The sequence below is a fragment of the Lepidochelys olivacea genome (assembly GCF_965140295.1).
Source record: "Lepidochelys olivacea isolate rLepOli2 genome assembly, chromosome: 1".
In the NCBI taxonomy this organism is placed as follows: Eukaryota; Metazoa; Chordata; order Testudines; family Cheloniidae; genus Lepidochelys; species Lepidochelys olivacea.
In genome coordinates, this window is record NC_140411.1 from 205785341 (window position 1) to 205857429 (window position 72089).

At 46.2% G+C, this 72089-nt stretch overlaps 1 protein-coding gene across 1 annotated transcript; it reads right to left on the reverse strand.

The window, feature by feature from the left end:
* Positions 1 to 42556: 42556 nt before the first annotated feature.
* LOC311515251 (zona pellucida sperm-binding protein 4-like) lies at positions 42557 to 56046 on the reverse strand (the record flags this gene model as incomplete). Its single annotated transcript, XM_084618197.1, has 12 exons — positions 42557 to 42705; positions 43680 to 43793; positions 44447 to 44525; positions 45115 to 45262; positions 45345 to 45534; positions 46156 to 46283; positions 47095 to 47192; positions 47619 to 47806; positions 51183 to 51338; positions 51642 to 51741; positions 53041 to 53159; positions 55839 to 56046. 12 exons carry the CDS (start codon positions 56044 to 56046, stop codon positions 42557 to 42559), a joined length of 1677 nt encoding a protein of 558 aa, XP_084474323.1.
* Positions 56047 to 72089: the final 16043 nt, after the last annotated feature.

The following is a 72089-nucleotide window of genomic DNA, read 5'->3' on the forward strand; positions in this document are numbered from 1 at the left end:
ATGCCCTAAAAGTTCCCTAATCTTCTCTCTTTAGCTCCTCCTACCTCCACAAACTGCTCCCCCCCTCTCCCAAGGACAATCAAAGGCCCAATAACTTGATCACACATTCTCCCCCTTTGTTAATGATACTCACTCCATTTTTTGAAACAGAAACAACACCACTAACTAAGGTTGACAATTCCACCGTGGCAATAACAAATAGCAAATAAACAGAGCAAATACAAGTTGTGGACATCCACAGGCTGCAATTTGTTCATGAACAGGAAAAAAAAAAAACTAGATAAGAATCCACTGAATAAAGTTTAGCCACCTCTAATGCTTTAGAAAGCAAAAGAGTGGCTAGATAGCAAGATACAGATTCTGAAATTGTTCCCACAAACTCAAGGGTTCCATTTTCAGGCAGATGTCTTTGGCCAATCAATAATCCAATTTCTGGAAGCTGCAGTACCACTGGCAATTAGAATCAGGCCTCTGCAGCCACCCCATGCTCAACTGTGAGATCTCCCTTCATGGATTTCAATCAGAGTGAAATTGAGTGACTTCAGTAATTTCATGCCAGGTTATGGGAGGGAGGTGAGGAAGGGTGAGTTCCCAACCATCTAATAGGTCTCTAACAGCTTGATAATTGGCCCATCCTGTGGGTGATTAAGGATGAAAATAACTAATTTCCACTCATCTCGCAGACTAATCAGATCACCTCACCCCCATGGTTTGCTCTTTTGCTTAAAGGGACAGTCTGTCTTTCTCTCTCTCTATATATATCATCAAAGGGAAGCAGGGTGTGTAATCAGTTAGTTTAGACTCATAAAATACAGTTTCTAGTTGTGCTGGAATGACTGGACCTGGGGTGCTAACTCCCCTCCTGTTCTTTCTTTCCCTAATAACCCCTTTGCTGCTGAATTCTGCAGTGTTGTTCCAGGTACTATATAAGCAGCACATCAGCTTTGCCTCATGTACCTGGAACTGTATGCTGTATCCAAACTCCCCCTAAGCTTTGAATCTGGAACCGGGCTTCCACCCCAGTCCTTGGCAATTCATGAGATTCCCAGCAACATGTACCTTTAAATGCTTCTTTGGCAAGAGCTATCTGGTCAGGCTGCTCACTCTTTTTTGCCCTTCATCCAACAGGGGCCTCCTATGGGGTTGTAATGAGACCAGACATCCTACATAGACTCATAGACATGTAGGACTGGAAGGGACCTCAAGAGGTCATCTAGTCCAGTCTCCTGCATTCAAGGCAGGACGTGCCTAGTACAGTGGCAAATATTTTGTCTCCACACAGTTGAGCTGATCCTTCCCTTGGCTGGGCTGGTGGTTACACTGCCCTTCCACACCCATAACTGGAGCACTGACATGACTCTCTTGAGATGGTAGCCATGATTTTCAAAGATAGCCCCTGAAGTTAGGTTTCTAGGTCCATATTTAGGTGCCTAAATAAGTAGCCTGATTTTCAAAAGCGCTCAGCCCTTTTGCTGAATCGGAGCTCTCAGTGACTGACATAATATTCAGGGTATGTCCAGTAGGGTGAAGGCTTTTCTAGAATGACTGATCCACACTATCAAAATACAAGTGAGATCTTTCTGTAAGTGAGCTAGTTACTGCAGGCTGTTGGTGCTGCGTCACCTCGACAGCTCCCTGGGCAGACCTTGTGGCAGAACAAAAGCCCTCAGGAAAGTACAGTGACCTTCAGCAAGTGTGCAGAGCTTTGTTTGAAATCAAACGGATCCTGTTTGCTAAGCCTGTGCTGCACTGCCCTGGCTTCCCCAGGAAATTCACCCTATGGAGACCTCGGAAATGGGGCTCAAGGCAGTCCTACCTCAAGAAGCTAGTGCCATAGTTTACTTCACGTTGTATCTAAGTGGGAACTAAGCCCTTTCCTCAGGAGAAAAAGTACTCTGTGATACAAACAGGACTATCAATCCGTGAAGTGGGTGGTGGAGTTGCTGTACTATTATTACCTTGCCAGCATAACTTCTACTGATCATGCCTTTCCGAAATGTCTTCAGACACCGTAATGTGCTCCATACAGAAAACCTGCTAGTGATTGGTTTTTTTTAACATGGTCTTGATTATCCGGGTTGGAGACAACTGGGGTTTTTTGTTAAGTGGCAGGGGACCAGAGACATAGAGAGTGTGAGTGAGGCCTGGTCTACGCTACAAACTTAGGTTGACATAAGCTGCATTAAATTGATCTAATAATGTATGTATCTACACTACCAAGTCCCTTCTGCCAACCTAAGTAGCCTTTAAAGTCAACGTCTATACTCCACCTCCACGAGAGGTGTAGTGCTTGATTCAACATCCAAGAGTTGACATGGGGATAGTGTAGACACTGCATTGTGTAATTTGAATGAATTGGCCTCCAGGAGGTGTCCCACAGTGCTCTGTTGTGACCGCTCTGGAAAGCACTTTCAACTTCACTGCACATCAGCCAGGTACACAGGAAATAGCTGTTCCCCTGTTGAAGCCCCAGGAACTTTTGAATTTTCATTTCCTGTTTGATCAGCGTGGAGAGCTCGCCAGCCCAGCTGATCATGGAGACTCAAGGCCAAAAATGCACTCCAGCATGGAGTACACAGGAGGTGGTGGATCTTATTGTTGTGTGGGGAGAAGAGTCTGTGCAGGCAGAGCTCTGATTCAGCAAAAGAAACACTGACATCTATGCCAAGATCGCGTGGGGCACGGGGGAGAAGGCTACACCAGGGACACACAGCAGTGCCACGTGAAAATAAAGGAGCTTCGGCACGTATACTAGAAGACAAGGGAGGCGAACAGTCGTTCTGGTTCTGCCCCACAGACATGCCACTTTTATGAGAAGCTGCATGCAGTTCTCGACAATGACCCCACCACTACCTCAAAACACTACGTGGATACTTCCCAGGAGCCCCGGGCGACCTTGAGCAATGAGGAGGACACTGTTGATGAGGAAGAGGAGGAGCAGAATGTGAGAGAGGCAAGCGGAGGATCCATTCTCCCCGACAGCCAAGAACTGTTTTTAACTCTTGGGAACCCAGTCCTTCACAGGACCATTGGTAGTGGAGTGTGATGCTGGGGAAGGCACCTCTGGTGAATACACATTTCCAATCAAACTGTAGGGGTTACATACTATTATTGTTTAATCTGAACAATAAAGTAGGTGTAGTGGATATTGGTGGCCAGTCCATCTGCGCAGAGGGTGTTCTCTGAAAAAGACTGTTTATGTGCATGGGGATGGCCTGGGAATCCTCCATGGAGATCTCTAGGAAGCTTTCATGGAGGTACTCTGCAATCCTTTGCAGAAGGTTTCTTGGAAGGGCTGTCTTATTTTGTCCATCACAGTAGGACACTTTCCTGCGCCACTCCAGTATTAAATCAGCTTGCACCATTGCAGTATACAGAATTGCAGCATAAGGACCAGATCTGTACCCAGATGCTTGAGCATCTGCTCCCTTGCTGCCTCTGTTACCCTCAGGAGAGTGATATCACATATGGCCACCTAAGGGAAACGGGGGAAGTTTTCAATGGTAGCCCTTAAACGGCAAACAATTCTACAAGTAATCCACCCCCGTTTGGTGAAATCTGGGTCACACAACCACACTTTCCCAAACATGCCATGGTTGTGGTTGAAAGGGATCACTGTGTATTGCCAAAAAAACAGGGGGGGGGGGGTGGCGGCTTCCTGTTTGTCTCCCTTCCCACCCAACCTGGTGCTGCTTTTGTAAAAAACAAACTATTTGGGGGGCTTTACACTGGTGCCTGTCCTCAAGCACAATCCAGGTTCCTAGGGGAAAGGGGGCTTTTCTCAAGTTCCAACCTGTGATCCCAAGGATGTCTTCACAAAAACAGCAGCACAAGACCTCTCGCTCATGCCTCATGGCCTTACTCACCATGGCTGGAACAGCAAACCGACTCTTGCAATAGCCAGCGGTTGTGATTACATTGTGGCTTGCAGTGAAGTGTATTTTTTACAAAAAAAATTAACCTTGCACCAGAAACAATGTATGCACTGTCAATGCTACCCTTGTGTTTTGTATTCCTTGCAGCTGAAACCCTTGTCCGTCGGCGCATCCTCCACACCGGGACAGAGACTTTCCCAGGTTAGAAGGCAGAAAAAGAAGACTCTTACCTCTGAGAGTGACAAGATGGAGCTCAGAGCATGGAGGATGACACCGTCCGAGAACCTGGACATGGACAGGGAAGACAGGAGAGCATGCAGGGAACAAGAGCATGCCATGCAGGAAGAGATGCTGTGGGCTATGAAGGAGCAATCAGACTTGTTGAGGTATCTGGTTGAGGTTCAAGAAAGGCAGCTGGACACTAGAATCCCTCTGCAGCCTATGCTGAACTGCTGCCATCATCATCCAGTTCTACATCCTCCTCCCCCAAACATCCTATGGGGTGGGGGAAGGGGGGAAAGTTTGGTATCTCTCAAAAAGAAAAGGAGTACTTGTGGCACCTTAGAGACTAACCAATTTATTTGAGCATGAGCTTTCGTGAGCTACAGCTCACTTCACCGGATGCATCCGAAGCTGTAGCTCACAAAAGCTCATGCTCAAATAAATTGGTTAGTCTCTAAGGTGCCACAAGTACTCCTTTTCTTTTTGCGAACACGGCTGTTACTCTGAAACCTTTAGTATCTCTTGCACTCAACACCAGGGGATGGTACAAGGACCACAAGGCGCCCATTCCCACACCTTTGATTGTTATTGCAGTGCATCTGTAAGCAAGCTTTCCTTGTTTCTCCCTCCACAGTGTTATCAGCCCTTTTGCCCCAGGTTATCTTACTTTTCTTTGCTGTCTCTGTTTGTTTGCGTGCATAATAAAACTTCATGGATTGAGGAGAAAAGGCTCTTTATTCATTCAACACATAGTGATTGGGAGGGTGGAATTTACAGGGAAGAAAATGAATAGAGGAGACAGTTTGGTAAGGAACAATACTGATAAGCGTCACATTACTCTGGCTCATTGCTGAAACTGGTTTTCAAAGCCCTTTGATGTGCTCTTCTTATTGCCCTGGTGTCTGGATGCTGAAAATTGGCTGTCAGACGATCTGCCTCAACCCCCTTTTACCTCCCCGGCGGAAACTTTTCTCCCTTTGTTTCACAGATATTATGGAGCACACAGCAGGCACCAATAACAATGGGGTATTGCTTTTATTGAGGCCTATCCTAGTAAGCAAACAATGCCAGCAAGCTTTTAAACGTCCTATGATGCATGGCCAGAAAGGGTTAAGCATCCTGCAAAATCAATAACCCTCAAAAGACATGTGGAGGGATAATGTTTGTGTATTTACATATGTATGAGTAGGGCCGACAATGTGATCAACAGTCCCAGCCTATGCTGTATTCTGATAATTCAGAGATCAAAAGAACATCCTAGCATTTAAATGAATTGTAAACACAGGATATGTCTGTATTTATCTCTCTTTGAAATGTATAGCAAATAATCTGTGAATGGTGGAGGAACAAGGAAATTGCCTTATGTTAATTCTATAGCTAAGTACAGGTGATGGACCTCCTACAAAGTCATCCTAATTACCTTTTGTTCCCTGACGAACTCCAACTTGTCAAAGAGAACATAAAATTGTATAAAAGATCCTTGGGTCCTGATTCTGTCATTTTGGGTCTGCTTGAGGCTTCATACAGGGGAAGCTTAGGCAAAATGACTGAGATCCCAGTCCTAAGATGGAACACCCTGCAGTGACTTTGGACTATACCCTATGAACTATTTCTGAAAGAACTCTTTGCAACTACAAAGCTCACCGTCTCTAGTATGAATCTGAACCTCAATGAACTGAACTCATATTTTGATCTTTTAACCATACTCTCTCTCTCTCTCTTTTGTTTTTTAATACATTTTAGTTTAGTTAATAAGAATTGGCTGTAGCGTGTATTTGGGTAAGATCTGGAATATTCAATAACCTGGGAAGTAATGTGTCCGATCCTTTGGGACTGGTAGAACCTTTCATTAATATGATTAAATAAGATTTTCAGCAATCTTCATCATATTCGACTTAGGTACCTGGATGGAAGCCTGAGGCTGGATCACTTTAAGGGAACTGTGTTGTTTGGACTTCTGAGTAACCAGTGAGGTAATAAAGAAGCTGTTTTATGCTGGCTCGGTAGATCTAGGTATTGGAATATCCACCAGCTTTTGTGGGTTTGGCTGCCCCATTCTTTGCAGTTCACCCTAATTGAGTGACCACAGCTGGCCCCCACTGGGACCCCAGTCACATGTCCAAAGGCACATTCCACCACCATTCTGCACTTGCTCAGCCTTTGGTTGAACTGGTCCTTACTGTTATCCAGGCTGCCTCTGTACGGCTTCATGAGCCATGGGAGCAAGGGGTCGGCTGGATCTCCTAGGATCACGATTGGCATTTCAACATCACCAGTGGTTATTTGCAGTTTGGAAAGAAAGTCCCTGCTTGCAGCTCTCTGAACAGACTTGTGTTCCTAAAAATGCATGTGTCATGCACCTTTTCTGACCATCCCATGCTGAAGTCAGTGAAACGGCCCCTGTGATCCACCAGGGCTTACAACACCATTGAGAAGTACCGCTTCGGTTTATATACTCTTTGGCAAGGTGGTCTGGTGCCAAGATAGGGATATGCATTCTGTCTATCGCCCCACCACAGTTAGGGAACCCAATCATGGCAAAACCATCCACTATGTCCTGCCCATTGCCCAGAGTCACTACTCTTCTTAGCAGAAGTCTGTTAATGGCCTTGAAAACTTGGATCACAACAGATCCCACAGTAGATTTACTCACTCCAAATTAATGCCCCACTGACCGGTAGCAGTCTGGTGTTGCAAGCTTCCACAGAGCTATCACCACACGCTTCTCCACTGTCAGATCTCATTTTAGTATCGCTCCACTTCAGAGCTGGGGAAATCTCTTCATACAGTTCCTGGAAAGTGGCCTTATGCGTTCGAAAGTTCTGCAGCCACTGCTCATCATTTCACAGCTGCATAACTATGCGGTACTGTAACAGAGCGCAGTTGGCCCTCCTGGCTTCTGCCTCTGCTAGGCTCAGATAAAGTCATTCAGAGACCTTCGGGTTCAGGAACCACTGGTGCTTTTATTTACAAATTTGTGCTCCCACCACCTTCTGACCATACAGCGTACACAACTCTGGGTTCCTTGTGTCTGAACCCAGGAGAGAAGGGCTTTCTCCCTGCCTGCACTCTCTCGCTCTCCTCCATTCCACCACTCTGGCTGCCTTCTTCTCAGCTTCTTATATCGTCCTAATTGACTAACTGGGCTGGCAGCTGGCTCTCACTCCCCAATTAGGGCAGGTTCTTTCCAGACAGCTCCACTTTATTCACTTAAATAGGGCTGGCGTGGCAGGGGACTGATTCCGCAGTCCTTCTGCTCAGCACCCTGTCACAGGTCCCATCAGTCAGTGCTTGTTTCCTGGGCCCAGAAACAGCACTCAGCCATGTCAAGGTGATGCGTGACTGTCACCAGCAACGGCGAATTGCTCCACTCTATGTCTTCCAGCAGGGCTGCTTGCAGGACCCCACATTGTTCCGCGCAGCGGCTCCTGTATCAGCTGTGTAAATACTGCAGGATAAGGTGCAAGGTCTTTGTAATGCTCACAACAACAGTGTACAGCTGAGCAGGCTTACGAAAAAAAGGTGTGAAAAAGGCTTGGTTTGTTTGCTGTTGATTTCAGGGAGGGAGGGAGGTAAGTGCCTCATGGGAGGCTAACACCATGTTTCCATAGCCACCCGTGCCAATGTTTTGGTCCCATAAGGCATTGCAAGCCCAACCCAAAATTCCACTTGGCTACATGAACTGTGGGATAGCTACCCACAGTGCAGTGCTCCATGTATTGAAGCAAGCCCTGGTAGTGAGGATGCACTCTGCCAACACAATGAGCATAGTGTGGACATGCAAGATCGACTTATTTAAATCTAGGGTGACCAGATAGCAAGTTTGAAAAATCAGGACAAGGGGTGGGGGGTAATAGGTGCCTATATAAGACAAAGCCCCAAATATCGGGACTGTCCCTATAAAATCGGGACATGTGGTCCCCCTACTTAAATCAGAGGCTCGATGTCGATTTACATGAAGTCAACTTAACTTTGTAGTGTGGGCATGGCCTGAGACAGAAAGTACTTAGAAGCCTTATTATGGTTGCTCCTTGTGGCTGGAGCTGTTAGCCAATATCTGGGGCCTTGCAGGATTACTTCCATTAGGAGAAGAATTTGTGTGGTTATTTCTATTGCTTCCAGCTATCACTACATTTAATTACACTTTCCATTTGGCACACCCATCTGCTTTCAGGAGGTCTGTAATTGTCTATAGATCAAAGACCCACTTGATGGCAGCCATTAACACTTTCCGGGATAACTGTACAAGGAGTTTGCACCTGGCAGATAGACAGCACAGATAACAATCTGGCACTACCAGTCAGAATGCCAGAACTGGGTCAGAGCTAGGTATTAACTGTTATTATTATCTCTCTTGTTCTCTTGCTCTCTTTGTTTTGTTGTTGCATTTAATTTCTCATACAATATCTACAAATGGTGGATAGGAATTTCCTTATTTTCCAAATTATTTGTTGTCCTGAGTTTTTATTTTTACATACTTTGCAGCATGCTTAGACTGTAGAGCAGTGGCAAGCCATCGTCATATGCAAGGCATGCTGGTCATGCCCCATGACTGGCTCGGCCTGCGGGATTCTGTCCCCATATGCACAAACAAAATGGCGTCCTCCACATAGTGTGACCTCAGATGCACCATACATGTGAGGTCCCGTTGTGCAGAGGATGCCATTTTGCATGCAAGTGTATAATTGCATTCGTGACTAAATATGTCACAGCATGCCACTGCTGTAGTGGGAAACCACTGTGTATGCTCCTGAGTATCTGTAATCTAAATCCTAATTTAACAAGACAGGCCATGCTGGAACTGTAATCAAGGAAGAACAAGTCAGTAAGAGTTACTTGTCTCCTGCAGTGGGAGAACAGGGACCCAGCTCTGGCGGAAGCATGGAACTGTATTACCCTGCACATGTGACAAGACGGATTCTGCTGCTATTACACAGTTCTAACATTTAATTTCAGGGCCTTTGGTTAGATTCGTACCTTGTTACTTCTGCTTCTGTCACAAAACAAATTTGACTGCAGGCCTGAAATTCCCTTTTTCACAAACACAAATACAAATACTTGTGCACCTACGTTCACACAAGATAAACACAAAAGGGTGCAGATATCATCATTATCATGGCAAATTGCAAAGGGATGTAGCCTGCTTCCATATCAAGCACCACCCTGATCAAACCTCAAGAGAGTCTATTATTTGTTCCACTAGTTGCCCAGCACTAGTCAAAACCTGGACACATTCGATATACTGCGGCCCTATAAGATTATTTCATCTAGCTGCAACTTCCTGATCACTAGTCACATGCTCTAAATTTTCAGCCACTCTTTCCAGTCAGTGTTGTCTTTCAGCTCACTCTGCATGTTAGTGTTGCTCTGCAACTATGGATTTTTCAATAAGGAGAATGACTGGTAGTTACTGGCAAACATGCAAGGACATCTTCCACGGTCTTGAGCTTCAGACTGGGCTCATATGTATTTACTAACACTTTCAGACAGCCCATCAACAAAAATGATGGAACACTAGTCATTTTCATGTGAGCGACTAAGGCTGGGTTCAGCTTTGCCAAGGATCCGGCATGCATTACAGTACACAAATGCATTTGTGGTGACCCTCTGGGCAATTGTTTCTGAGATTTAAAGGACCATAAGTACAGGGCTGTGGAGCTGTGACAATCTGAATGAAAGAAAAAAAAATTAAACTTCTCATCTGACGTGCACAGGAAAATTCCTCTGAAATAACAGCTCTGAGAGATGAGAACTGTCCCTTATCTTTTCAAGGGCTCCAGTCTCATGATGACAATATAAAGGCCAACATTGTTAACTATTTCACTGCTGATCAATACATAGAAGAAAGGAGAGGTACAACCACATTATGGAGTCTACTATGATTGGAATTTCTTGTTGGCATCTCATGTCAGAGGAGCATCATTTTTAGATGGTGCTTTGCTTGTGGGTAGGCTTTGAGAGATTATCACTATGTTTTGCTTCCAATTCAACCCCTGACTACAGTGTTTAATAAATCTGATATAAGACTATAAATGGGCCTCAGAATCACTTGACAGGTTCATTCATGTTTAGACAAACCAGGCCTGAGTTCCAAGCAGTACTGAGTAAGTTAACAACAGACAATTTACTCAGTGAATATTGCCTCTTTTTTATTTCTGCTTGTGGACCATCCCTGAGGAAACGGCAATTTCCTCTCATTTACTTGACTATTGAAATTTCAAGCTGTGTGGCTTACTTGTGATTGGTAGGAATTGTTGCTTGTATTCTTCTTGATCTTTGGTTGGATGGGGCATACAAGCAGTTGTACAGTGAGAACTTGCTTGAGTGGATTTCAACTGAAGGCCTACACTTGAAACGCTCCATCTGCACAGCTTTGCTGATGCAGCTGCACTGTTCTAGCACGTAAGTGAAGATGCTCCTCTGCCGTTAGGAGGGCTTCTCCCATCCGTGTAGTTAATCCACCTCCATGAGAGGCAGTAGCTATGTCAGTGAGCGAAGCTCTCCCTCTGACATAGCGCTGTCTACACCGGGGTTAGGTTGATATAACTATGTCGCTCAGGGGCATAGATTTTTCACAACCCTGAGCGGTGTAGTTATACCGATATAAGCCTGAAGTGTAGACCTGGCCTAAGGTTCCAGGAGAAATTCACTCTAGGTGGGCACTTCTTAGCAGTAAAATCCAACACTGCAAATATTCACAGAAAGCAAATATAACAGGGGTGTGAATTAATTCATTTTATAAATTGGAAAGAATATTTTAGATCTCGCTCACTAAGATTGCATTGTCCATCCAGCACTAGGTTTGAGTTAGTACTGAGACAGGAAATTAGAGGCATTTTGTACGGCTCAGGTTCCCTGCAAACGTATGGCACAGCCCTAGGCCCCAATTCAGCAAGCCATTGAAGCATGTGCATTATGGTGGTGGTAAGGTTAAGAGCCACTATTTGGGGGGGAGTTGGTGGGGGGACATTAGGGGATGTATAGCAAGGAGGTAAGAGTGTGTGTCATAAATATAAAGGGAAGGGTAAACACCTTTAAAATCCCTCCTGGCCAGAGGAAAAACCCTTTCACCTGTAAAAGGTTAAGAAGCTAGGATAACTTCGATGGCACCTGACCAAAATGACCAATGAGGAGACAAGATACTTTCAAAGCTGGGGGGTGGGGAGAAACAAAGGCTCTTTCTGTCTGTGTGATGCTTTTGTCGGGAACAGAAAGGAATGGAAACTTAGAACGTAGTAAGTAATTTAGCTAGATATGCGTTAGATTCTGTTTGTTTAAATGGCTGAGAAAATAAGCTGTGCTGAATGGAATGGATATTCCTGTTTTTGTGTCTTTTTGTAACTTAAGGTTTTGCCTAGAGGGATTCTCTATGTTTTGAATCTGATTACCCTGTAAGGTATTTACCATCCTGATTTTACAGAGGTGATTCTTTTACTTTTTCTTCTATTCAAATTCTTCTTTTAAGAACCTGATTGGTTTTTCATTGTTCTTAAGATCCTAGGGTTTGGGTCTGTGTTCACCTATGCAAATTGGTGAGGATTTTTATCAAGCCTTCCCGAGGAAAGGGGCTGCAGGGTTTGGGGAGGATTTTGGGGGGAAAGACGTTTCCAAGCAGGCTCTTTCCCGGTTATATATCTGTTAGACGCTTGGTGGCAACGATAAAGTACAAGGGCAAAAGGTAAAATAATTTGTACCTTGGGGAAGTTTTAACCTAAGCTGGTAAAAATAAGCTTAGGGGGTTTTCATGCAGGTCCCCACATCTGTACCCTAGAGTTCAGAGTGGGGAAGGAACCTTGACATGGTGGCAGAGTGGTGGGATTAACTTGAAATCATTTTGAGATCAATTTGAGATTTTTTTGAACCAGAAACTCAGATTTTAAAAGGAAATTTTTTTTCCTTTGGGCTACTGGAAAGCAGGTTTTAAGCTGAAAGCAATTAGAGGTTTTTTTTTCCTCTGCTTGGGAGCCAGAGCAGAGACAAAAGGGGATTGTCTTTTGTGAGCTGGATTTTTATCTACATAAAGGCAGGGTAGTTAACCTCCTGCAGGGAAATTCACAAGTCCTCACAGACCTGAAGTTGTTTTTTACCTAAGAGCAACTAGAGGGGTTTTCTGCCTATTTACCAGGAGACAAAGGTGTTAGATTTTTTTTTAAAGAATTTTTCTGTAGGCTGACAATCACTATCAGAGAACATAGGTATCCGGACAACACAGCAAAATTTTACAAGCCAAGTTTTTTCTTTTCTTTCTTTCTAGCTCTCAACTGTAAAGTTAGTTAAAAACAGAGAGGTTAGGATGACAGACTGCACTGTTCAACAGAAGCTGGAATTAGCCAGATTTGAGGCTTATGAAAGACAAAAGGAACATGAAAGACGGGTAGAACTCAGACAGATGGAGATGGATGCACAAGCAACCAAAAAAATGGAGGCTGCCCACAGGAGAGAAATGGAGGCCAAGGAAAAAGAAATGGAGGCAAGGGACAAAGAACTGGAGGAGAAGGAAAAAGAGAGGCAGCATGCAGAGGAGGAAAAGGAAAAAGAGAGGAAGCATGCACTGGAAATGGAGAAGGCAAAGGCTCAGCAGAATATACCAACAAACCCTAGCAATCCTTCTCCAGGTACCACTTCCCATCCCAGAAAGTTCCCCACTTATAAGGCAGGCGATGATACCGAAGCCTTCTTAGAAAACTTCGAAAGGGCCTGCCTTGGGTACAGCATCTCTACAGATCAATACGTAGTAGAACTTAGGCCGCAGCTCAGAGGAGACTTAGCTGAGGTGGTGGCTGAAATGCCTAAGGAACCCATGAACGAGTATGAACTGTTTAAAACCAAGATGAGAGTCAGAATGGGGCTAAAACCTGAGCATTCCCATCAGCGATTCAGAGCCCTAAGGTGGAAACCAGACTTGTCATTTACCCGACATGTCTACCACATTGTGAAACATTGGGATGCCTGGATATCGGGAGCAAGTGTTAAGTCTCCAGAAGATTTGCCCTTCCTAATGCAAATGGAGCAGTTCTTAGAGGGTGTTCCTGAGGAAATAGAAAGATACATCCTAGATGGAAAGCCCAAAACTGTAATTGAGGCAGCGGAGATTGGAGACAAATGGGTGGAGGTGGCAGAAAAAAAAAAACTGGTCACAGTTGGAGCGGATACCAGAAAGGACAACCTCAGACCACACCCAACCACTGGGGGCAGCCCAAGGCCCCAACTACCCCTCAAGGAACCCTTCAGCCACCTTATTGTCCCGCCACACAGTTCTCCAGCAACCCACCTTGCCCCAGTGACCCGTCAGCTGGACGATGTTTTAAATGCAACGAGACAGGGCATGTAAAGACCAACTGCCCCAAGAACCCCAACAGATTATAGTTCATTGCACCAGAATCACACCAGAGGTCCTCAGGCCCCGATACCTCCCAGATACCCTCGGAGTGGAGGGAAACTGTGAGTGTGGGCGGGAAGAAGGTCACCACGTGGAGGGACACCGGAGCACAAGTGTCAGCTATCCATGCTTCCTTAGTGGACCCCAATTTAATCAACCCAGAGATCCAAGTGATGATTCAACCCTTCAACTCCAACTCTTTCAATTTGCCTACAGCCAAGTTGCCTGTCCAGTACAAGGGCTGGTCAGGAATGTGGACTTTTGCAGTCTATGATGATTATCCCATCCCCATGCTGTTGGGGGAAGACTTGGCCAATCGTGTGAAGCTAGCCAAGAGGGTGGGAATGGTCACCCGCAGCCAGGCTAAACAAGCCGTCATGCCTAGCTCTGTTCCAGAAACTTCTACCAGGACCCCATCAGAGGTGATGGACCTGGACCCCAGGACAGTGTCTACAACAGCAGTAGTGGATCCAGTCACAGAGACCCAGACAGAGCCAGTCCCAGAACCGGAACCAGCGGAACAACTAGCACCAGACCTATTGCCAGCACTGAAGCCAGTACTTGCAACTGCAACACCAGAGGGCCCCACCAAACCTGAACCGGCAGCAGCCGATAACCCTACACAAGAGGCTCAGCTGAATCCTGAACCGCAACATAGTGCACCAGCGGAGAGTGGTTCATAGTCAACGGAAACAGCCACATCCCCTACATCACTTCCAGAGGGACCAAGCCTATGTCCACAATCCAATGAGGAACTGATGTCTGCAGCATCAAGGGAACAGTTCCAGACCAAACAGGAAGCAGATGAAAGCCTCCAGAGAGCTTGGACGGTGGCACGGAGCAACCCACCTCCTCTCAGCCCTTCTAATCGATCCAGGTTTGTTGTAGAAAGAGGACTTTTATACAAGGAAACTCTTTCTGGTGGACACCAGGAAGACTGGCATCCTCAGAGACAGTTGGTCGTTCCAACTAAGTACCGGGTCAATCTCTTGAGCTTAGCCCACAATCATCCTAGTGGCCATGCTGGGGTGAACAGGACCAAAGACCGTTTGGAGAGGTCATTCCACTGGGAGGGAATGGGCAAGGATGTATCTACCTATGTCCGGTCTTGTGAGGTGTGCCAAAGAGTGGGAAAACCCCAAGACCAGGTCAAAGCCCCTCTCCAGCCACTCCCCATCATTGAAGTTCCATTTCAGCGAGTAGCTCTGATATTCTGGGTCCTTTTCCAAAAAAGACACCCAGAGGAAAGCAGTACATACTGACTTTCATGGATTTTGCCACCCGATGGCCGGAAGCAGTAGCTCTAAGCTAAAAGTGTGTGCCAGGCACTAGCAGACATTTTTGCCAGGGTAGGTTGGCCCTCCAACATCCTCACAGATGCAGGAACTAATTTCCTGGCAGGAACTATGGAAAGCCTTTGGGAAGCTCATGGGGTTAATCACTTGGTTGCCACTCCTTACCACCATCAAACAAATGGCCTGGTGGAGAAGTTTAATGGAACTTTGGGGGCCATGATACGTATATTCGTCAATGAGCACTCCAATGATTGGGACCTAGTGTTGCAGCAGTTGCTTTTTGCCTACAGAGCTGTACCCCATCCCAGTTTAGGGTTTTCACCATTTGAACTTGTACATGGCCGCGAGGTTAAGGGGCCATTACAGTTGGTGAAGCAGCAATGGGAGGGATTTACACCTTCCCCAGGAACTAACATTCTGGACTTTATAACCAACCTACAAAACACCCTCCGAACCTCTTTAGCCCTTGCTGAGGAAAACCCACAGGATGCTCAAAAAGAGCAAAAAGCTTGGTATGATAAACATGCCAGAGAGCGTTCCTTCAAAGTAGGGGACCAGGTCATGGTCTTAAAGGTGCTCCAGGCCTATAAAATGGAAGCATCGTGGGAAGGGCCATTCCCGGTCCAAGAGCGCCTGGGAGCTCTTCATTATCTCATAGCATTCCCCACCTCTACCTGAAAGCCTAAAGTGTACCATATTAATTCTCTAAAGCCCTTTTATTCCGGAGAATTAAAGGTTTGTCAGTTTACAGCCCAGGGAGGAGATGACACTGGGTGGCCTGAAGGTGTCTACTATGAAGGGAAAAGTGCTGGTGGCATGGAAGAGGTGAACCTCTCCATGACCCTTGGGCATATGCAGCGACAGAGATCACGGAGCTGTGCACTAGCTATGCGCCGACATTCTCAGCCACCCCAGGACTGACTGAACGGGCATACCACTCCATTGACACAGGTAATGCTCACCCAATTAAAGTCCAACCTTACCGGGTGTCTCCTCAAGCTAAAACTGCTATAGAATGGGAGATCCAAGATATGTTACAGATGGGTGTAATCCGCCCCTCTGGCAGTGCATGGGCATCTCCAGTGGTTCTAGTTCCCAAACCAGATGGGGAGATACGTTTTTTGCATGGACTACCGTAAGCTAAATGCTGTAACTTGCCCAGACAACTATCCAGTGCCACGCACAGATGAGATATTAGGGAAACTGGGATGGGCCCAGTTCATCTCTACCTCGGACTTAACCAAGGGGTACTGCCAGGTACCGCTAGATGAATCCGCCAAGGAAAGGTCAGCCTTCACCGCCCATGTCGTGCTGTATGAATTTAATGTACACCCTTTCGGGCTGCGGAATGCACCCGCCACCTTCCAAAGACTTGTAGATGGTCTCCTAGTGGGATTAGGAGAATATGCAGTTGCTTACCTTGATGATGTGGCCATATTTTCGGATTCCTGGGCAGAACACCTGGAACATCTACAAAAAGTCTTTGAGCACATCTACAAAAAGTCTTTGAGGCAGGACTAACTGTTAAAGCTAAGAAGTGTCAAATAGGCCTAAACAGAGTGACTTTTTTTGGACACCCCCTACAGGCCAAAGTGGATGCTATCCAAAAGTGGCCTGTCCCAAAGTCAAAGAAACAGGTTCAATCCTTCTTAGGCTTAGCCGGTTATTACAGGCGATTTGTACCGCAATACAGCCAAATTGCCGCCCCACTGACAGACCTAACCAAAAAGAAACAGCCAAATGCCGTTCAGTAGACCATAGAGTGTCAAAAGGCCTTTGACCAGCTTAAAGCGACACTCATGTCTGACCCTGTGCTAAGGATCCCAGACTTTGACAAACTGTTCCTAGTAACCACAGATGTGTCCGCACGTGATGTGGGAGCAGTTTTAATGCAGAAAGGACCGGATCAAGAATTCCACCCTGTAGTGTTTCTCAGCAAGAAGCTGTCTGAGAGGGAAAGCAACTGGTCAGTCAGTGAAAAAGAACGTTACGCTATTGTCTATGCTCTGGAAAAGCTATGCCCATATGTTTGGGGACGGCGTTTCCACCTGCAAACCAACCATGCTGCGCAACAGTGGCTTCATACTGCCATGGGAAATAACAAAAAACTTATTCGGTGGAGTTTAGCTCTCCAAGATTTTGATTTCAACATCCACATCTCAGGAGCTTCTAACAAAGTGGCTGATGCACTCTCCCGTGAAAGTTTCCCAGAATCAAGTGGTTAAAATCATCCTTGAGATGTGGAAAATATTGTTAGTCTTTATATACTTGGTAGTATATTTAGAGGTGCATGTGTCTTATGAACTCTGTTTTCTCCTAGAGCTCCAGGAAGAAATCACAGCCAGCGTTTCACCCTATCTGTGATTTGGGGGGCATGTCATAAATATAAAGGGAAGGGTAAACACCTTTAAAATCCCTCCTGGCCAGAGGAAAAACCCTTTCACCTGTAAAGGGTTAAGAAGCTAGGATAACTTCGATGGCACCTGACCAAAATGACCAATGAGGAGACAAGATACTTTCAAAGCTGGGGGAGGGGAGAAACAAAGGCTCTTTCTGTCTGTGTGATGCTTTTGTCGGGAACAGAAAGGAATGGAATCTTAGAATGTAGTAAGTAATCTAGCTAGATATGCGTTAGATTCTGTTTGTTTAAATGGCTGAGAAAATAAGCTGTGCTGAATGGAATGGATATTCCTGTCTTTGTGTCTTTTTGTAACTTAAGGTGTTGCCTAGAGGGATTCTCTATGTTTTGAATCTAATTACCCTGTAAGGTATTTACCATCCTGATTTTACAGAGGTGATTCTTTTACTTTTTCTTCTATTCAAATTCTTCTTTTAAGAATCTGATTGGTTTTTCATTGTTCTTAAGATCCTAGGGTTTGGGTCTGTGTTCACCGATGCAAACTGGTGAGGATTTTTATCAAGCCTTCCCCAGGAAAGGGGGTGTAGGGTTTGGGGAGGATTTTGGGGGGAAAGACGTTTCCAAGCGGGCTCTTTCCCGGTTATATATCTGTTAGATGCTTGGTGGTGGCAGCAATAAAGTCCAAGGGCAAAAGGTAAAATAGTTTGTACCTTGGGAAAAGTTTTAACCTAAGCTGGTAAAAATAAGCTTAGGGGGTTTTCATGCAGGTCCCCACATCTGTACCCTAGAGATCAGAGTGGGGAAGGAACCTTGACAGTGTGTAAACAGGAAAAAAGACACCCTTACATTCACCACCACCCCCCGACCACCACAGTGTCCTCGGTCTCTGTAATCTCTATGACCCTATTGAGAAAACTGGATAAGCATATGCTAAATCCCATTGTAGTCAAAGATACTGAAGCATGTGCCTAAGCTTAGTGCATGTTTATGTGCTTTGCCTAATAGGGGTGGATTTCTGAAACAGGACCTCAATGACTAATGGATTGTACAGTGCATGCACATGCTACACACACAGTGCATGCTGCCGGACCCCGTAGCAGTCATCCCTCAAGTCAGGTTATGCCCCTCGTCATGCAAAGCCCACCGTGCTCACCTGCAGAATTGATTGTCCCCGTGATCCACTTTTGTCACATTTCTAAAACACCCAGCACAAAACTGATATTCTCTTGACATTAGGCTATTCAATATCTGTCACATTTTCCCCCTAAAATTGACTTTCCAGTGACATTATATGATAAGCAGTTATATACTGCAACTTCTAACCAGATGGAGCCCTTCCATCACTCAGAAAGCATGGCATGTGCTGGATAAATGCTCTCTGTCATGCAAGTCCCTCTATTCACTGTTTGGCAGCAGGATCTGCTCCCCTCCATCAGGGAGTCAGAGGCCTATAGCATGGGACCTGCCCCACTCCTGTGAGCAACGAGGTCTCCACCTTGGGATTTGTGACAGCCCCTGGTTTTGGGAGGGGGTAGACACCTGGATTCTCTCTCTCTCTCTCTCTCTCTCTAACAGTCCCAGGAGCAATGTGCAGCTGGAGTCTCATCCTCTGTCTTTGAGACAGTGCCCAAGGAATCTCTCGCTCTGGCTCCTTGACACTCCTATAGGAGATAAAACAGCTGGATTAACTTCCCCTTTGTTACAATTGCTGGAGGATCACTTTTTCTCTCCCTTTCAGGTAGTCCCCAGGTGAGGGTGCACAGCTGGCCGGACTACTTCTCTCTTGGACTGTCCCCAGGTGGGGGTACACAGCTGGATTGACTCTCTCTTTCTGTATGACAGTTCCCAACTGGGAGTACGTACATAGCTGGATTCACTCCTCTCTCTAATAGTCCCAAGTGCTACACAGCTGGATTCTCTCTTTCTCTTTCTGATGATTCCAGGAGTGTGTGGATAGACACAGAAGTATATTTACGTCCACTGATAAAAAACCTTTGAGGCGGGGGGGGGGGGGCGTGTATTGCACAGGCATGCGAGTGGATGACTGTGTGGAGGAATGCAAAGCTAGTTGAAAGGAGTTTACTTTCATAACAACAAAATAAAGGATCCCTATGTAAATACGCATTTCAGCAACCATGGCGGGTTACCAGTTTTCATTCCTTTCTTATCTTGGGTGACCATATTTCCCAAACGGAAAACGGGACAGCTGCTCATCTGACGCACCCAACCCCCCAAACCCCCCCCCCAATTGTCACTGGTCACTTAAACCCTGTTGGACTCCCGCTTGAGGCTGTCACCAGTCACTTGAACCCTGCCTATCCCCCCAAGCTTCCCCCCCCCCCGCCCAGGCACTGGAACCCTTCCTTCTGCACCCCTCCAGCCCAGCCTCCCCCCTGCATGGGGCTGGCATCTCCCCTCGCCCCCTGCACATTCCTCCACACCCCACTTTTTTGACAAAAGTGGGCATTTGTCCCATTTGCTCTTGCCAACTTGATCGGTTGCTTGATCAGCAAATGACCAGGACAGGGCTCAAAAAACAGACTGTCCCGTCCAAAACGGGGTGTGTGGTTACCCTGTTTTTATCTCCCTTAGCCCTGCCCATCTCTTGCTCATCTCTTGGCCATTATTGCTGAATGCTGTGACTCCTCCAGCCATGAATGTTAGGCCAGCGGTCTCAGGGGGTGTGGCGTGAGTAGTGAACCCAGTCCATTGTAAGGCACTGCAGAATGTTCTGAACCCCCAACACTGCACCAAAGATTTCCATAGTGTGTTCTATCCTGCAGAATCCCACTTCTCTGTATGAACTACTCGTATTGGGACCACTCACCCAATTCAAAAATGCACATGGCTCGGGAGGATGTGTGTGTGTCGGGGGGTGCTCTGGCAGCTATATAATAGCACTCAGCAACACTGCCCAAAGGTTTAGGACAGGAAGTGAAAAAGAATACAATATCCAATTGAAACTTCACAGGGAATTTAGGGAGATGGGCTGGAATATGGCTGGGATACCAGGGCTAACACTGCTATCTTTATGAAAAGTGCAGGAGGACTTTTTTGATGACACCAGCAGGCCAAGACTTCACTTTCTCTTCCCAACCAAAAGATAGCACTTTAGCAGCCCAGCACCCCCTCGAGCCATGCTGGGGCAGTGGATTGAGTACTGACTCAGAAGGAGAGCTGATTCCTATCACCACCCAACAATTCCTGCAGCCCCTCTCTAGGACTCCGTTCTCAGCCACTCTGTAGTTAACAATAATAATACTCATTGGGAGCGGGGGAAATCCCTAACAACCAGCCCTTCCAGCATGTAAAAGTGGAGTTTGCTGGGCTGTAAAAGTAGCCCAACCAGCTAGTCATTTGTCATGCAGCTTAATTTCACCATAAAATGCTAATCAACCTGCAGCCACATCCCCCTTATGCCCTATCTTTTTACAAGCACATTAACTCGGTCGTTAGGGAGAGGGGACTTGCATGGACACAAACACATTCAGCGCTCATTTATTCCCCTCCCCCCCCTCCCGGCCATCCCCAGTGACTCCAATTCATGCTCGGGAAGCAGCTCCTCCGCTCCTTGGTTAGGGTGGTTGCTTATTTGTATTGGCCCAGCTGCTCCATAATAATCCCATGGGAAAACTGGCACCCATGCATCAGGGTGTCATGGCATTGTTTTCTTCTGCCTCTTGCTGCACCGCACAGTCACCTCACGATGCAGCGTTATCAATGCAACATCATGATACAAATAATTCTGGGATGGCTTCATGGGCCTGCTACCTGGACTGGCAAGTTGCCAAGTGGGCCCCTAAGAGCAGCCACCACGACCATGTCTTTCACGGCAAAGGGGTCTGATGGGGTTTTAACAAGGCCATGTACTGTAGATGTCAGGCCTGATCACTATATACAAGCTACAGGGAGGCAGCTGGGACCAAGACCTCTGTGCTTCAGCATCACAGGCCTCTGCCACCTGACCTAGCAGCTGAAGTGAGCAGCAGTGGCAGGTGTTTTATCCTCTTTAGAGAGCAACATCTCGCACACATAGGCAGGGTCTGTCTGAGGTGTGCCCCACCACCTCAATAGTAGTGGGGGAAACTCCCCCAGTAAGAGCGCGCATCGCAACAAAAGCAAGTAGCATGTAATCCTACCTCCAGGAGCTGCCGCATCAATTGTGCTTGGCATTCCTCCTGCCCAAGGTAGCAGCAGCTGCTTGGGTGAAACAGGAAAAATGCAGCAGTAGATATAGTACAAATGATTTTTTCTAATTCTTTGTTCCCCCCGCCCTCCCCTCATCAGTGAACTGTCCCCTCCTTCCATCTCCTATTCATGCTCTATCTCGCTGTATGCAAACCACAATCCCCCTGTTCTTTCTTCTGCTTTATTTTCCTGAACACTCATTAACTACTCACAAAGGACTATGCCTGGCGGATGGGAGCTGCAATTATCTTCTGGTTCTGACCCGTGTTCTGCGGTTAGAGATTAGCATCCGTGATAATAATGGAGCGCTGGATGTAGGCTGCTGAGCGTTGGGGATTTGACACATATCCAGACTGACAGCACCAGTGGGAGAGGAAGGGAATCCAGGCAGGGGAGAAGGGGCAGTGCTTTCATGAAGATAGATGCTTCTTGCTGACCACCAGTCAGACTATACCCACTTGGAAATGAATCACAGAATCACAGACATTCGAGAGAAAAAACCTACGAGGCAGTTGAGTATATCGCCTGCTCATACAGTGCATAGTCTCGGTCTTTCCTGTTCCCCAATAAAAAAAAATGTGTCAAGGATTAAACTGATATTACTAACAGACATACTTTGAACTTCTAGAGTGTCTTCCATCTTCAAAATATTTTTATTCTATCCATAGGTCTGAGGCAGAAGAACAGCCATACTGGGCCAGACCAAGGTCCATCTAGCCCAGTATCCTGTCTTCCAACAGTGGCCAATGCCGGGTGCTTCAGAGGTAATGATCAGAACAGGATCATTATTGAGTGCTCCATCCCCTGTCATCCAGTCCCACCTTCTGGCAGTCAGAGGTTTAGGGATGCCCAGAACATGGGGTTGTGTCCCTGACCATCTTGACTAATAGCCATTGATAGACCTTTCCTCCATGAACTTATTGTGATGGGTTTGAGCCCTTTGGGGTGTCACCTAATGTGCCGGGGTTTAACTGAGTCTCCCCTGCTCAATTAGCCTGGGTTCCCTCTTAGTGCTTTGCTGGGTTAGGCTCTCCAGCCTCTTGCAGCACACACATATACACAGGTCAATCTGTGTCACACCCCACCGCAGACACAGATTGAAGTCAGTGCTGTGTGAGAGGGCTCCCCCAGCTCTCACGGGCCCACCCCTTTTGGGAGTACAAACCCAAACGTTTGATGAAATTCGCCCCCTCCCTCAATGCAGAGGCAGTATGCCTAAAATCCCTTTTTGGCTTTGGTTATACAACCTCCAAGTGTTACCAAACACTGTAATATCATTCAAGGTGCTTTTGAAAAGTTCTGGGTTTCTGTTCCCAGGTTGCCAGAAAACATTTTGGTGTGTAGCATTATGAACATAATGCAGATATCAATATCTTTTAAAGTGTAGATGTATTTGCATTTAGCCACCAATGCCATGAGGCAATGGACCTCAGTTTCCCCTTTCACACAGCAGTCTAGATTGGATATGCTTTCCTTGCTGTGCCAAGCTCTAAGCCCGTTTACAGGTACTAGCTGAGAAGCAGTAATGTTATAGGACTTCCTTGTTACCACTCCCAGTTTGTACCAAAGACTCTTCCAAAAATCATGCATGTTACACATGTTTAAAGTATTTACCACCAGTATCAAATAACACACAGTGTGTGTAGTAAGAGACATAAAATTACCAGCAAATTCATGACAGAGAGGTGCTTCCAGGTATGCTTATCACACCACGCTCTCTGTCTAAACAGCTCCATGTGTTTAGCATTCGTATTTCTCATCCCCTCAGTAAAGGTTCTTAGTTTAGGTATGTCTTTTGGTAAGGAAAGGGTGTATGGGGACCTTGTATGTTACTGGCCCACCTCCTGTGTAGTTGCATTTCCTCTCCAGGGTTAAACCCATGCAAATAAAACACACACACACACACACACACACACACACACACACGATTCCTTTGCGTTTCCTGCCACCATCACTCACTGTCTGATGCTTAGCTGTGGGGATCGGTTTACCTGCCTGTGAAGTGGCTGTCTCCGCCCCTTCATCAGCTGGTTCATTTGCATATCCACTGACACCGGAATGCTTGGAAGAAACCCCCACTCCCTGCCTTAAAGAGCCAGAGTTAGTTTTCCCAAGTACAACAGGAAAAACATTTTGCAATAGTGAGATCTGGATTGGGGTACCCTTGGTCACCCCTCTCTGTTCCCCAGAGGTCAGCTGTATGAACAGAACCTTCATTGTGAATGATCCAGGATGGCAGAATTTTCTAGGCATTGCTGCAGTTTGGTTGTCACCTGTCTCTGCACAATGATTTTGCCTAGAATTGAGGAGGGTTGAGATCCAGAGTCAAGCTTTCCCTCAAGTTTAGGAGTGTTTGAATTCAAGGTTTTAGTGCAGCCTGTTAAAGAGATAGGAAAGAGCAAAAAATGTGGACCTAGCACCTCAACATTTATAAGAGTTTGGCTCTGCAGTTTGGTTCAAGATGCCTAATCCATTCCTGACCTTATTCAAAGTATCCATACCTCTGGGCTCTACAAAACTTGGCTGGAAATCCCATTAGAACAAACTTTCTCATGGGGAGATTTCAAATACTTCCTGCTTCTGGCTAAGCTAGCTGTACCGCAAGAACAGACTCTCCTGGGCTAGCTCAGAGCTTCCTGCTTCTGGGACTCACTGGCCTGAGGCACATTGGCAGAGCAGAGTGAAAGCCTGCACTACCACTGTGTTAGCTATACCCATTTTGGTGCATACCCAGAGGATGCTGCTCCGCAGGGCTGTCAATCCGTCCTGAAACTGACTTGAAAGCAAAGTGGAGAGAAAAATCTGTCTGGAGGGAAAAAAAAACCAACAACCTCCCAGTGCTTTAGTTCATTATTTAAAGCAACTGTTATTTTCTCTCACACTTTAGTATTGCATGTCCAAACTAGAAGATTTCTTTTACAGATACCACTGAGGGAAGCAAAACCTGTGATCAGAGTTTTCAGAGGATGTTTCATTCAGCCATCTCAAGTGGGATGAAGGTCCAGAAGCAATGGAATGAGTTGCAATGGGAAAGCTGAAAAGCCTTGAAACGTGACTCTGACCTCTGCTGGTTCAAATCTCACAAGAGCCATCACTGTGGGTGCCTGTGTATCTATTCTAACAATATGATCAAGTATGGAAACAAGGAAGAAAAATTCAAAGTAGGATCCATTGGTGTGAGGTGTTGTAATGGACAGTCCTGTTTCACTCCAGTGACTATGTAATAATGAAAACAATGAGGAGTCCTTGTGGCACCTTAGAGACGAACAAATTTATTTGGGCATAAGCTAAAACCCACTTCATCAGATGCATGGAGTGGAAATGTACTGTCTATATATATTCTGCCTACTATATTTCCCGCTCCATGCAGCTGATGAAGTGGGTTTTAGCCCACAAAAACTTATGCCCAAATAAATTTGTTAGTCTCTAAGGTGCCACAAGGACTCCTCGTTGTTTTTGCTGATACAAACTAACACGGCTACCACTCTGAAACCTGTCACTATGTAATAATGGACATCTTAGTGAACTTCTCTACATGCAAGTTCTGCTCCTCCCATTATGTAGTGCACTCAGCACTCCCCCCTGTAATTGCTTAGTCAAGGTCAGAATTTAGGCCCTGTGAAGTGAAACTTGACAACCCAGGCTGAGTCTAGAAGCCAGAGAGAATGATTGGGTTTGTCTGTATCCACCAGCCTCCCTAAATAATCCCATTTATATTTCACAGGTCTGCTCCCCAAGTGTCTTCAGGTCACATCTGTTGTATTTACTGAAAAAGAATCATGTTTTTGCTAGAGAGGGATTGTCACAGAGCCAGTACACCTGATGGCAGCAGGCCCCTTGTCTGGGTCTCGGGCTTTTTGGCTCCCATTGGTAAGGGCTGTAACAGCTCCTGGGCTGGAGCGTCTACTAAGTGTCCTTCCTCCTTAGCAGTCAGCCCAGACTGAGCTAGGCTGTTCCCATTTATACTGCAGCAGCAGTTGGAGCATGTTCAGCAGAGGCGAGAGAGAGAGTGGCTTCTGCTGCTAAGAGCGCTGCCTTAATCCTTTCTGCTCCAGTGTGGGGCCACTCCACCCTGTCACAGGGACCCACACCTGAACTTTTGTTGTATCAACCAGGCAAGGTACTAACAAGCTTCAACAGGGCTTTATTTTCAAAGTGGAAACCTCTTTACCAAGCTGCTGCTGCACCCTCTGTAGCTTTCTCCCAGCCTCTCAACTCCTCCCCCATCCTTCCTGTTTCCTGTCCTTTCCTGTCCTTTCAGACTCCCAACAGCCAGTGCTCCCAGTTCTAAAAATTACAAGCAACATCTAACCACCACAACTTTGGATCTGAAACCCCACAATATAAACTTTGAGGAAGTTTTGGCCTGCTCTATATCTGAATTTCAAGCCAGTCCCATCTCAAACCCCGGATCCAAACATCCCTAAACTTTGAGGAAGTACAGGTCAAACCAAACTTTTTTGTTTGCATCTGTTTCTTGCATTTACTCTTGTTGGACCTGCAATGAACTAGGGGATACCTGAGGCATCAAGGCTGGCAGATAAATCTGGATTGTATCATCAGGTGTGTCTAGGAGAGGCAGAAAAAACCCTCACTGGATCTCATGCAGTTTATTGCATTTACAAGTTAGGGGGAAAATCTTTTGACTAATTAATGAAGCACATTTATTCAGATACTTGATATGGTATTGGATTACTTTAGCTAGTGTATTATAGTGGATAGAGCACCAGCCTAGGACTCATAACATATGGGCTCTATTCCTGGCTTTGCTATTGACATCTCCTTTGGTAAATCATTTCTCTTCAGTGAGCCCATCTGTATAATAGGATTACTGTAACTTCCCTGACTCTGTAAAATGCTTTGAGATCTGCAAATGAAAGGCACTAAGTGTTGTTATTACTTCCCCAAAATTAAAACAATCTAAAACACTGTAAAGAGTCCAAATCTTAGTTTTTATAACAAGGATTGGGATCTGAGGATATCAGACTAAACAGACTGGGATCGGAGGATATCAGACTAAACAGATCTTATGGACTCTTCTGCTGTCTGTCTGGTCTAGTTTTCTTTGACCCCCTTCCTCCTCCAGGTTTGTTTGTTTTCTTAAGTTAATTTAGTGCTGGTGTGAAGTACCAGATTGCCAGGCCTGAAGAGTGATTCCTTTGTTGCACACAATGTGTAGATCAGCAGCAGTATCAATGCCAGTTTCTCTGCATGCTGACACCCCCACTTCTCCCCCAGCTGTGAACTATAACTCAGAACTGACTCTAGGAAGGAAAAGGTGGTCTCCGTGGTCTAGTCGGTTCTTGCCTTTCTCCTGAGACTTCCGATAAGGGGGCCACTTGGACCAGTGAATTTTTTCATGTGGTCCACTAGGAGCTGCACTGAGTCACCAACTCATTTCATATAGGTTTCAGAGTGGTAGCCGTGTTAGTCTCTATCAGCAAAAACAACAAGGAGTCCTTGTGGCACCTTAGAGACTAACAAATTTATTTGGGCATAAGTTTTCATGGGCTAGAACCCACTTCATCAGATGCATGGAGTGGAAAATACAGGAGCAGGTATAAATACGTGAAAAGATGGGATTTGCCTAACCAAGTGTGAGGTCAGTCTAACGAGACAATTCAATTAACAGCAGGATACCAAGGGAGGAAAAATAACTTTTGTAGTGGTAATGAGAGTGGCCCATTTCAAACAGTTGACAAGAAGATGTGCATAACAGTACGGGGAAATTAGGTTTAGATTTTGTAATGACACAACCGCTCCCAGTCTTTATTCAGGCCTAATTTGATGGTATCCAGTCTGCAAATTAATTCCAGTTCTACAGTTTCACATTGGAGTCTGTTTTTGAAGTTTTTTGTTGAAGAATTGCCACTTTTAGGTCCGTTATTGAGTGACCAGGGAGATTGAAGTGTTCTCCTACTGGTTTTTGAATGTTATAATTCCTGATGTCAGATTTGTGTCCATTTATTCTTTTGCATGGAGACTGTCCAGTTTCATATAGGCCACTAACAGGCATAAATAGGAATGACCTTCAGTCATCAATATGGGGTGGATTGGAACCTGTGACCTAAAGGAGAAAGATTCTTTGTGTCTTTATCAATATTCACTCATTTAGCCACCCATGTTCTTCTCCCCTGGAGGAGACAAGGATCATGACCACCAGCTCTGGGAGGAGTATTAACAATGACGCATTTAAAGACAGAGTGCTTTTTATTTTGAAGTGACAAAGGATTGAGGGCCAGCTCATTCTCTCACATGGTGTTCCACAGGAGGTGGGCACAGCTGGGCAGAGGAATGTGGATTTCTCGATGATGTGCTAGGAAGAAGAAAATGCCACAATAATTCCTAGCAGAGAAGAAGTGTGAATTTGCCTCCTTCAGAGTACAGTGCCAACCAGGCCTCGGTACAGACAAAGCTTCAGAGCAAGCTGAACCTAAATTGTTCAGCAAGTCTCTAGATTCTGTGGCAGTGGAAATTCGGTGTCAGTGTCATTTAAATCAGTAGAGGGGCCCCTGCTGATATTTATCAAGGGGAAGCTGGAGATTGTGGCATCTGAAGAGAGTGTAGGTGGGACTTTTGTAACTCAAGAAGGGGAGGAAGGCAGTTTGAGATTGCAGGATAAGCACTTTAACTGGATGTTTCCATTAAAATGATCAGCTATGAATCAGTTAATGTTGATATTTAAATTGAAATCATTAGGTTTCAGAGAAAACACAATTAAGATGAATGGGTCAGTTCACACCTCTCAGAACTATTGTTTCAGACTGCCTGCAAACTCAGGCAATTTATGTTTTTTAGGCTTTCCTCATGTGACGTTATTGACATAATCTGGGACCGTATAGATCATGGTTGCAACCAAGGACCTGTAGTGGCACCAAATCTTGTATAAAGGGTTCAAATAAGGTGTCTAAGACAAGATTATGGTTTGCTGGTTATGATTATGCTGTCTATATGTGTGTATCATTTTTGTAGTTAAAGTTATGAATACTGGCTCTATACTGTCTGTATTTCAAACTTATGCTATGCTTCTGGGTGACACCCCAGACAAGTTGGTGTCAGCTCTGTCTAGCCTGCTTGATGGCCCATTAAGGACCATCAGCTATACAATTGACCCATTGAGAGAAGGCAGATACACGTGGTGACTCAGTAAAGTATGCAGGGACTTGCCCATGTGACTCCAAACTCCATTTTGCTGTAATTTTCCACAGTAAGAACAAAGAGGTGTTCTTGCACCTGGAAAGACTATAAAAGTCTGATGCCTCATCTCCATCTTGTCTTCAATCCTGTTTCTTACCTCTGAAGGGACTTTGCTACAAACAGAAGCACTGCACAAAGGACTGACGACCCATCCCAGCTGTGGATGTACTCCAGAGACTTGATTTGAACCCTCAGTCTATTCCATCACTGCTGCAAACCTGAACCAAGAACTTCGCCATTAGTGTATGTAATTGATTCAATTTAACCAATTCTTGCTCTCATCTCTATCTTTTCCCTTTTATGAATAAACCTTTAGATTTTAGATTCTAAAGGACTGGCAACAGCATGATTTGTGGGTAAGATCTGATTTGTATATTGACCTGGGTCTGGGGCTTGGTCCTTTGGGATTGAGACAACTGTTTTTCTTTTACTGGGGTATTAGTTTTCATAACCATTTGTCCCCATAATGAGTGACACTGGTGGTGATACTGGGAAACTGGAGTGTCTAAGGGAATTGCTTGTGTGACTTGTGGTTAGCCAGTGGGGTAAAACCAAAGTCCTCTCTGTCTGGCTGGTTTGGTTTGCCTTAGAGGTGGAAAACCCCCAGCCTTGGGCTGCAACTGCCCTGCTTTCAGCAATTTGTCCTGAATTGGCACGCTCAGTTGTGTCACACCAAAGCCAGCATCGTTACACCTCACAACTATGAGGGCTAAAAATATAAGCTTGTTTACATGAAAGTAGAGGTTCTGGAGCACAATTCTCCAAAAAAACCAAACCAACCAAACAAAAAACAGTGGATTCTGTGGCCAATCCCACCTCCCTCCATTCTCCCCTTTTCCCCTCTACCACAAGTGCCTCTGTGTCTTCTCCTGTGCTGTCCACTATGCCTGGAATGCCCTCCCCAATCATGTATGCCACATAACCTGCCTTTCCTCCAAATCCTGTCCCAAACCCCACCTTTTCCCACAATCTCTCTATCAAAAAAAAGACCTTACAATCAATTCCCTTTAAATAACAAAATACAATAAAAATACTGTTATGAAAACAACTTAAAAACCCAGGAATTAATTTAACGGGCATTGCACCACCCAAGCAGCCTCATAAACTTACTCTCTGTATTCTTTCCTCCAACCTGCTTGCATGTCACAGCTTCCCCAGCATCCTGTCTTGTCATTATCATTTTAGACTCTAAGCTCTTCAGGCATCCAGGCTATCAGTGAAATTAGGCTGGTTGAAAATGGGTCCATGAAAACTGTTTTTCATGAAAATATATACACTGTCTGTGGCAATTTAGATTTAAAAAAAAAAAAAAAAAAAAAAAAATAGAAAGACCAAAACCGAAAGTTTTCAGTTTGCAGCTAAAAACCAAAGTATTTCAATTTGGATATGCCACCATGGTTCCTCATGGGAGATATAGTTTGGTTTCCTCAGACACCCTCATGCTCTCTGAGCCAGGCTCCCCAGCCAGACTACATCTCCCAAGATTCATCATGGTAGCTCACCAAGCGAGGTGAACATGGGGCATTATGGAACATGGGAGCACAACCTTATAGAGGAGAATGAGAGTATTAGCACGCAAACTTCAACTCCCAGGAGGAACTGTAATGGTATTTCCAAATGAAACTATTTGGGGTTTTGGCTGAAATGTAGGTATTCAGTCAAAATATTTCAGGTTTTGATTTTTTTACTAAAAAGTCTTAATTTTCTGTGGAAAAACTCCTATTTTCATTGGTTTCAGTTGGGTCAGAATTTCACCCTGTGTCTTCATTCACTATGTAAAGAGCTATGCATGCCTATGGCACTATACACACAATAATTATATAATTAATAGTAGATAAAGGAATGAGATTGACTTGGGGGAATGTTGCAGTCTTTCAGCTCTTACAAACCTTCTTTTTAATTCTTTGTGGAGCCTCATTCTGGAGAATAAGGAATCAATGACCTGTGACTCATACACACTCATCTCTTCTCTTGCTATGATTTATAGCTGGATAATACAGTGGAATTCCGTTTTACTGAGCTCCCCTTCTAGGGATCATTTGGCTCTAGAGATCAAAACTCACTTCCCCCAAAAATACTCTCTATGTGTGCAGATGTCTATGCCTCAGTGATCAGTGAGGCATCCGATGGAAAGTGATTTTCTTTTATGTTCTCCAAAGATAAGAAAGAATTTCACACCTAATATTTAAGAGCCACTTGGCTGAAGGTAAAGAATGTCACCGTTTGTGGGAGTGCTAATTAGAGTCAATTATAACCTGAGAGACTCACCTTGGTATTAAAATGCCTAGCAAAACCGTCTGTGCCCTTGCAAGTACAGCTTTTCCTCTTGTGCACACATCTATTTGGAAAGTTCACTGTTTCATGGGACTATAACCCTTTGCCTATAATAATCCCAAAAGAGGGACATGGTCCTAACTGATCTTTATAATAGAATTCCATTGTGTATTGAGTTCCATTTTGTACGAAGCTATGCCTATTCCAACTGTTACAGACACAGCGGACCACATTAGCTTGTGGCGCCTCTGTTTCATGAGCCACATCACAGGAGTCACTCTGAAGACATAATAAAAAAAAGATCAAACAACTAATCAGATTTGCCTCCCGCTAACCTATCTATTTTAACAACAAGGAGTCTGGTGGCACCTTAAAGACTCACAGATTTATTTGAGCATAAGCTTTCGTGGGTAAAAACCTCACTTCTTTAGATGCAGGTTTTTACCCAAGAAAGCTTATGCTCAAATAAATCTGTGAGTCTTTAAGGTGCCACCAGACTCCTTGTTGTTTTTGTGGCTACAGACTAACACGGCTACCCCCTGAAACTATCTATTTTAGTTATTTATGTGGCCACCGTTACTGTAGTAACTGAGCATCTCACAAGCTTTAAAGAATTTATCATCACAATACCCCTGTGAGGAAGACAAGTGCGAGTATTCCCTTTTTACAAAGGGAAACTGAGGCACAGAGCAGCTAAGTGACTTGCCTAAGGCGACACAGGAGATCTGAGGCAGAGCAAGGACTTGAATCTAGAGTTCTCAGGTGCTAAACTAGTCCCCAAGCCACCATACTATACTTTTTCTCTACATCCTACTCAAGCCCCAAGTTGCTACATCTTTTGTACAGTTGGGAAAAGAGTGAAAAACAGTATTTGCAAACATTCATCCAAATAAGACCAACCTATCCTCTTTCATGGGATTCATGGGCCCTATTATTTGCTTCCCATGAACATTCACACCAGGGAAGATTTCCTTGCTGGAATGTTTGTGGGAAGAGAAAGGGTCATGAGAAGATGTATTTGTATTCGTGTCAGTAGCATTTGTACAGCCCCTTTAAATGCTCTTTGTGGTATCAGAACCCTTGCACCTCCACATGCCTTCATTCTCATGTACATTTTTTGACAAACTGTCATTTTTTCTGTAAATTTAAAATAGTTTAATTTAAACTTCCCAGTGTTCACTGCAATTGTACAGTGCCAATGCTGCGTTCTACATTGGAGTATAAGTATACCCTAGCACATGTTCTCCAGAGTATCCTCACTTCACAGCATATTCCAGAATTATGCAAAACTCGCCTGGTTTTGTTCCAAGATGGAAATTCAGAGAGAATCACCAACTTTCTGAGAGATCCTGAGCCTGGTTTACGGCTTTGTGTCCAACCTGTGCTAGTTTTGTTTGAAGATTCAGGCTTCCTTCAAATAAAAGATGAGTCTAAGTCCATTCCACACTGCCACTTATGTCGTCAAACTGTATGTCGCTGAGGGGTGTGAAAAACCCCACCCTTAAGCGCCATAAGTTTCGCCAGCGTAACTGGCAGTATGACCAGCGCTGTGGCGGCAGGAGAGCTTCTCCCGCCAACATAGGTATTGCTGCTTGTGGAGGTGGTTTTATTATGTCGACGGAAGAGCTCTCTCCCGCTGACACAGAGTGGCTACATGAGCAGTCCTACAGTGGTGCAGCTGCATCAGTACATCTGTGCCACTGTAAGCTTGTTAGGGTAGACGGACGTGACCTTTAAACCTCCCTGAATATGTCGGGGAGGATGGGGGTCCAAATATAAACCTTAATTTTTCAAATGGCTTCTCTGATAGCCCTCAAATGGGTCAACAGCAAGGATCGAACCCCAGAGAACCTATAGCTCCAAAACACGGGTCTCTGCCACTTGGACTGAAGACTACAGTCATTTATCCTCTTTAGGTTAACCTCAGCAAGAGACACACATACCGCGCTTTGCCAATATGTTATGCCTTTTCTCCAGTGGCAGCTGGGCCAGAGCAGGCAGGGCGGATGGGACCTGCCCCAGAGCCAGCTGGGGCAAGGTGGATGTGGCCTGGGGTCTCTCCCCAAACCTCTCAATAAGAGTCCAAGGAAAGTAGCTGAGGTTTAGGGCCCCTAAGTGGAGCAAGCAGTAACTGTGTCTGGTTTGCCAAATGCTGTCATCTAACTGCATGATAGGCTGAACCTAGATCTAAGCACCCGAAAAGATTCATACAAATCCTTGCACACCATAAATGCTGAATTTTGTGCAGCTCCACTATATTTCCATTGCTCTTATCTACAGTACATGGTATAATGGGATAACATGATTTTGGTAATTAATTGATCTTTAACTATTCATGGTAAATAGGCCCAATGGCCTGTGATGGGATGTTAGATGGGGTGGGATCTGAGTTACTACAGAGAATTCTTTCCTGGGTATCTGGCTGGAGAATCTCATCCATATGCTCAGGGTTCAGCTGATCACCATATTTGGGGTCGGGAAGGAATTTTCCTCCAGGGCAGATTGGAAGAGGCCCTGGAGGTTTTTCGCTTTCCTCTGTAGCATGGGGCACAGGTCACTTGCTGGAGGATTCTCTGCTCCTTGAAGTCTTTAAACCATGATTTGAGGACTTCAATAGCTCAGTCATAGGTGAGAGGTTTTTCGCAGGAGTGGGTGGGTGAGATTCTGTGGCCTGCGTTGTGCAGGAGGTCGGACTAGATGGTCATAATGACAGGTTTCAGAGTAACAGCCATGTTAGTCTGTATTCGCAAAAAGAAAAGGAGTACTTGTGGCACCTTAGAGACTAACCAATTTATTTGAGCATGAGCTTTCGTGAGCTACAGCTCACTTCATCGGATGCCTTCTGACTTTAGTATCTATGACTATGACAAGTACATACCTGCTTTCGTGGCACTATTTGACTGCATTTCAAAAAGAGCTCAGTGTCAAGAGCCCCCTGAGTTTGTCCATTTGATCCCTCATTATGTTGCGCGCTCTCTCACATCCTGCTGCCTGCAGCATCTTGACTTTGTACCATTCCTTAAAGCAAAATCTCTTGCAAGGTATTCAAGGTGTCGCAGCAGGTAGCCCACTTTATACTGACCATTACAGCAAAGCAGAGACCCAGCATTGCCTTAGCGGAGCTGTTAGCTCGTTTCTGGCAATCCCTTGTAATACGTGCTCTGGAGTCCCAGACATTTTGGCCTCCAGAAATTGTTCTAGAAACGTTGAATCATAGGGCTAGAGCCACAACACATCCACCAGTGTAATACAGACTCCCCTCCCCATCCCTGCCAGGATCAGCTGATGTGTGGTACTTCAGAGCAGTACTTTAAAACCTTGTAAGTCAAACCCTAGTATATCCCTTAATATTTGCTCCTAGCGTGTAAGTGGTGCCTCATGCTGGTCTTCTCTGTGACCTCAATATCCAATTCCTGTTCCCCTTTGTTGCTTCACTTGTAGGAATAATACCTTCTGTGGTGAAGATAATACTCTGCAGCAGTACATGAAATAGTCTTGCTCTCTTCCACCGGCCGCACCTAGTTCTGCAGCTAGAGATGCCTTGTATAACCCACAGGTTCAGCTAACACAAAAGCCCAAGCAGCAGAGGTTTTAAAAAAAAAATCTCTGATTAATCCTATTGATTCCTCACAGCTTGTGCTAAAGGGTTAATGCCCTTAGTCATATTCCTCTCAAAGGTACAAAACCTCCCCATACAGCTCTCACAGTCTCAAATGTATATGCACACAGCTAGCACCTTTTCCCACACATACATGCAAATAATTTACTCACCCGTGGTCTCTCTGACACACCACACACACAACACACACACATTCACATAATGTTCTCTCATACATAGGCCAGCACACAACTCACATTCCCTCACACACAGCTCAGTTCAACAATACTTTATTGGAATGTTAAGCTATACATGTAATGACATAGTGTAAAAGTAACTCTCAGAGAGAGGGACAGTCTTTGCCGAACAGGTCTTCAAACTGTGGCTGGGGTTTTATCGCTTGTGTCCATTTGCCACTCATTCAGTGGCATGATGCCATCTTGTTGTCACTCTTATGCTGTTCATTGCATTTTGTTGAAAAGTCTTTCTCAATCCTTATAATTTGAGGAAATCTCTTTCTTGCATTTCCTTGTCTTTTGGACACAGAAGTATAAAGTGTCCCTCTGTTTCATTCACTCATCTCACATTAGACTGTAAAGCTGGGCAAAAACCTGTATTTTTTGGTTTGTTGGCAGGTCTGGATCTTTTTTTTTAAAAAAATCAGTTTGAGTCAAAAAGGAAACAAATTATTATTTTTTAAATTTCTGGTGAATCAAAAAAAGTTAAAATAAATAATTTCTGGTCAAACAGATCATTTTGTTTTGGTATTTTTCATCTCTTATAGGCTAAACTCCCTGGCTAGACTACATGTCCTATGTAGTCACATGACTCCCATGATGCACCATACAGTTCAATCAGAGGAAATTAGTGCCCTGCCCTAGGGGGCATGAAGTTGTCCAGGGAGCCTGGCCCGGAGGAGAGAACGGATGCCAGAACTACAACTCCCATAAGGCAGTGAGCCATAGGGAAATGCAGGGGTATTTTGTTTTTAACAAATTCAGAATGACACTCCATTTTCCATCACAAAATCATTCCAATGGAAAATTCCTGACTGGCTCGAATATGTTGTGTTGGAGGTGTTTTTGCAGATGTGTAGTTGTAGGGTTTCTACTGTGCTTTGTGACACTTGTGGTGTTAAAGTTGAACCACACACTTCACTCTCATTTGCCATAAGAGACATACACACAGCTCAAATACACCTACCCACATACATGAGCCTGTACTCAGCTCAGTCACATACACAGATCCATAGTAGGGTGACCAGGTGTCCCAATTTTATAGGGACAGTCCTGATATTCAGGGCTTTTTCTTATATAGGCACCTATTACCCCCCACCGTCTGTCCCAATTTTTCACACTTGCTATCTGGTAAACCTAATCCATAGAGAACTCTCTCACACCTTCCATTCACATGTAGACCTGCATGACTCACAAAACCACACCCACAAAGACCTCACTTAGCTCATACATACCTCTCCCTCCTACATGTCCACAGAGAACTGCACACAACTCAGATACAGACAGAAATGGGCTGAGCTCAACCATACTTGGCTCTGGCAGGCTAATTCTTTCTCTCTCTCCCCAGCAGGGCAGAGCTTTGATTTTGAGCCACCTAGGATAGACTCCAAACCAGGAGTGGGCTGGACCCATTCACACTTTCCTGTGTGCCTGGGTAAAAAATTCCAGCTGTAAATTTATTGACTCTCCCTCAAGAAGCTCTGGAGCAGTAAATTACATTTTCATGGTACCTGCTAATTAGGCATTTATTTAACTGTTGCTGTTTTTAATGACTCTCTGCTGTTGTTTGAAGTTCTCTATTATTTGTAATAACCCCCCCGTCACATTTTTGCCTCATTATTCCCAACAAATAGTGCATTTCCTGGGCCCCCTCCCTCCCCTTCCCATTCCCATTCCCCAGCACCATCTCTCAGACGAGGGCTCCCAGAGTTTCAAAGACCCCCTGTTATCATTTTGTTGATGGAGCGCTTTTGAAAAACTTCTGTTGTGGACTCTGACACAGCAGGGGCTGCTGAATAAAATATCAGCCTTCAAAAGGGAATTAAGGCAGAAAACAAAAGCATCAGGGAGGAGGAGGAGGAGATGAGAGGCCAATACTGCAGTCCCCCTCGCAACCAGGAGTTTGAAAGAGGGCCCCCATTCAGTGTCACTGTGAGCCAGCGACCTGCAAACACAAGAGACAGCTGCTGTGACCAGTTACTCAAATGCTATTTGCCTTTAGCAGGCAGGGAGCACAGGGGAAGGACTGTTTCTATTATTTCAATCCTAACAGTCCTCTGAATACAAATATTAACTGCTTCCAAGTAGACCTATTTCCTTACCTTCTTTTGCTTCTCCAGGCTTCTGCATAGAGCCGGGCAGAAAACAACATCCCACACTAGGAAAACATTCCAGATTTTGAAAAATGTTCTTGGCCCAAATCAGGATAGTCAAAATCTCAAAAATGTTTGTGTAGACACACCAGGAAAAAAATTGTGGTTTGGGTCAATCAAAAGTTCATTTTAAAACTTCTTTTTTAAAAAATATTTTTACTAAAAATTAGCTCACATTTCAAAATAAAGTAATTGTGAACCAGGAAACTGGATTTTTTTTCTTTCAAACATGTCAAAATGGGGCATTTCAACAATTTCAAGTCTTTTTTTCCAAAATTGCTTTGAGTTGAGAAATTCATCAAAACCCCACCCTTTCTCACAAACACTTTTGGTTTTTACAAATTGCCCTTTTTCAGTGGAAAAACGGTTTCACTGAACAATTCCCAACCAGTTCTACTGCTGTCTTGCTCTTCCCTGAGGTACATAGAGGAGCACTAAGGAGCTTCAGACAATCCTTGTCGTTTCAAAAGGAAAAGGAACTATTAGCTCACCCAGTCTAGCTGTCCTTGGCCACTACAGGATTGTTTCCCAATGGCTACATTTGCTTGTGCTTTGTCCGATCCAGTTTGTAAAAGACCCAAATAAAGGGGCTCCAACTGCCACCCCAGGGACCTGATTCCACAGGATAAGAGATCTCACTGTCAGACTCCACATTTCTTCTTCATGTTAAGTGTGTGTGATCTAGACTCGTCTTCAGTTGTGTAAGCTTGTTTTTGCCAAGCTAAACCTCATCTTGCGATTTTCTACCCATGTTTCTAATCTCTCTATGTCCCTTTGGGTTATTTATCTGTTCTCTCTTGTAGCTCCTCCCTGTTTAATGTCATGTGCACATACACTGTTCCCCACTCTTTCAGATTCTCTCTCTCTCTCCTTTCGCAGAGCCAACAAGGAAGCCTAGACTGAGAAAATACCAGCCCAAAGAGCTGTAGTTCCCTCCCCTTCAGCTGGTGGGAAAGGGTGTAGTACTGCCTGGAGAGCTCATCTCCCAGGCAGGAAGGAATGAGGCAGTCTTTAACAGTGTCTCTTATTACAAGTGTGGATCCTATATTTACTGGACCCCAAAATGGGGGCCATTTAATGCTGCCGCCCATCCTAAGAGGTGTAGCTTATGCTTCCTCCTTCTTCTCTCACTAGTGCTTGCTATCATCAATATTTGAAGCAGATTCTCCCTTTTCTCACACAGGGTGGGTCCTATGTCCTTTTTCTTCATGCCTGGTGCTGCTACTCAAAGTTACTCCTCACTGTGCCACATACAGAGGGGGAGCTGTCCCTTGAGAAATCAATAGCACTGCTACAAGCTGGCAAGAAGTATGAACTCCAATTGACAGGGGATAATTAAGGTAAATAAAACAAAATCCCAGTAAAGGAATGACAAAACAAAACTAACACTATAATAGAGAGGGGTCTTTACTGTAAAAAGGAAAAATAGGATCTGAGGAAGGAAGGAGTTAAGGTTTAGTAATAAACATTGATTGATAAACCAATTCCCCACCTCTCCATACTCACAAACTCCTCCAAACCCCAGCTCCCTCCCTGGCACCTTCCTAACATGAATGGCCTGGCTGACACTCTGTGGCCCCTGATATAGCATTGCATCACTGTAGCAGTGGCCAGCTTAAATAAAATGCCTTTCTTGTTCTTCCCCCCTGGGTGCAGGGTCCTCTCCTGACTTCAAACTGGGCGCACTGGTCCTCTGGTCTGTAATCTTCCTAGGGTCTTGCCTGGCTCTCAGAGGCTAGTGCCAGGTCACATCTGTCTCTGTGGGTGGTGGAGATGCCTGATTCATGCAGCAGAGCTCAGAGCAGTGCAAAAACTCCCTGAGTTGTGCTCTCACCCTCTTCCAAAATCTAAATTCTCTGTGCAAAGTCAGGCTATCCCCACTCCAGCTCACTTGCTGGTGGGATGATGTGCAGCCTGGCATGTCACTGGTCCCATGGACTGCTTGTCCAGACTGCCCTGCAAAAGCCTCTTTACTGGCCCCAGCAGGAATGTCTAAGGGTTCTCAAACTGGGGGTCCTAAGACAGTTTCATGGGGGTTGAAAGCTGTCAGCTCTGTGAGGCTGACAGCCCTGAATCCCCATTACGTTAAATTACTCCCACCCCCATATTTAATTTATAAGAGGGGGTCACACTCAGAGGCTTGCTATGTGAAAGGGGTCACCAATACAAAGTTTGAAAACCACTCTAGTACCTGATCTAAACAGAAGACTCCAAGGCTGTCAAGATAGTTAAAACATTCATTAGCACTAGAGATTCTCAATTATATATATATACAGTTCTTATAAACCTCTAAGAGTCAAATTCATTACTGGTATAATACCAATGACTTGGCTGGAGTTACACCATGGATGTAGCTTTTAAACTTAGTTTGGTTTCAGGACAGCACTGAACAGCTCATTACTGATAGGTGTGTTGGTGTAAGTAATTGTGATTACAGAATTAATTCATGCAATTATTTATGCCTTTAAAATCCTACTGATTAACACTCAAAATGGCCCCAAATGCTACCTTTTTGAGCAAACTGGGGAGGATTGGCTAGGCTCTTTATTTTCTGGTTGGGGCCTTTCCCTGTGGCAAGTCATGCCTGACTAATCTAATTGCCTTCTATGATGAGATAACGGGTTCTGTGGACAAAGGGAAAGCAGTTGACATGTTGTTCCTTGACTTTAACAAAGCTTTTGACACTGTCTCCCACAGTATTCTTGCCAGCAAGTTAAAGAAGTATGGGCTGGATGAATGGACAATAAGGTGGATAGAAAGTTGGCTAGATTGTTGGGCTCAACGGGTAGTGATCAATGGCTCCATGTCTAGTTGGTAGCCGGTATCAAGTGGAGTGCCCCAAGAGTCAGTCCTCGGGCCAGTTTTGTTCAATATCTTCATAAGTGATCTGGAGGATGGTATGAATTGCACACTCAGCAAGTTTGCAGATGACACTATACTGGGAGGAGAGGTAGATACACTGGAGGGTAGGGATAGGATACAGAGGGACCTAGACAAATTGGAGGATTGGGCCAAAAGAAATCTGATGAGGTTCAACAAGGACAAGTGCAGAGTCCTGCACTTAGGACGGAAGAATCCCATCCACCGCTACAGACTAGGGACCAAATGGCTAGGCAGCAGTTCTGCAGAAAAGAACCTAGGGGTTACAGTGGATGAGAAGCTGGATAGGAGTCAACAGTGTGCCCTTGTTGCTAAGGAGGCCAATGGCATTTTGGGATTGTATATGTAGGGGCATTGCCAGCAGATCGAGGGACGTGATCATTCCCCTCTATTCGACATTGGTGAGGTCTCATCTGGAGTACTGTGTCCAGTTTTGGGCCCCACACTACAAGAAGGATGTGGAAAAAGTGGGAAGTGTCCAGCGGAGGGCAACAAAAATTATTAGGGGACTGGAACACATGACTTATGAGGAGAGGCTGAGGGAACTGGGATTGTTTAGTCTGCAGAAGAGAAGAATGAGGGGGGATTTGATAGCTACTTTCAACTATGTGAAAGGGAGTTCCAAAGAGGATGGTCTAGACTGTTCTCAGTGGTAGAAGAGGACAGAACAAGGAGTAATGGTCTCAAGTTGCAGTGGGGGAGGTTTAGGTTGGATATTAGGAAAAGCTTTTTCACTAGGAGGGTGGTGAAACACTGGAATGCATTACCTAGGGAGGTGGTGGTGGAATCTCCTTCCTTAGAAGTTTTTAAGGTCAGGCTTGACAAAGCCCTGGCTGGGATGATTTAATTGGGGATTGGTCCTGCTTTGAGCAGGGGGTTGGACTAGATGACCTCCTGAGGTCCCTTCCAACCCTGATATTCTATGAAAGCCTTAACTCTGAACTATAAGCATCAGCCTGTCGCCTAAATGCAGAGTTATGTTAAGACAAACAGCTGAAGATGCATAAAAGTCTAAAACCTCTAATAGCACCAGTGCCTGGGTAGTTTGGCATATACAGAGGCAACCTTGAGGAGAGAGGTTCTATATAAGTTCCTAGCCCAATGGGGGCTAGAAGAGGCAAGCATTCTGCAGTCTGCAATTCAAGTTTCTAGGACCTCCCCTTTCACTCTGAAAATGGGCCACAAGAGCCAATTTTAAATATGATCTTCATGCTTTGAGTCAGACTAGAAGTCAATAATTGCTGTAGCATTTTAGTCTAAAACTAATACTATTGGAGTAAAGTTAACTCCCCAGTAGCATTAGTATTATTAGACTGAAGGCTAATCTCAGGGGTCAGTGTCATTAGCTACATCAGTGCTCAAGCCAGCCAAGGATAAAATGAAGATCTGCCTGATCAGCTGCAGACAGCATCTCATTTTGGTGAGCTAATGGGTTGATCTTTGGTCATTACTATCCCTTTTCCCTTTCCTATTCTGAACTTATAGCCCTAGGGAGAAAAGTGCTTTACTTCTATTCAGCTAGTCAGGTAACAGGTCATAGCAGGAGGACTATGATAGCCCTGGTGACAGATATGAACACAGGCACCCCATTATCTTGAGGTAGTCCAGATGAAAGCTTGCATAATATGCACAGCCCTTTGTATCAATATAGCCTGTGTATTTTTTGGTGGTCCTGAAATCACCAGAGGATGAAAATGCAAAAGTCTGGCTATACTGATCCCCTACAGCAGTCAGTCTTCAAAGACTGGGTACAAGGGAAGAAGTGGTTTTTACTCATGTTCAGGAGGCTGAAAAAGAAATTTGGACTTATGAAGTCTGAGAGCTTATGTAGACTGAGCATCTTCCCTTTGATTCAACAGATGGGCAGGGCATTTGGGCCTAGGGCCCTCCCTCTTGGCTTGTGCCAACTGAGTCCTATAAGGCTGATTGACCTACACCCTATGAAACAAACATACTTTGCTGCAAACTTTTTTATATTGAACAAAAATCTGTACTGTACTTCTAAGTTACCATGCTGCACTAAGACACTGTTCAGAACCCTCCTAGAGGGAGAGGGCAGACAGCAGCCTTTAGACAGACTGGCATGCTGAGGCTCAGTGATCTACAGCCTAAAACCCCTGCCCTGAGAGGTGAAAGCTACAAACCCAAAACCTGCCTCAGCAGAGGAGGCTGGTGGGCAAAGGGGCAGTTAGCCCATAGCTGGGACAGCTGGCACTAATTAAGAGCTCAAGCTTTCCTCTCCCCACCCCCCTTACCACTCTAGAGTGCAGGCTTCACTTCCTCCATGCACAGACTCAGGCTGTTTCTTCCAAGCTTGCACAGCTTGGTTCTAACCTGTCCTTGGATAGCACAGCTGGCTTTTCCTGAAGGGGTACCTGGATGAAGAGGGAGCTGTTGGTCCTCTCAGTTGGAGTGTATAAAGCTCACTATTTACTGAGCAACCAAGGAGTCTGACAGCAACTTAGACTAAGTCAAACATGTCTAATTGGTGGGCAGGAGGGGGTGGGAAGACAGAAAATCTTCAGTGTAAGGACAAGGGACAAGATGAAAACTGAGTATGAGACTTCTTGTTCCAGCTTGTGACAGACACTATGTCAAGCTCTTTGTACAGTTCCATTCCAGCTGCCACAGAGGCAGACATGTTTATTTTGCTCTATATCCCTGCAGATGTTTGAAAGGGCCCTGAGCATGCAGGTATGCTAGGGAGTGCTGACAGTGTAGCATGCTGCACCCTAAATATGCCCATGTTGTGTGCACTAATACAGAGGCCACAATTCAGTGGAAAAACCAGCACTTCTGCTGTAAGGGACACTGGTAACTTCACACAGGGCCAAACATGAAGGACCCTCTTTCTCCCCCCAGTAAGAACTAGATCCAAGTCACAGGTCCTTCATATACTTTTATTCAGAGGTTATATTCTTTTGTTTTAGAGTTTGTCTTTGCCAATACTTTACTCCAACAAAAACCAGAGCAATAGCACCAGCTCCTACTGCAACCATCATCATTTGCTCCCATTCCTGGGACAGGAGATCTCTAGTCCATTGGGAGCCTGTGAGAAGGAATGTATGGTCAAGCAACAGTTCAGGCAAAGGTGATCTATGAATAATCCACCACTTAATGGTGACTAGGTTCCTACTCTATTTCCATTGCTGGAAGTGCATGGGTACAGTGTTGCAGTTAGTTTAATCTGTACTTCTAACTTCCAGATTCTAGTGGCTATAAGATGTTAATGCTAGGTAAGTTATAAGACAGAAGGGGGCTAACTTAACATTGTAGAGATCAGTTTGCAAGCTCCTTAGCTATTGCACTGCTCTCAACTCCCCCAAAGCTGTTTTAATAGACATTGTCCCAGTTTGCTAGTCCCACCCAAGGAGGGGCTGATGTGGACCCTCAGATTTAAGGTCACCAGTTCCTTCCCTAGGGCACAAAGGGAGGGGATCCCTAGCAACTGCAGGCTTCTGAAGCTCCTCCCTACTGTGCATCCAGAGTCCCATTTCTCCTGGGCTGGAAGTGATTTAGTTGGGGTTGGTCCTGCTTTGAGCAGGGGGTTGGTCTAGATGACCTGAGGTCTCTTCCAGCCCTAATCTAGGATTCTATGAAATTGCAGGCAGTCTGAGAGTTAGCAGAAAGGGATGGAAAGCTATGTTACTCAGGAGGCCAACACTCCACTGGTGAACCCCAAACCCTATCCTGGTTGTTCTATGAAGACATCATAGTTTGTCATATTGACACTCAGGCTTTTGTTCTACTCTAGGAGTCAACCAGTTCTAAACCAAGTAGAATCCAGGTCCTAGTTTTCCCCTACAGCACTTGTCTTCCAAGCTAGATGAGCAGGTTTATTTAAAAGCCTGCAGTAAGAATGGGAGGTCCAGTAATTATGTCCCCAAAGAAAAGGGGGACCACCATTTTAGTGGTACAATCCTCCACTCATCCCCAAAGTCATACCCCAATTCTAGGGGAGTGTTGCACTACAGTAGAACCATTGAATATGCTGGGACAACCAGCACCACCTCCATTTACTACCTTTCTGTTCAAGGGTCTGATCCACTTCAGTGTTCTGGAAGTCCACAGGTCCTTCTGTGGTCACCAAGTACCTTGGAGCATTTTCTGAGGCCTGCTTCTCAGGTGCTCTTCTTGCTGTTTGGAGACAAGGAGACATTAGTACCAGAGTGTGGTGGTTTTCATCCTTATTAGGAAGGCCCTGTACACCCCCATCCTACTCTAGGTCTCAGGCCTTGCCTCCCCCATCCTGTTCCTCACCTATGCAGGTTTTCCTATGTAGTCCATGTCTAGGGCATGGCTTCCAGTGTTTGTTCAGACCATTACTCAGTCATCCTCAAAACCCATCACTGCAACACCAAAAAATGAGCCTCCAAATATTCCTCATTGTCAAGTAGCTCTTGTGTATTGTTTTAGTATCTCTGGGGTAGAGAGCCTTTTAGAGTGCCATGCCAAAACTGATATTAAGTGAGCTGTCAGATTTAGCCTTAACCTCTCCTGAAGCTCCTCACTTTGGAGGGAGATCAGTTATACTCCTGAGAGTACCCATAGATACCCCATCCTTCCAGGTGACCTTGGCATCTCTCCTTGGACCCAGTACAATCAGTCTTTCCTACTCCCTAGGGAAAGTTAAAGCCATGTTGCTCAACTAAGAGTTATTTCCAGCCCACAGAAAGTATGACCTTGGGAAATAAGGGCACAAGACCTTTGAAGCCCTCTATCCTCAAAAAGATGTTTGTGCAAGCATTGTGCCTCTGGCCCCATCCTGAAGTTAGGTATATAGCTCTTACCTCTTGTCATGGTGCAGAGAGTTTTGCAGGATTCCATTGCAGATGGGACACATGCTGAAGCACTGCAGTGAAAGTAGACCTGTAAGGGAAGATGCAAGAGGTAGACTGAAGAAAACCTCTGAACTTTTAGCTAGTAACCATAAAATTATGGTTTTGCAAAGTATTATTTCATCAAGTAAGCAGCCAAGTCTCCCCAATCTCCCCTGGGAGACCCAGAACTGACTGAAGGGGTGGGGAAGTAAAGACTGTTAAGTGTTTAACATTAGAGGGGTTGGAACAGCAAGGTATCTGGATCCAAATAGTTCAGTGTAAGGAGTGAAGGAGACTGGCTGCTAAAAAAAAAAAAAAGAGTCCTAGCTTGTTGCTAATTAGGACATCTGGATAGGTGGAAGCCACCAAAGCCACTTGGAATTTCTGTTCAGAGCTTGGTAGACCTTGCAGTGCTGGAAAGGAGGTGCAGGACCCAAGACTAATGCTGCAAGACCAGTCAGGCTCCTTCCTAAATCATAATTCTGTAGTGTTTTCAGTGTGTGTGGGGGGGGTTGTGCCATTAATAGATTAAACATGATTCTACCAAGTTTTAACTCAGTATGGGGATCTTTCCAAGCATGACCAACAAGCCTGACACAGGATCTGAAACAAGGCATTTTGAACTACATAAGACTTACTGGTCCACTAAGTGCCTTCTGGGAGGCAAGATCCACAAAGGTAAAGGTGTTGATGATGAAGCGCTGGTAATGTGATGGGAATTGCAGCCCTGAAGCAGCTCCCACAGGGATGAGCTTTGTTTGGTAGTTGTCACCTGTGTATGGACACCTGAGAAAGGCAAGCTGCAGTGAGACAGGAGCCCACTAGTAGCCTTCCACAGCCCCATACATTTCCTGAACCAGTCACTTACCCATCCACTAGAATGGGCCACTGTGGCTGCTGCATGGGATTAGTGCTTGGGGTGGCCCAGCATTGGTGCAGAACCAAAGCTAGGTTTGGGTCTGTTCTTTGCAGGATTCGGACCTCCATGTAGACTGGATCCCGCAGAAGTTTAGTCACAGGATAGTCACTGTTGACATAGTATCTACTATACTGTTGGTCTGTAGGATGAGAGTTACAGTCTTAAGCAAGAGTGAGATCAGGACATAATGGAGAACTGTCTCTTTAGGGTCCACTGTGGTAAGTCTTGGTTCTATAAACACTTGGATATGGGGAGCTTTGCACAGGAATTCCCATTGCAGATCAGACCAGTGCTCAAACTAATTCAGAATCCTGTCTGACAGCAACTAATACTATTCCATAGCTATCCACAACTGAGGCATCTATTTTCCCCATAAGGAAAAGACTCCAGTAAACTGAGGAAGAGGGGACATTTTACAGTCAGGAAAGAGAAAGTGCCTGCTATTGCAGGTTCTTCTGTGAGCTGCAATGACTTGGACATCAGTTGATCACAAAACCATGCTAGTTCTTTGGATCTTCAGACCCTGGGAAAACTGCTAGTAACATCTCCCTGTTCTATATACAGAATGTTGCCACTTCAGGGCTCTAAGACTTAAGTAGCAGCTCCCTGTAGGAACCACCAATCTGCTAGGACATTGAGAACTTGTTTTTCCATCCCCCACCTCCAATCTGGTTGTTGGCAATGGGAGTTCTCCAGAAAGAGTACCCAGGCATGGTGGGCTCCAAGCATTTTAGCCTCTGCTAAGGTAGATGTCACTTACCTGTGGCAATCCTCAGCTCCAGAGTGAGGGGGCCATACTGAGTGACTGGTGGAGGTGGTGGCAAGGTGAAGACCTGCACATTGAGTGGAAGGAAGTCCCCAGTGGAGTAGCTGCAGCTGACATGTAGCCTGGTGTGCACAGGAAGAGTCAAATGAGTGTTCTATTCCCCTTAGCAGCCAGCTAGGGCCATGCTGTGCAGTGCATCTCCCTGTCCCATGAGGGAACCACCTGACCACCATCAACTAGTCATGTAGAGGAAGAGATTCACAAGCAATTTCAGGAGTCTCTTCCAAGGTAGAAGAGTTACAGCTACAAGGGAGATCAAATGCATCAGGAGATATGGGGAGGCTTTCAAGTCCTAGTCCCTCCTCCTGTGCCATAGTTTTAGTCATCCTGTCAGGTGAGACAAGCTACTTGGTCATCCCAAGCCCATCCCAGCAGCCAGTCAGCTGCATACACTAGGGTGTTGGTCCTGTTCCTCCCAACTCCCCATATTCCCCACCCCAGAGTCTGCCTCAGGCCAACTCTATACACAAAGGTTTGATGTAACTCTAGGCATTAATTTAGACTAGTACAGTTATACTGGAATTCCCCCCATAGACATTTATTCCTGTCCAAAAGTGGCTTCTGTTAAGCTTGTTACTGGGGAAGGATTTAAGTTGACTTGTAAAGACTGTCCATATAGGGTTCCCCCAAACCCTGTATTCAGGGGATTGGTAGTAGCCCTCTGCAGAGGAATGCAGATGGCAGTGTTGTGGCTAGGAAGTCCCTTCTTAAACATGCAGGCAGATCCACTCCACCTGCAGATTTCTGCCCTTCAGAACAATATTAGTAGAGTCTTGTCAGGTTAACAGTGCTCCTGACCACCACCAGAAGGTCAGAGGAATCTAGACCATCCTTCCCATACAGGCCTCCCCAGAGCTTAACACACACAAGTACCTGAAGGTGCTGTCCCGGGTGATAGACCCTGTGCTCCAGCTTCTCACATCCCTGTCTGCCACAAGCTGATTCTCATACACACCCTGGTCTCCAGCTCCCTGTACAGAAAAGGGATTAGCATTAATCATTGCAAGGACTCCAGAAGGGTATGGTCCCAAATTGGAAGAACTTGGCATTCTTGAGTATCCAGCTCTGCCTTTTGGCTCTTGCCTAAAGTAAGAGAGATGCAGAGTTAGTGGTGAGTGGCCTGAGCCACTGAGCCAGAAATAAGGGGTGATTTGCTCCCCTGGATGTTCATTTAAGAGGGAAAGCAGAGGCATTCCCTTAGTGGCTACTTCTCATTCACCCAGACACTCCTTCCTAGGTGTCCACCTCTTCAACCTGAATTTCTAATAGCCATGAAATTTATTGAAGAAACAAACTAGTTTATCCCACTCAGACCCTGACAAGCAGCAGCAAAGACCACCCCCCAGCAGAGAAGAGAAGTCATGGAAGGCCATCTCCCTTTCCTGCTGCCCTCTTACCTGGAAAGTAGTTCCACAAGCAGAGAGTGGGAATCTGTACAGAACAAAGGCATTACTCTTGGCCACAGGGATACAGCTACTGCCATGCCCACTGACCAGATGCACAGAGTCCAGGATCAGTGGTGGCAAAGTCACATCTCTAGAGACTGCTATGGAGAACTGGCCATCAGTTGTACACTGTGCTGTCACTGAAAGACAAGCAGCAGAAAGACTTGGTTAGACTCTATACAGAGAATGCTGCCATCTTGTCCCTCAGCAAGCCTCTCTTCAAACAGATTTGCTCCCTGTAGTACCCAGCAGAGCCAACCTTAGCTTTCCCAAGTCAGATGTGGCCCAAAAACAGAGGGAGAGTCTTTGCTCTTTAAATATTGATCCCTTTCAGTTGGGAAAGGATGCAAACTAGTCATCCAACAATGGCCTCTTTCTGCAGTAGGTGTTGGAGAATAAGTATGATGGTCCTTCAGAGCAGCAATTGTGTTTATAGTTATAAACCTCCCCATCTTAACTGAGGCCTGTGGAAGATATGCACCAAACTCACTCACCTTGGATTTTTTGTATTCTTGTCATCTTGCTAATCATGTGACACCTACAGGCATGCCTAATGCACAGTGGTGTGATGGTGGCAGGTTTACTTTGGGAGGAGGGGAACAGTTTTGCAGACCCACCCAAAGTTACCAAGGCCAGCTCCAATGCTATCATTTCCAGCCCTTCCCAAGGTTTTATTAGTGATGAGATTTAATTCTGCCTCCTTCCCATGAGGGGATGGAACCAGCCAGGAGTTTTAGACAAGTCTCACTAGGTTTAGGATCTGACATTTACAAGCCTGACCCTGGCTGTGTAGAGAGAGTTTAAGGCAGCAAACTATCAAGGAATGCCTGCTAGGAGTTTGGCCACTCAGCCAGGCCCTCCAAAGTTAATTGGGAAAGTTCACCAGCAGCAACAGTTATGAAAGTCAGCAACGCATGGATTATGGTCTGAGACTTTAGGTGTGGAGGAAGGACAGCTCTGTGCCCTTTGATGGTGTTTGCTTGCACGAGACCTAGCATTTCATCCAGATTTGTGCTGGAAATGGCCCAACTTGATGATCACTTTAGATAAGCTATTACCAGCAGAAGAGTGTGGTGGGAGGAGGTATTGTTTCATGGTCTCTGTGTATATATAATGTCTTCTGCAGTTTCCACAGTATGCATCCGATGAAGTGAGCTGTAGCTCATGAAAGCTCATGCTCAAATAAATTGAGGAGTCTAAGGTGCCACAAGTACTCCTTTTCTTTTTGCGAATACAGACTAACACGGCTGTTACTCTGAAACGTGTCTTGCCCTGGTTCATGTACCATTCTGGGGCCCTGGTCTGAGACTGGCCCCTGGATATGCCCACTGCTGCTGCACCCTAGAAGGAAATAAGCACCTAGGGAATTTTTACTTTTGGAAAAAACCTCAGGCACCAAGTGTCATTAGGTGCCCAAAGGGCTCAGTGGACATTGTCAATTGCAGTGGGGGAATTCAGTGCCTATGTTGTTCCACCCTTAGTGTTTCAATTCTTGAACACAAGCCATCAGACCACATCTGGGTGTTTGAGACAGCTATCCCAATTTAGCATGGGATACAATTCTACATGGGAAGTTAATCCCCTTCTCCAGTTTAATGGAGAATCAAAAGTTGGGCAAGGAATTGGTTAAAGGGGAAGCTACAACAAGTTATGCTGAAAGGTGAACTGCCAAGCCAGAGGCTAGTTAGTAGTGGAGTTCCTCAAAGACTGGTTTTGGATCAGTCTTAAGACGTCTAATAGTAACCTTGGCACAAGAAACGGGAGTGTACTAATAAAATTTGTAGATGACAAAGTTGGGAAGTATTGCCCATGTGGAGGAGGACTGGAATATCCTACAAGAAGATTTGGACAAACTCAAACTGGAGGAATAGGATGAAATTTAATAGTCCCTAACTTCTGCTTTTCATTAACAAGAATTTTTGCTATAAGCTATGGACTTATCACTTGGACGTGACAAAGGTGAAGACCCCCAGGTGTATTAGTCAGCCTGTTCTTGACCATGAGCTGCCAATGTGACGTGGTTGTGAAAAAAGCTAATGCAATCCTAGGATGCATCAGGTAAGTATTTCTAGTAGAGAGAGGGAAGTTATTGCCATTATACAAGGCACTAGTGAGGCCCTCATCTGGAATACTGTGGCAGTTATGGTCTCCCATGTTTAAGTCTAACTGGTCATCCTAGAAACCCTTCTCTGTACCTGTTCCAGAGGAATGGAAAACCTGCCTTGAGAGGAGACTTGTTAGGCTAAATAAGCAAATTCCTTAAAACAAAGGCTGAGGGGAGATGAATGTATTTATAGAGAGCAATCGGAGTATAACAGGGAGAGACAGTTGAGTTACACAAGTTAAGGCCAGGTGTTGGCAACACAGTGTGTATAAACTGTCTATCAACCAGTTTAGATGGTATTAGGCAAAGGTTTCTAACTTTCAGGAGAGGGACGATTTGGAACAGCCTTCCAAAGGGAGTAGTGCAGGGGGAACCCAACCCTAACTGCCTGCAAGACTGAGCTGGATAGAAATTTATCAAAGGGAATGGTATGATGCCTACCTACAATGGCCTAAAAATTTGCCAGTAGCGCTTGCAGATGTTCCACCTCCAACAGCTGGAGGTGGAACGCTAGATGGAAGGGCATGTGTGACCCACAATGGGTCATGTGGGTTGCATACGATACCACCTCTATGGCAATGAGGATGTCACACGGGCTGCAGCTCTGTGCAGATTGGGCTGCAAGCAGTTCATGGGTCACAGGTTTAGTGGATCTACCCACATGTGCTTGATCTAACTCAGCGGTTCTCAAACTGTGAATCACAACCCCCATTTTAATAGGTCACCAGGGCTAGTGTTAAACTTTCTGGGGCCCAGGGGTGAAGCCTGAGCCCTACCACCCAGGGCAGGAAGCAGCTAGGTGGCAGGGCTTAGGTTATAGGCCCCCTGCTAGGAGCTGAAGCCCTTGGGCTTTGGCCTTTGCCCCCATGCCCAGGTTGATGGGCTCAGGCTTCTGTTCCCCTCCTGGGGTCTTGTAGTAATTTTCATTGTCAAAAAGGGGGTTGCAGTACATGAAGTTTGAAAACCCCCTAGTCTAACTGATTGCCATGTGGTGTCAGGAAGGAATTTTCCCTGCATCAGCTTGGCAGAGGTCCTAAGGGTTTTTAAACTGTCTGCAGCACAGAGCATGAGCACTTGCTGGTTTAAATTAATGTAAATGATGGATTCTGGGGAACCTGAAGTCTTTAAATTAAGATTTGAAGACTTCAGCAACTCAGCCAGAGGTTATGGATCTATTACAGAGTGGGGTGGGCAGGTTTGTGCCCTGTGATGTACAGGAAGTCAGACTAGATGATCATGATGGTCCCTTCTGGCCCTAAACTTTAGGAGATGGTGCTAGCCAAATTCCAGTGGAACAGCCTCATGGTAGCGCCAGCTCTGAAGGTAGCATTCCCAACTACACTAGACACCTGGTTAAGATGCTCAGATTCCACTTGGTCACTCCAAGATACACCTTTCGGATTCCAACCCACCTGTGTTGCCATAGTAACAAGGAGCAACAGGGTCACCAAGGCTATAGCAGCAGCCTTTCCCTTCACATTCTTCCTGAGACACAGGTGGTGTAGCACAAGGCAGCCTGTCTGGGTGCAGAACAGCTGTGCACACGCTAGTACTTGGAGCATCTAGAGCTGGAGAGAGGAGAAATGTTAGTTCAAGTCAAATGAACCCTGCTCCACTTGGAGCCATATAGCAGAGTGCCTGTCTCTTCTAGGCACTGTGGCAGCCCATGTTCACTATGCATCAGTCTGGCCTCCCATGTATTCTAGGCTTTTGAGGCACCACAGCCACCTGAGTCTCTAAAGAGCACCCAACACCAAGTGATGTGGCAAACCAGCACACTAAGGTACATAGTGTTTCTTCCCCCTGCCACCCCACCCCAGAACAGCAGCCAGTACAGTTTCAGGCTGGGACATTGGAACCTAAAATTGTACCTGGCAGGTGGATTGGGCATCTCAGTTCTTCTTCATGGAAAGATACTTCCCCAGTGTCATCTATTCCTTTAATCCGGATAGTCATGAGGAAATAACCATTCTGCAGAAAGAGCGGGTGGAAACCAAACCAAGGTGATTAGAGCTTCTCCACCCCTCCTCCTGTTCCTAAGAAAGGAAGAGTATTCCCCCCCCCACTCCATCACAAGTTAACCAACCATACTCCTTCAATGGGTGGACTAATGGGGACCACACCAAAGCCCATTCTGAGCAGAGTGGCTTTCAGACCCAGGATTTTGAGGACCATGAACATGTTATGGAGAGTGCTTAGCCATCCAGAAGCATCTTCCATTTCTCAGTGACATACCAGGTCAAGTTTGTGAACTCTGGCTCCTAAAGCTGCCTCAGGTGGCATTATACCCTCAGCTGAGGTGAGACAATTAGTTTGATGGTCTAAACATTTCACCTGGAGATGGACCCCAAGTCTGTGTTCAAGTCCAGAATCTTGAGTACTTTGAGCTGTTGGTTAGCTGTGATTGATAGTCATAGTATTAGGTCTTTCCACCCCCACATTTCCCCCCAACCCCCGCCCAAGAACCCAAATTGGGGAGCACACAAACTTTCAACTCAGCTGCTCCAAGTTGTGGTATACAACCTTGTAATTCTTTAAAAAAGTGCAGGAGTAGCTTACATGTTGGGTCCAGTTCTCATCTGGCTTCTGTCATGGAGACTCCATTATGGAGTATATCTAATTTTTGTAGATGGGAAAGGACAAGCAGGCTCTGTGTTAATTCAGAGTCACTGCTCCCTCCCATAGACTTCAGGTGCAAGTAAAGTCTCATTTATACTGTGGAATTTAAGTCAAGAGTGATGGTTGACATTAGCCAACATGCAAACACACTTCAGAAACAGGGCATTTGTTTGTATTTTGAAACACTCCTTAATAGGAAGTAGTCTCATCCAACTGAAGAAATTTTTTTAGCTTATTAAAAAAAAGTGTTACCACCAGCGCTTACAAGTGAGGAGTAAAATTCTAGTTATAATGACTTCACACTTGTTTCCTCATGGACTGCAACGGTCTCTAGAGAGTGGACAATAGCAAGGTACAGGACACCTTAAATGGGAGAAGGAAGCTTGCTAAGTCTTGGAGCAGCTTAACTTGAAGACACTAGCAGTCTGGATTGAGAGAAAGCTCCCTCCTTTTCTAGTAGGAAAGGTTTTCCTTTGGTTTTAAGCCGCCATTTGGGATTGTTGGATTGCAGCCACATTCTTCCTCCCCATCCCACAACCCTTCCTCCTCCCCCCACACAACTAAATACTGTTCCTAATAGCCAGAAAACAGGATATCCAGGTAACAGTTGTGCATCCCTTTGCTATTCCTTGCAGACAGAAGTGGCCCTACCTTCTTGATGAAGAAACACCCAGTGTAGGGAGCAGTGACAATCATTGAACCATCCTGTTTCTGAGAGATGAGGACACCACACGTAGAGTTGGACAGAGGATGAGGCAGTCCTTCCAAATCTAGGAAGGAAGGCTAGAGTCAGCAGACAATAGAGAATCCTGTGGGACAAACATATCCCAACAGCTGAGCTACCCACAACTGCTCAGTGATGAAATAGGAAGGGTCCAACATGTATGGATCAATCTATCCAATTATTGAATGATATGGAAGAGAAAAAGTTGTATACTGCCCCTCACAGAGGTTTGTTTCAGTAAGTAGCCCTACAGCAGTGGTTCTCAAAGTTTTGTACTGGTGACCCCTTTCATGTAGCAAGCCTCTGAGTGCAACCCCCCCTTATAAATTAAAAGCCACTTTATATATTTAACACCATTATAAATGCTGGAGGCAAAGCAGAGTTTGGGGTGGAGGCTGACTGCTCACAACCACCCCATGTAATAACCTCACAACCCCCTGAGGGGGTCCCAACCCCCAGTTTGAGAACCCCTGACCTACAGAGAGCAAATTCTTCAATACTAACCCTAAGTAAAGAAAGGGTTCAGTGCCCTTATGCATTCCAGCCCATGCAAGCTCATAAGCTATATGTAAGGGGACTGTTGCCCCCTTACTAACATTCTGTGGGGGTGTTTTGGTTGGCTAGCTCCCAGTACTAAAAGGGGAAGGGTTGATGGGAAGTCAGGACCCTGAGACTGATAGTCCCCAGGAACAATAGGGAGAGGCCAGTGCTCCAGGTCAGCCTGAATGACAAGGTGGGCAGACTACTCAGGGAGTCAGGAGGCAAGGGGAGGGGAGGTTCCATCCCCTGTGTGAGCTGGAATTGCCTGGGTCAGACAGAATGGGGACAAGCTAAGGAGAAAGCAGTGGCCCCAGCTAAGCTGGGGAGCAGAGCTGTGCCAGAGCCAGAGGGGCCAGAAAAGCAGCCCAGAGAGAGCAGACCCTGTCCTGGGAGCAGACCGGCAGCCCCAAAGCCGGGGGCACAGCCCAGAGAGAGCAGACTTGCCCTGGGAGCAGAGCTGCAGCAACCAGAGCCAGAGGGGGCCAAAGAAACAGCCCAGGGAGCTGGAGGCAGAGCAGCAGCAGCAGTGCAGAGACCAAGTGGTGCAGCTGGGGCTGGAGCAGTCTGGAGCTGGGTGCGGTGAGCAGCTGGGGAGAGCGAGGGGGACCCTGGGCAGCAGGCTCAGCACAGGGAGATGCCTCCGCCAAGAGGCTCTGCAGGCCAGGCGTGGATCGTAACCCCGACAAGGCAGGGGCAACACTGGGAAGAAGGGTCCTACCACTTCGAGCCTGAGAGCGTGTGGTCACCACCAAAGCAAGTGTCCAACCCACAGCATCCCTGCAGCACAGCCAGGGCCTGGGACTTACAAGGAACAGACTGAACTGCCCTGACATTCCAGAGACACTGTTTGTGATGATCCCTGCCACAGAGCGGGGTGATGTGTTTCCGTTAACCTTTCCCATTTCCCCTTATTCTTTTTAAAATTAATTGTTGATTAAATAACTTGCATTTGCTTTAACTTGTATGTAATGGTCAGAGAAGTGCCCAGTGCAGAGAGAGCCCCCTGGAGTGGGGACACCCTAGCCCCTGTCCTAGGTGAGCACAGCAGGGTTGGGGGTCAAGCCCCCCAGGAATCCTAGGCCCAGCCTTGTTGGGGTTACGAGGACTCTGCCAGACAGGAGAGTGGAAGGGGAGTCCTCAAGGGCAGGGAGGCCACTGGGTAAAGGAAGTGGGAGCGAGGACGCAGATCCTTTCGCTAGCCCACCTCACCGGGGTAGTGCAGAAGCCAGGAAAGTTCCCCACAAGAGTGGGACTATTCCCCCGCTTACATAGAGAATAGCTGCAGCTCTAGTCCAAGAATACCAGACTCCACCCACTTGTGATCAAACAGGAAATCTTTGGAGAGAGCCAGGGCTTAGTGATTAAGCCCAGAGCAAGAATCTGGAGGAGCTTCTTAATGCTCATGCCAGGTTGGCTACACCCCTCCCCTGCAACTGTTACCTTAGGCAAGTCACTTTGCTTCTCAGCTCTTCAATGCATACATCTCTAATATGGTGCTAATACCCTTTGAAATAGGGCAGTACAGTTCAGGTTTGTAGAAGCAGTTAGCATAGAAGCACCACAGGACTTGACATGGTGGGCAGCTTGGCTTATGCTCTTTTAGGAGCAAGAGCCTCAAATGTATTAAAAAACAAGGAGTCTGGCAGCACCTTAAAAACTAAGATTTGGGCATAAGCTTTCATGGGTAAAAAAGCCACTTCTTCAGATGCAATAGTATTAAGTCACCAGGACACACCTACAAGGTGTGTGGGGGGAATAGAGTACAACCCCTCAAAGGCAACAGCAATAGGACAAAATACTCCACAGCCTTGCACCTGTGCATCATGGGCTTGAATGCTCTTTGCAGCAGGTCTCCAATGGAGTAACAGGGAAGTCAGGGCAGCAAGTGTAAAATGCTAGCTACCCTTTTGAGTTTATGGGCCAGAGCCTCAGCTGGTCTAAGACAGATCATTTGAGTTTAGCAGAATTATACCACTTTACATCAGTGGAGGAGCTGGCCTGCTTTTCCACACCCACCTTGCACACATACAAACACTTCTACACAGGGCAGATGCCTTGGGGAACCCAGTGGACTGCACTAAAGGGAGGAAGTAAGAGTAAAGCTCCCTCAACTTTACACTTTTATTCACCCAGCTTTATCTTCTAGCCAGATAAGAGGCTGTCTCATTCCATGTAATTCACTTACCCAGAGCACTCAGAAGGGAAATCATCTCAGGATGGTTTTCAGGAAGGGTTAACTGCAAGCTCTTCCAGCCACAATCTAGTAGGCTATGGTCCCATAGTAATACTGCATCTTTAAAGACATTCGGAGCCCCCCAGGCTAAAGAAAGGCAGCTACAAAATATCCAAACTAGACTACCCCAAGAAGTCCCTTGCTGCTTTATTACTCCCATCCTGCTGTCTATCTAGTAGCTCCTAAGGCACCCTCTCCCTGGGGAGCACTCTTATACCCTTAACTGAGCTGCAATTGGGCAGAACAAAGATGCATTTCTGACTCCAGGTGAGACTGCTATGCACCCCTGAGGAGGGCAGCCCAAAATCAATTCACACCTTGCACTCCCTCTCCTGTTTAAATTTTGACAGCACCTGCTCCACATTTAGCCCCTTTTATTTGTTCTGAAGTGACTTTTTGAAATGCAGCTATATTTGCTGAAGAAAAATAAACAGATTTCAAAATGGAAATGGAGGAGGCAGTGTCTGAAAAACCTATCCAATGTCTTAACTGGGTGAACCTAATGGTAAATGAGAGGCCCAGCAAACTAGATGAATGCCAGGGGAAGGTAAAAAGGCTTGACAGAATAGGCAAGGATTTCTGCAGCACTGAGCAATAGAACATGCTACTTGGCAAATAATGCAAATGTTTCCTGTATCCTTAGATGCACATATATGCAGCATTTTTATATTTCTATGTATGCTGTATGTTTTGTAATCATGTCACAGAAAGGATCTATTGTGATTCATATATATGTGCACTAGGGGGATGAGAGGCATTTGCTGTGGAAACCTGGGACCTAGTCATGCTACTATATATCCACACAGATGAACTCCTGCATCTGCTCAGTGTCCCCTCAACTTTACAGGCACATGCATGTAATGCAGTTGGTAGGATAGGGGTCCTGGAGACCCTCAACCTAGCTTAGGCTCCAGATGTGGGATCTCTTACAAAATACAGGGAAAGAGTAATGGGCTGGGGGTTATAAAACCACAGCTGAATAGAAATGACATATCCAAAAAATTTAGAAGAAACATGTTTGCTTGTTTGTTTGTTTTTGTTTTAAAATCACATTACACCAGCACTGAGCTAGGGCATAACCAGGGAAAGTGACTGGAAAAAGGAGGTCAGATCCTGGCCAGTATATAGTCCCTTTGCCCCTAAATAGGCAACTGATGACTTTCCCACAAAATGCCCAGCTGGTGTAAAGCTTGTATAGCTGGCTTTGTGCCCTCTTACTGTGCCTCACATCAGTGTTGGGGGTGTACTGAGGGAGAGTGCTGCTGTGCTTTAGCAATCCACAGACAGAATAATGGCCTCCTGTGCACCTGCACCAGACCTCATGAGTTAGAGCAGCCCTTAGGCTGCTCCCGCTTACTTCTGGAACTGAACTGACCCCTGGTTGGTCCAAAGATCAGGAGTTTTGTGGAGAAGTGTCATATGGCGATTTCCCTTCCCCTGTCCTCCCGCACCTAGGGTTAGGGTGACCAGACGTCCCATTTTTAAAGGGATAGTCCCATATTTAAGCCCTCTTGCAAGTGTCCTGACTTTTTCTTAAAAACAGGCAAATTGTCCCATATTTTTCATCCCCCCTCCACCCCCATTAGTACTGGTGGGTCCTATTGCTGGCTGGATCCCTGCTCCCCAGCTGCCTACCCACCCGTGGCAAGTGGGGAGTCCATTGGCCGATGATGGGGTTTGGTGTGCAAGGCTGGTGGCGGGGCAAAGATGCAGCGTGCCACTCTCCTTGCTGTTCCGTCTGTGCAGCTTCCCCTGTGTGCCAGCTCTCGGCCAGCTCTCCGGCTGGCACTGACTGTGCGCTGTGAGTTGCAGTAGTTGGTGAGTGTGGGCAGGCTGGTTACGTGTCACCTCTGCCACTCACCCATCAGCCCTTTACGTGCTCCCCCTCCCATTGTCCTCTCCCTGCTTTGCTCTGTCACACACACACACCCCGCAGCTCCGCTGCTCCTCTATATCCCCCCATGGTGCTGAGCTCATCAACAGCCTTCCCCCACATCCTCTGGCTGGGCCAGTGCCCCGAAAAAGCCCAAGATCTTCTGGCCTCGGGTGCTGGCCTGGAGGAGCCGAGCCCTGCATGTGCCAAAGCCCCGCACAGCGCTGGCATGGGGAAGCCTCTCTGCCCCTCAGCTAAACTCTGACATGGGGGGGAGGCGATTTCCAGCTTGTTCACAACCCGAATCTGCAGGCTCCACAGCAGCCCCTGGGGCAGGAGCTTAGCTCTCTCCTCGCCCCCACCTCCTGGTCCTGCCTCCAGGGAGCACAAGGCTGCTCTGTCCCCTAGGCACCCTCCTCTGTTGAGCCACTTCTCTGGTTCCCTGAAGCCCCTGCAGTCAGGTTCCCTGGGCCTGGTGCACAAGGCAGCCTTAGGGCTTAACCCTTTCCTGGCTGCTGTGTAGCCAGAGGACAGGAGGTGGCTGGGTTATGTTGGTGGCCAACAGCAGCCTGGAGGTATTAGCTGCCTCTCAACACTGTGGGGACAGGAAGGGACAAGCTGCTTCCAGTTACACAGGAGAGGTGGGGATTCCCACTTTTCTATGATAGCTCAGTGGTTTGAGCATTGGCCTGCTAAACCCAGGCCTGTGAGTTCAATCCTTGAGGGGGCCATTTAGGGTTCTGGTCCTGCTTTGAGCAGGGGGTTGGACTAGATGATCTCCTCAGGTCCCTTCCAACCCTGATTTTCTATGAGCTCTGCAAAGACACAGGCCAGGTCATTCCTTCACCTCCACACCTCCCCTGTGGCTGGAAGCAGTTCCCTTGTAGTCCCTCCCAAAAGGCTGCTGCTGACCACATTCTGGTGTGGACTCTGGCAGAAATATGGGGAGGGGGGACATATGACCCTGCATGCTCCCCCACGTGTTGCCTCGGTAAAATGTGGTGCCAGGTACAAGGAGAGGTGGGTCCATCCAGGGGGCCCAGCCAGGCAGGGAGGGTGGGGTCGGTCGGTCACCCCCCTGTGTGACAGAGGTGTACGGAAGTGTGTGTGTGTCACCCCTCTGTGTGTGTGGGGGGGGAGGAAGAATTAGAAGTGTGTGTGTCACTCCTCCCCGTGTGAACTCTAAAGCCTTAAAGATAAGGTAAATAAAAATAATCCAACTATGCAGTATTTCTTTTTAACAGGGGCTCAGTCAACTTGATGTGAATTTGTATGTTTGTACAATTGATTGGCATTGAACTCGCTTGAATTCAATTAATTTTACCAGGTGTCCTGTATTCAGCATAGGGAAATATGGCACCCTACCTTAGGTTGTACACTGAGAGCAGATGCAAGGATTGGGCATACAGAATGACACTTGTGCTGTAGGTAGCTGTTTACGATGAAATTATGTTTTCTATAGCACACTCTAAATTTCTAAGGCATTTGTCTGCAGTGACAGCTGCCATTTTGTAAGGCAGAGTGGTGCAGCATGTAAGGGAAGAGACACACACCCTGCTCGCTCTCATTGAGACTTTACCTTTGTGCTTTCTTATTTTGCTGTTTCCCTTAAGGTAAGCTAAAAGTCATTCAAACTGCAAGCGTATGGCTGCTCCATGTGTATGGAAAAGCCTAACAAAAATGACCAGTATAGTTCCACTGTCCAAGCTGAGTGATGTGCAGAAAGTAAACAAAAACATAGAGAAATGATGAAAAGCAAATTAGCTTTTTAAAAATTCTGTTGGTTTTAATAATACATGGTGATTTTTTTATCTTGATGGTACCTCTTTGTTCCTGAATTGAAACCAACACCTCAACAATTTATTAATATAGATTTTTTTCCATATTGAATGGGATTTTCAAAGGGGCTCAATGTTGATCTAACTCTGCTTCCATTCAAGTTGGTCGGAGTTTTACCATTTGTTTCAGCGGGCACAAAATTAGGCCAGTGCTAAGAGCTACTACAAATCCCACACAGGATGTTTTTCTTTGTGCTTGCTTGTGTGTGTGTTAACACAAAAGGGCTTGACCCAAAACTTTGGATTAAAATGTGCCTGACCTTTGAGAAACTTTGGATCCAACACCAAGTTCTGTGGCTCAGGACCAGATTTATATTTCAATGGAAAAAAATATGTGAAAAAATAAGCAAAATCAAAGGGTAGGGAAGAATGTGCACCCAGAAATGTGGAAAGATGCTCATAAGAGATGCAGCGGTAGTGACAGTCTGGTCCAAGAAAGTCTAGTTAAGAATAATGCGATGAAATTAAACAAAGGAACACTTAAGCTGAATATCAGGTAAACTGTCCTGCCAGTGAGCTCTTTGAGACAGTCTTCCAGAGACCGTGATGAGGACACCATGGCATGGTTCATATCACCAAGAAACACTGCACACAAAATTGTTTTTTGTGCTCCGCAGTCCCAGTACCACTCCAGCTCACCCCTCCCCCCACCCTGTGTAGTTTCCTGAAACTTCCCGGCTGCTCTAAACTATGCCAGCTGCCAAAGGCCCACCGGCAACCAGACTGTTCATTAATGGATTCAGCCTTGCAACCCCCATGCAAAGTAGGGGAGTGGTATAGTCTCTTTATTTTCCCCATCAGAAAAATGAGGCACAGAGCGAGGAAGTGATTTGCCCAAGTTTACACAGTGAGTCTGCAGCAACGTCTGGATTAGAATCCAGATCCTCTGCCTTCCTGTGTCCTGGGTTTTACCTGCAAGTCCACAGACCTTTTTGCTTCTCACTACAGGGAGCAGATCACTGACGTACAGCAGCCAAGACTGCAGACATGCTTCTCCACAGCCTGGCACCATGGACCCAACTGACAGATACTCCTTTCTTGCACTTGAAGCAGGGGAATGTAAAGTGGCCTGAAGCTTTGTGCTTCCTGTATTCTGAGGGCACGCTCAGTCCCCTGAGGGCAATGCACTTCAACTGTGCGCCTCATCTGCCCCTGGGCCAGGGCTTTATGCCGTTACAGCTCTCCACAGGCTAGGCTTGCCCTCTGCCCAGGCAGTGTTCTCAGGGGGCTCTTTCTGTTCACTTTAAGTCCCCTTTATGGTGGCAGAGCAGCTTATAGGGGCCTTAAGGTAGCTAAGAATCAGGCCCCTTATGTAAATTATTTATACCTGTGTGTTGTGAGTGTAAAACCCTGCCATTCTCACTACACAGGACACAAAGCAATGGCGAATCAGGCCCCAAGAGACTGACATGTTGTTTCATGTGGTGGCCATATGTCTTTGCAGCAGAGCTGGAGCAGGAGCCAGGCAGCTACTCCAGCTCGTGTTTGACAATGTTTTTCTGTGGCACAAGCTGCGACTCAGAATGGGGAACCTAGGCAGGGAGGGGAGGGGAGGTGGAAAGCCATCTTGTTTGTGCTCTCCAAGTCCAAGGCAGGGCCCGGGAATGAAAGCGAAGCTGTTTTGAGGGGAGCTAGCTGTACCTTAGAGAAAGCACCGAGTGCACAGCTGATCGCACATGCCACACAAGACTCCAAAAAGCCTTCAAATAGGCTGTGCAGAAGTAAGGTAGGGCCAGGGGAAGGGGGCCGGGGAAGCATTTGGTGAATTTTTTTAAAGAACCGCCTGTGTTTGCTCTCTGCTGTGAGGGAGAGCAGCACATGCCCCGTCTCTCTCAGATCATGCAAAATTCATCAGCCCCCTCCTCTCTTCCCTCTGTGGATATGTGTGGGCTCCTTAGCAAGTCCTGCTGATCACTCACTTGGCAGCACATCTACCGATGATGGAAACAGGGAACTGGGAACAGCGCTGACTTTAAGGATAGCCTGTGTTTGGGGCACCCGGCATCAGCTTCTGTATTTATACACTTGAGCCTCATCCTCCTCAGCCTTGAACCATTTTACATCCGTGCAGAGAAGGTGTAAAACCCCACTGCTCTCACCTGGCAGTGTTCTACACCCATTTTGCACAGGTGTAAGAAAGTCCATTAGGTACAAGACAGGGGAATCAACCCCATTACATCTGTGCTTTCCCAGCTTTACACTAGTGTAACTCTACAGAGTTCTGTGGCATTACTCCAGATTTATGTGCGTGGGAGGGAGATCAGAAACAGGCTCATTAGGCCCATGTATGTTAAAGGCCTCCTTCTGGTCTCATTCATACCAGTGACCACCTGGAGTTACTCTACAGACTTCAGTGGAGTTACTCTGAATTGACACACTGTGGGCCAGAGCCTCAGTGCTCCGGCAGCACAAAGGGGGGGCAGGGGGAGGGAACTGTCTGATACAGCTATCTGGGGATTCCTTTTGTACGGGGGAATATTTGGGTGGTATAAAGCTAGACTAGCCAACTCTATTCCACTCACTCCTGCTGTCTGCAGTGTAGGGGGAATCCTAGTAGAGTTTGGATGACACGTCCAGCTCACCTTGCACTTTGGCAGTCGTATTCAGGCAGAATGGCCGTTAGGGAGCCATCACCAGGAGCTGGTAATTTACAGCGGCCCTGAAGCTGCTCTTAGTTGCACCAGGGCCAAACAACCTAGCTGTCCATAGGATTAGAGGGAAAGGAGTGAAAAGGTGATATAACTTCCCCCAACCATTATTTGAGCCCAAGCATCTCTGTAACTAAGAGGTGTATTTGGCCTCTGTATCTGCAGTCACACACATTTGTACCTAAATACTCTGGGAGGTTGGTTGCTCATCTTTTCCTGTTTCCTCCTCCCAATGGCATCTCTGGTTTCCCTCTTACCGAGACAGGAGGATATTAATTTTTTGCTCTGCTAGTCAGAAGATTAGAAGTATTAAGAAGTATGCAGCATTACAATGTTTATTTAGGGTTTTTTTTTAAAAAAAAAATCTGGAGCCCAAAGAGAACTTAATTCAATTGGTGGGAGATAAAATGGGGCTGCATTCACAAACAGGTTATCTTTCTGCAGTCAATGCCTCTCGCTGGCTCTGTCAATCACCTGATTTTAATTGTTCCAGGGTTTCTAGTTTTAATTGGCCCTTCCCCTCCCTTCCTTCCCCATTACCCTGCTCTTGCATAATATATGCCATTCACAGGTAGCTGTGGTCTGTCAGGGAGGCTAAAGGAGCCTCTGACTGCAGAAACATGCATAAAGCAGTGCTAGCAAAGTCCAGGACTGAGTAATTGCATGGACTGTACTAACAGTTACCTAGGGAGATGGCGGATTCTCCATCGCTGGAAGTCTATAAATCAAGACTGGATGTTGCTCCAAAGATATGCTCCCAGTCAAACAGTTATGAGCTTGGTATAGGAGTCACTGAGTGAGGTTCTCTGGGCTGCGTTATGCTGGAGGTCGGCCTAGATGATCAGAACGATCCCTTCTGACGTTAACATGTAAGACTCTTCTGAACATAGTAGCATAGACCAGATACAGACCATGGGCCTGTCAAGAAAAATTCACCTAGGACTAAGCCTGGTAAAAGCTGGCAAAAATGCCTTAAAAGTCTCTGGGCCTAACTGAGGTCACAGTGGACCTATGATGTAATGTACGCATTGGGCCTGATCCTCCACTGCCTTGCATCTTGTGTGTCACTTATACCTGTGAAAAATGAATGTAAAATGTGACCAAGTCCAAATGGTGGTATTTTAAATCCACTACGCACAGGAATTAACTACACACCAGGTGCAAGGCAGTGAAGAATCAGGCCATGGCTACATTAAGATATGCGTTGATGTATCGGCATTGACTGAGTTACAGTGGTACAAACCCCTCATGGAGGTAGGCTGCACTGGTGCAAAGGGGGTTTATACTGGTATAGTTCAGTTTGGCATTGTGGGTAAAGGGAAGGAGTGAGTGAGGCAGAAGGCCTTAACAAGTGAATCTCAATTAGGCTGAAACTCCAGAAGCTTAGTTGAAGCCAAAATGATTACCTCGTATGGCAGAGGTCCCCAGACTGTGGGGTGCACTCCCCTAGGAGGGTGCTGGGGAATGTTTGGGGGGCCCAGGCCCCATTCGGGGTGGGGAGGGAGCGCCATCCAGCCCCGCTCTGCTCACAGCTCTGCTCCGGCCCCGCCCCCACCCTCGGCCCCCAGTTGTGGCTCCACACCCGGCCCTGGCTCCAGACCTGCCCCCAGCTGTGGCCCTAGCCTTGGCCCCCTTCCCCATGTCTGCCTACCCCCTTTCCTCCCCGGAAGCTGTGGCCATGCTCCCGGCCCTGGCTTGGGGTGGGGAAAGGCAAAGGTAAGGGGCGATGCAACCTGGAAAGTTTGGGGACTGCTGTTTTACGGGCTAAGTACCTGCTTCTCTCATCCCCCCTTTAGCGTGGGACCTCCTACCACCACTTCTCCAATATGTAGGTGTCATTCTCTTCCCCCACCGAATCTTCTCTGCCCTGTCACAGGGAGAAGAGGGGTTCACAGGACAGTCCCCATTGCTGCACAGGAAGAACAAAGAAAATATTCGATATTGAAATGTGACTTGTGGCTGGCAGAGGTATGAAAACTGAAAAAATCCAATGTGTTTGTGCATATCAGCCATGATCGATAGTCTGAACTAGTCAAAGCAATTACCAAGATCTCAGGAGTTGTCTGCTTCTGAGCACCCCTCAGCCTTCTAGCTAGCTTGCTCTGTAGTCCTTCCCCAGCTCCGTCAGAGACATACCCTGAGCTATCTGCTTTGTGTTCCACTTGGTCATAGATGTGATGCAAATACTTGAGTCAAGTGGGAAGTGAAAAGGAACAACTCAGCTACCCTCTGCTTACCCTCTCTAAGCCCTGGGGTCCTGCCTTGCCCGTAGAGCAACAGGAGTGGCTCTCTCTAGAAGGTCTAGCTGTCCTTCCCTTCAGTGATGGGGTGGTTCTCCATGTTACGGGGGTGGCAACATCGAGGGAGTGTGGTGGAGAGATGAGTGGTGCGGAGAAGGAAGCAGAATGAAAGCACGTATCACTTTGCACTTACATAGCAAGTTTCACACAAGGGGTAAGTAACGCTCTGAAGGTGGAAAAACTGAGACCCAGAGAGGGTCTTGTCCGGGTTTACACAGTGAATAGAACACCGGGCTCCTGACTCTCTGGCCTCTGTTCTGACCACGGGACAATACTGCCTGCGCTCGGCTGCCTGGGAGTTAGGTGTGGGGATATGCTTTAAAAGGCATGGGCCATATCCTCAACCGGTGTAAATCAGTATATTTCCACTGACTTCAGTGTCACAAGTTTAGACCAGCCGAGGATCTGAGCCAATATGCGGAGTTTGATTGAAAACTGGGAGAATGAGTTAAGACACTTGCTCATACAAGCACCATCATTCCCTTCTCACAGGAGGATCAAACAGCCCTGTGGCAAGGGGAGGGAATTAGCTCAGAGAAGGGAGTCCTCTTTGTCCTCTCCTGGCTAGAAGGGTCACTGAGGTGACCTGGAGGTCACTGAGATGACAGGACTGAGGTGATTTTTCAGAGCTGTGAGAATAAGTGCTGGGCTGAGTAAACAGTGAGTGTGAACATGGCTGACTAGTCCTGGGACAGAGGGGAATCCAGCCGGAGAAAGGGAGAAATTTAGCCAGAGAAGCAGGTGGGGATGAAGGAGGTTAGCAAGGTGGAACGATAGTTATTTTGCTGATGCCATGAGGGCTGTAGAGGGGAATGGCCATCCCAAGTTGTATGTCCCATTTTTCTCAGACCTGCAGGGTCAGAGCAGTGAAGTGAGGCCCCGGGGGCAGGGAACACAGAATGAAATGCCCCTGCACCTGCCTAGTCCCATGCGGTGAAGGAATACCTATGGGGAGCACATGAAGCTGTAGAAACACTGACACCAAACAAGCTCAGAGAAGGTGCTTTATAACCACCAAACCCATGCAGAGCTCCCACAGGGCCCCCTCACACTGCTCTTTATTCCCCACTATCCGCAGTCACTCAGCTTCTCGGCAGTGATTGATGCCTCTTTCCAGGCTGGCAACCATTACATTTGGCCCTGCGAAACAAACCTCTGTTTTCTTTTGAAAGCTCTGTGTGATGGATCCCAGAGTACCCAGGACTGTGAGTTGCCTGCCTCTAGCGCAGGGGTTCTCAAACTGGGGGTCAAGACCTCTCAGGGGGTCGTGAGGTTACTACATGGGGGGTCGTGAGCTGTCAGCCTCTACCCCAAACCCTGCTTTGCCTCCAGCATTTATAATGGTGTTAAATATATTTAAAAGTGTTTTTATTTAAAAGGGGAGCTCACACTCAGAGGCTTGCTGTGTGAAAGGGGTTACCAGTACAAAACTTTGAGAACCACTGCTCTAGCGAGAGATAGCCTTACGTGTGGTGGTTGGGTGTTAGCTGCCTACCACCACCTGTCTGTTAACCACTCAAGCACTCTGGGCTATGCCAGCCCTGTCTTCACCTTGCAGGTTAACAAGAGGTGCACCCCAGTCCCCAAATTCCTTTGAAACATTCCCCTGTCATATCCAGCCCCTGACACTGGCTACTCACAGAAATCCCAGATCCCCTGCCCCCAAAGGAGCAGAGTGCTCCAGTTTAACCTTAAACCACCACTCCTATAAACACAGCACTTGTGAACACTTATAACAACACAAACATGGGGTTGTTAAAGAAAGAATAAAGATTTAACTAGAAACAAGAGAGAGTGGCAGAAACAAATGGCTACAATACAAAATAAAATCTTAAAATGCAAACCTGAGTCTACACTCATTAATAGTTACCTTTCCTATCTAATAAAATAGGTTTCTCACCCCCACCCCCAAGTTCTGTCTGCTGGAGAGCTGCCTGGCAACATAGGAAGCAGGATCCAGTTTTTCACAAAAGCCACTTCGCTCTTCAAGGCGTCTCCGCAGTGAAAGGATACAGAGCACCTCCCATTCCTCTGTGTTATAGTGAAACAGTACTTTGCTTCTATTCCTAGACAGGGTGAACTGCTGTCTTGTTGTAATGTTCCTTTTTATCTTCAAGAGGTTTCGATTGTTTGCTGTTGTCTCTAATGGTTTTCCCTTGAAAGTCTTGGGATAGAGCAAGGCTAGACAATTGAGCCTTGCACTGCATCACTGGCTCAGCAGGGTGAGAGTGACAAGTCCCTCCTGCCTGAATGGGCCATCACTGAAACATATTATCCCCTGGTGACTAATTTTTACTCCAAGTCCATAAAGCATACTTTCAGTAGAAATACATTATTCCTTAAATATTACCCATACATACATCTCACAATGATTATAAATATTGGTAAGTTATGTGCTTTCTGTAAATACCTTACACATCACTCTTTATGGATAAATATCCTGCAAGACTTGTGTTTGGTGTAGTGAGTTTGTCAGGTCTGGAGGGATAGTTATCTTCAAAGAACAGGGGAACCCTTTGCCTATGAGTCTCTGTCTCATTTACAGAAAATATTTACCCAAATATTTACAGAAAATATTTACCCAAAGGTTAACGAAGTGCATATAAGTATATAAATACATATGCACTCACCTAAGATTACTTTACAGAACCGTTAATCTGTAGAGCCCTGCACAGATACTAAAATGTGGATCTGCATCCGATCCACATCCACCAGAATCAACCCATGATCCAACCTGCGATCCATTCGCTGACTTTTACCTGTATCTGCACCTGCAGCAGCAAGCCATCTCACAAGGGCTAACGACCAGGGGTGGGGGAGGTTTTATCCGCATCTGATCCACGATCGCAAGAATAGTCCACGGATATGAAGCGGATATCCGCAGATTTGCAGGGCTCTATTAATCTGCCGCAGCTGTAAAACCAGTGGAGTTTTACACAGGTCATCTAGAGCAGGCATATACAAATGCACATCGAGAGCAGCTGGAGAGGGTCAGGAGTGCATATTGTTGGTTGAGGCGGGGGGGGGGGGGGGGGCTATCTGCAGGTAGCATGCATTTCAGTCTCCTGGGAGAGGAATGTATGGAAGGAAGCTATGTTGTCTATATGAGCTAGCAGTCAGTGTGCTCTCATTACTAATGCCATCACCCCCAAGGGATGGTGGCCCACCTCCAGGTGGAAAGGGTGGGTTCATATGAGACCTGGGGAAAAAATCATAAGGCTTATCAACTTTTCTGACACTTTGGGTAGATCTTATCACCATGCTGAAGGGAAGCACTTGGAACCCCTACCATCATCTGAGTCAGGGGACTCAGATTGAGACCATAGGTCAGGGGTTCTCAACCTTTTTCATTCCGTGCCCCCCCCATTCTATAAAAACTCCACAGCCCACCTGTGCCACAACAACTGGTTTTCTGCATATAACAGCCAGGGCTGGTGTTAGGGAGTAGCAAGCAGGGCAATTGCCTGGGGCTCCATGCAACATGAAGCTCAGTTGATCAGGCTTCGATTTCACCCCGGGGAGTGGGGCTTGGGACTTCAGCCCTGGGCCCCAGTGAGTCTGACGCTGGCCCTGCTCGGCAGCCCCCCTGAAAGCTGTTTGTGTCCCCCTAGGGGGCTGTGGATCCCTGGTTGGGATCCGCTGCTATAGGGAGTAACCAGACACCAGCTGCTAGCAGAGGGTCCCACTGACATGTTTTAGGCCTTAGCTATTTCTCATACTTAGCGATTGCCTTCTCCCAAGTACCAGTTTGAGGCTCAATTGCACAGGGCTCATAGTGGTGAGCACACACTCCCCCATAACTACTCAGGTGAGAAAGGAGTGCAAAGTTAGCTTGTAGTGTCACTTGTTTACACACATGTGCATCTATTCCCTGGGCACAACTTAAGCTATAACTCTAAAAATCCTATAGGTACTTTTCACAACAAGAGGGGTGTTATAAGTGACCTGAACGGGAAATCACATTGGGCTCCTATCCTGTTTGCTTTCTCTTAGAAACGTGAAATAACATTTGAAAATAAATGTATTTTTGGCTTGTTTTTGTTTGTTTGTTTATTTGTTTACATCAGAAATTCAGGTCTCTGCCCTGGAAAACTTGATGGTGACTGGAGATCTGGTATCATAAGGGTCACAAAAGTGAAGGTTGAACAACTGAGAGGGCCAGGGAATTTTAGTTAGACTGTTAAAACTCTTTGGGTGAGATCCTCAACCCCAGGTAAAAGAGCCAGTGCAATGTAAAGGGGCTCTAAAAGCAGGGGCACTGGGGGTGTGGCAGCACCCCTTGGTTGAAGTACAGGGCCCATCATATACAGGGTTTGCAGTTTTGTTCAATGGTTTTCAGCACCTCTACTAGAAAACTGGTTTGAGTGCCCCTGTCCAAAAGCCCCAGTTCTGGCTTGCGAAGAATTTCCCCAACACAGGAACTGAAGAAGGCGGCCATAAAGCTGCTTCCCAAGGACTCTCTCTCAAGCCCTGGGGGTGTGTCAGGGATGGGAAGGGCATGTCAGGGGCTGGGCTGCACATTGCAGTCCTGTGGAGATTTTGGGAAGTGCTGCAGCCCACAAGGCAGCCCCGAGAAGCTGCCATAATTTAGGTAACACCTCACACTCCCGGACCATCTAAATTATGCTGCAGCCACTTCAACCTCCAGAGTAAATCAGAGTCAGGAGGACACAAAGGTGGTTTAAAGGTACCTTAAACCCCCTGTATTCTGGCTGTAGCTAGAGCAAAGCTAGTTTGGGTACCTCTGCATGCGCTGCAATCGCACCTCTCACTCAGCTGGGGTGTGGACAGACCCTTAGAGGGTCAGCACAAAAATCTCACCCTTCGATTTTCACTTGGCCTATCCACACATGTGTAATTGTAATGACTGATTTCCATTTTGGGTAAAGGAAAGCTTTCTTCAGGATTGCACACCCATCTCTTCCATTAAGGTGTCAGATCTCACAGGAACATCACTGCAACTAACAAAACCAGGGGAGACTAAATCTGACACCTCGATATTACTAAAGGCTTGTCTACACTAGAAAGTTATATGGCTTTAACTGTACCGGTACAGTTACAGCCATTCAGGTCCATGCTATGGGCTCAATTATATCTGAATAAAGATGCTTATATGGGTATAGCTACTCCTGATATCCATATTCAAGCACCAGTATAATGACATCCACTCTGGAGCTTTTACCGGTGTAGCCATTTAGCTCTAAAATCACCCCCTTAAATTAAATAAATAACATAAATAAATTAAATTGGTACAAAAATGGTGCAAAGGTCAGAAAGCAAGACAAAGGGGAGGGAGTGTAATCTTAAAAAAAAAGTCCTTTCAGACCTTCTTTACAGATCATAAAAAGAGTTAATGTTTGTACAGTGTTTTGAGCATATAAAGTGCTATCAAATGCCAAGTGTTATGATTATTAAAAGGGCACATAAATAATAAAAGCCTTTGAGTAACCCCATATTCTGAACCAATTCCAGTCTGGGTAGTTGGATTCTGGCCAGCTAAAATTCCCTGTCCAGTTTCAGTTGGCTAATGGCAAGCTTGATTCTTGACTGCCTTGCATCTTGTGTCATCATTTATCTATACACCTGTGCAAAGACCTACGACTCTGATTTGGGAGCGTTTTCCACACCTTTTTCATGGGGCAAATAAGTATACTAGGTGCATGTCAGGTAATGAATTGGGACCTCTGATTTTTTACCCATTCCCAAAATAAGGTGCAGGGCCAATCATGGAAGAACAGTGTCAGGGGAGGCAAAGGACCTGATTCGGTTCCTATGTTTGGCGTAAAACAGGAGTAACTTGATGGAAGCCAATGTTGGGATACTAGTGTAAATGAAATCAGAATCTGTGTGGTTGCCTGGTAGATTTCTTTCCCCATTCAGGGAAATTGCTTCCTCCTCCTATCTGCATAAGCACTTTGCTCATTAAAATATGACAAAAGAAAAGGGGAAAAATGGTGACTGATAGAATAAGAAGCTTAAGCCTGGAAAGCAGGAAGGTCACATCAAGCTTGGGACGATAAGAGCCGCGGTCAGCGAAGATCAGGGCGCTTGGTGCCAAGGTCACTCAGAGAAAGAAAATGGGACTGACACTCATCTCTTGCTCTTCTAGATACATATTACTATCTCTCCTTTCCAGTTCTCCTGCCTTCCACTGCCCATTCCCTCCCCGCCTCCCCCCACCCCCGCCCCCACTATTTCATAAAAAAAGAACAGGCTTAACTGCATGGGTCAATTTTCCTCTCACTCAGACTGATGCAACTCCACTGGGTTAATGCTGATCTACAATAGTGTAAGTGAGGGAAATTAGGCCCCAAATCTCATGCTTACAACAACAGGCAAACCCTCAGCTGGTGCCATAGCCTCCATCAGATCTGCCCTCAAAATAGCTTTCCTGGAGGAATGGGAAAGTCTGTTAAAAGTGAAATAGCAGCTCCACCGTCATTTTTGTTAAGATTAGCACTGCTTTAAAGACAGACATGACAAGAACACCCAGGAGGGATGGAAAAGAACAGAAGTTTCTGTCTCGGATGCTGCAGGCAGGACACACAGACAGCTTGCTCTCTCAGCCTCTGGATCCTGACTCACGCAATGGGCTTAGGAGAACATCTGGCTTTCTCATTCTGGTTCCTTCCCACTGGTGTGCTCTCATTCCCGGAGAGATGCTGCTCACGCTGCTTCAGCATGTGGTGCTGAGTATAGCCTATAACAGAGCTGAGTCAACTTTAAGGCCAGCCAGGCTTGGAACGGAACAGAGAGAAAGAAAAAATGATAGGCTAATATAGAGAAGTGGGGTGAAATGGTACACCAAGGAAGAGGCGGCAGGAATCTAAAACATCAGCTCAGATGATATGGTGATGGGCACCTTCTGAGAACAAAAATAAAGGTTCCCAGAGGTTACTTAGGGCCATAGGTGCAATTATAAGTAGGTGCGGGACATTTCCCTACTTTAAGGTGTGTGTGATTAGGGGACCACAATTAACACCCCCCACCCTCCACCCCCTCCAACTTTGAGCCTGTAGAGGAGGGCAGCCCCAGGTCCCAAAGTAGCAGCTGAGCCTTACCTCATCCCCTCGCTGCCTGTGGGGCTAACAGTTGATTAGCAGAGGTAAGAGCTCTGCTCATCAGTTGACATGCAGAGGTAGTAGCTCTCGGCTCTGCCAGGCAGGGGAGCTAGAAGAAAGAGTCCAACATCTCCCTCTTGTCAGCACAGCTAGCTGGAGGCAAGGAAGACCCCACGAGAAAACTATCCTAGAATAGCCATCAAGGGGTTAACTGGGTTACCCAGAATATTATGGCATGGTGACATGCTCCACCCCCTCCCTTCCATCCTGTTTAGTCAGTGGGGATTTTTTCCCTGCCCCCTGTTGTAACTTGTGTTGTGGTTGAATGAAGCAGCAAGCTCCCAGCCTGCAGTGATGGGAATAGGCTCGTTTCTCTTGCACAGAGCAGTTCCTTTACAGAAGAACAACCATCCAGTTCCCTTTCCCATGTGCGGGTGGGGGGGGGAAGAGAAGTTACTTTTGTGAGGATGGTGATAGACACAC